We start from the raw sequence: 72,089 nt of genomic DNA on the forward strand, positions 1-72,089 counted from the left end.
TTGGCTTACTGTGAGGAAGTCACAAGGGAAAAAATGGGATTTTAGCTGAAGTTGTTTGAGGTTGAGATCTCTGCACTGAAGTTGCTCTTTTGTTTCACATGTGCTCTTGATCAAAACAATGAGTAAAAAACACTTAATCACTCAAAAATATGTTTTTGTTGACTAGTAGGCAGTCGGCCTCCCAAAGAGAACAGGTAGCCAATAAACCCTAATCCTCTCCTCCCGTATCTGTAACAAATCATTCAAGCCCTGAAATTATACTTTAGTTTTTTTTTGTCCAGAAATATCACTTGTATCATTTCATTTTTATATTTGTAATGATTATATTTGTAATGAAAGAGATTTTTATTTATTATCGTTTTATAGTACTATATTGTATATTTAATTTAATAATATAATTTAAGCACATTCTTTAACTTAATATACAAAAAAACTGCATGCAAAAACACTCACATTGGGTGTCTCTTGTGGGGTAAAAAAAACATATTTCATGACTCTTACCACTAGATGGCCTCATGGCTCTATGGAGTAAATTAACTGTTCCCCTGAATTCAGTTGCTTCAGTATGCATTCGGGTACATATTTTAGACATTATAAAATCATTTTTTGGAAAGTTTTAGCATTTTTAGTTTTAATTTTGAATTGTCATATTTTGTAATAATTTAAGTTAGTAATTTTTTCAAAAAATGCTGCTATAATTATTAATATACAAGACTTTTCTCCTCGACAATGGCTGCCACGCTACAAAATTTTTATTTATTCATCAACTTAACAATATAGCCTAAAAGATCGATGCTCTGGATTTAAGAATCGATAATGATTAATCAAAATGAGATTCAATTTAAATTGAGAAATCAATATTTTTAATCAAGCCCTACCAGATTCATAATTTTATTGTACCATCTCCATCTAAATCAATTTTTTTATACGTTGGGACATAATTATTTCAGAACACTAACAGGGTTGAGTAGCAGTTTAACAGTTTAGTTTAAAGGCACACTATGTAAGATTTTTGGATCATAATATCCAAAAATCACTAGAACTATGTTATATATTTTGTTGATTTGTGTACTTGCATTATCCCAAATGTATCTAAGAAAGTTTAAATCCAGAAAAATAAGTAGTTTTAACACGGACCGTGTTCATACCCGTGTTACCCTTGATTTCTGGTTTTATTTTGTAGAAACCATGGAAACACCAAAGAAGCTTATATATTATGTGTTATATTAGACAGGTAAGCAACTGTTTGGATACATTCATTGACAGAAAACGAATCATTGTTATTCAGCTCAACACAGTTAGTCTTTTTGTTTAAATCTCCTTTTCTTGATTTACAGTGATATTTACCATGCCTAATATCGATCTAGCTCACTGCAGTGTGTAACAAGTGTTTCATAGTAGTGAACGTACAGAGTAGCATTATAACACACAAAGTAGCATTATAACAACTATCAAAACACACAAATGTATCTAATATGATAAAACAGCGCTGCGTTTCCTCACACACGCATGACCAGAAGAAGCAGAAGCGTCTGCGGGATAATAAAAGCTCCAATTCTCTTGAACTGTGTGTCGCACTCGTCTCTCGTTAGCAATCGCTCCAGCGGCCTCGTTCCTCAGCGGCTTTCGTAACGTTAATAAATCTTTAATACATTACCGGTCATCCGTGAATATGATTTCTGCACGAGTCCCGTTGTATTCTCCACCAGCTGTAGAGGTGAAGACAACAACTCCCATGATTCTGCGAAATCAAGCGTCATCAAGCTACGCCTTTGTTTTGAATATATGACCTCTAGTGGCGAAAAATTACTTAGTGTGCCTTAAACATAAAACTACAAGCTGCCTCTCAGATAAAGAATATAATGCTGATGTATTCTCAAATATGTTGTTTCCTTTACAGAACCATGTAATACGGTTGACATTTTAAGATTTTCAACAAAACAAAAAAGTGATAAAGTATTTTAAAACACTGTTCAAGTCATGTATTTTAAATAAATGTATGTTATTAAAACATTATGGCAACTAAAATTTATATAGAAAGAATAAAGACAAATGCTAGCTTTTAGTTTTTTTTAATTATTATTATTGAAATGTTCTTATTACAATACACAAGATGGAAAACACAGGACTGGCTTAAAGTTACTGGATTTGATGGATTTAGAAAATGTCTATAATAATTAAACATTTGGCTGATGAACTGTTTTAACATTTACTTTTTCTTTCCTGTAGAGAGCAGAACTGAAAACCAGACCACAGCACACATGTTATCATTGGTATTAAAAATAACAATACACAACACCAGTGTTTTTGTGATGCATGTTAAAATGGCAGTTATGCATTAAGCACTTTTATACTTTTCATGTTGAATGTAAATCCACCTGTTTTTTTTTGTTTTGTTGCTGTTGCTGGCTGAATTCACGGCGCAGTAGCTGGTTGAAAGGGACCAAACCTCTCTCAAACACCTGACTTGGTTCCGTTTTACCAGCAACTAAGACGTGTTTCTGAGGACAGATGAGTTTTCAGCTTGCTACATCATCATATTTATAGAGGTGAGGAGGAAAAACATCGATTTCCTCCGTGTCATTGGCACATCAACATTTTTCACGGGCAATTATCCAGTCATATGTCTGATTAATCTCAGATCTAACTTTTTGCTTTGAATGCAGAATCATGTCAGCAGAAGACGTCCATCCACGTCACGATCTTCCTCCTGCAGGACGATGACACAGAGAGTGCATGGATGTGCCGGTATGTCCTCATTCTGGGGTGTCAGGTCAGAATTAGCTCTTCTCCACCTGTCCAACAGCAGCTGTGTTCTGTCACTCAGAGCCCTGCAGTATTCATGTCATCATGGAGGAGCTCAGAAACATCAACATGTGTTTAACAATGGCCTGTGCTTGACTTTGACATAACCTTTAGAAAGTCATTTGTAACCACATTTGAAAGGTTGTTAAGAAGATCATAATTCATACTTTAAAACCGATCTCAGATTTTCTAAACCAGGGGCCCTTTCAAATAAAATGCTCAATTCTTGGAAAATCTTTATAATATCTACCATTAAAACATTTTACTAAAATATTCAGTATTTGTTGCGCCGTTGTATTGCACAACTGACAGACATTTAATAGCTTAAAAATGTTTGTAAGCTCTATAATCAGCAAAATCAACCAAGATAATATTTAAGGATCTTTTGAAAATAAATCAATTTAAATAAATTGAACAAATGAACTCTCTTAATTTTAATTATATATATATATATATATATATATATATATATATATATATATATATATATACATATATATACATATATATATATATATATACACACAATATATATACATACACACAGTGCTTAGTATAAGTGAACGCACCCATGCTAAAGTTAACTAAAAAGAGGAATAAAAAAATCATCTTTTGGAAATTTATCTTAATGCCTTAATTAAAAAAATGAGGAAAAATCCAACCTTTAAGGACACCAATTTTCTTTGTGAATGAATAATGTATCATAAATAAATAAATGTTCTTCCTTAAAATACAGGGTGCATAAGTCAGGACACCCCTATGTTAAATTCTCATAGAGGCAGGCAGATTTTTATTTTTAAAGGCCAGTTATTTCATGGATCCAGGATACTATGCATCCTGATAAAGTTCCCCTGGCCTTTGGAGTTAAAATAGACCCACATCATCTCACACCCTTCACCATACCAAGAGATTGGCATGGGGCACTTTCCATAAGATCATCTCTCAATGCAAATCAAACCAGCTATTTGGCTAACTGAAATAAAACCGTGCCATTATATATATATATATATATATATATATAATTTTTGTATAATATAATTTATTTAAAAATTATTTATTTTTGTAGAACAATCTTAACTTTATAAAAAATAAACTATCTTATTTTTTTATTTCTTTGTTATATATAAAAATTATATATATAATAATCTTTAAAATTATTGTTTTTATATTTGATACATTTTATTTTTATAGAACAAATATAACAGTTGTAGAATGAATCTTAATGTCTTTTATTTCTCTTTTATATAAAATAATTTTTAAATATATTTAATTACACGATAATTATATATGTATAATTAAAATTTTATAATTAAATATATTTAAAATGTATATTTTATTATACATTTAGGTTTATTTTTATATAACAAAGTTATTGAACAAATTAACTATTTAATTTTTTTTCTAATATGTAATTTGCAATATGTCAATTATGATGGATGATAATGTTCCCTACAAGCCATACATGTAATATAATTCAGTAGTGTCATATTGTCTTACAGTTTTAAGAAGATGTGTAGATGTTGATGATATTGTCTCTCTGAGGCCACACACTTCCTTACATTCCATAGATTGATTCCGTATATGGGGATATAAGGAAGTATGTCGTCTCAACGAGCAGCCGGATCTGTTAAACACACAGTACATCACAACTTTGTTTGTACAACTCAGATAAAACAGTCCAATACTAATGCCAATATCTAAGGCATATGGGAAGTTGACACATACCATGGACTTTTTCTATAGACAAAACTTGATGAATCTACGTAAAGTTTTTAATCACATTTTTTCCTTCACTGGCTCATTTTAAACATCCCGGCATTAACATTTAAAAGTACAAATATTCTATTGGATATTAGGTCATAAAAACGAAATGCTTGCTGTTAAAAATCATTTGGATTGATTTTAGATAGTGTTAAATGCTAACTTTAAGCAGTTTATAAATAACTTTAGATGGTGTTGAGCACGTCACACCTCAGTACATGTCAACTTTCCATAAAGTTAAGTCATATCCCATTCTGGCCTAGCAAGCATTTAGTAAATAACAGACTATTGTCTAGAAATTTGCATGGCCTTAATAAAAAGTAAAATTAGCTAAAAATGGCATTTTCGTTCTGAAATATGCTTGAGTAAACAAACTAAGCCTCTAAATCAGAATAAAGCAGTAAAGAGAGACTCAACCAAGATCTGGTTCTGCATCGAAAAGCCCTGCAGTCCGACAGCAATGACAGTTTCAGCACAAGTTTCCCACATTACTTGCCCGTCCCTTGGCGCCCACTCCGTCAGACGGGACAAACACGGGTCCGGCGCTCTCTGTCGTCCTCTCTTCTGTGCGTATCCTCGTCCATTGCCATCTCCTGGATTGTGTCCAGACCTGGCTTGGCTTCCCGTCCTTTTCTATGGATCGCCCTCCCCCTTGTTGGCGGCCTTCCACCTGTTGGTGTCTTTTAGAGGCCTGGGTCTCTCCTAGACCTCCTGTTCGCAGCCCTCAGCTCTCTGACAGGGCCAGCAGCCTGTGAAATCACACCTCTCAGCTGTTCACACTGCACCCACAGCGAGAGCTGCCATTGAATGTCAATGGCTTCTTAAAAAAAGCATGGGGTGGGCAAAAAGACAACTGCCACCAGCTTTTCTTTGGACAGCATGGCAGAATTTTTTTCTGGTGCACAGCTGACAAAGTAGTTTGTGTTTTTGGTGTGTGCAGAAATATATCTCAGTGATGTTAATGTTCACAATTCATTTGGTCTTTCTGTAAACTTCTCAGAGCAAGGCTTCAGGACAGATTTTACATGCTCATTTTTGTCTTTCATTTCAGTATCTATAACTATTCAGTGTCTATATATAGCCTATAGAAGCTTGTTTCAGCCAGGGAATAAAAAAAAAGGTAATCGTGACTTTTTATCTCACAATTTTGGCCTTTTCTTGCAATTGCAAGTTTATATCCCACAATTTTGAGAAAAAAAAGTCTGAATTGTGAGATTGGACACAACCTTTGAGGTGAACAATTAAAGATATGAGTAGCATTTAATTCTTCCAATGTATTTTCTTAATATCTTATGGATTGTAAGTTGTGTTTTATTATTTGTTTTCTCTGCTGAGCTTGACCCATCAGAACAGACATGTGACCTGGAATCTTAGAGTGTGTGTATATTGATTGTGCATTAGCAGTTTGCCTACTTATATTGGTCACACATCTCTACATAATTCAATTTGAATAAATACATTTTGGTTTAAACTAGTTTAGAGAACCAGACAAATCTTGTTCTTGTTCAGTAAAATTGTGGTTAAGGTGTGGTTAAGATCCAACAGTCAATTTAATTTTACACAAACACGTTGTGTTTTCATGATTTATGGAGACATTCCATATATATCATGTTTTTTATACTGTAAAAACTGTTTATTGTAACGCCTACCCCTAAATCTACCCATCACTGAAAACATTCTGCTTTTAGAGATAAAACAACTTTTTTTGATTTTATAACTTAGTATGATTTTTAAGCTATTTTCCACGCGGTACCAAAACATGTCCCGACAAGAATTTCGGATATTGTCATCTTTTGGGGACATTTTGTTCAGGGAATACCTGAACCACACAATTTTTGTACAATTAAATGTATTAATAAAATGTAATATGTAATTTATATATTAAATGTATATCCTTATTTAATCGTATTAATCATATATATATATATAATACTACCTTTCAAAAGTTTTGGAAACATCACCATTTTTTTTACATCTTTAAAAGAAGTCTCTTCTGTTCACCAAGGCTGCATTCATATTCTCATATATATATATATACATTTATAAAAATACAATACAATATAAAATAAATGGATCCTATCCTTATTCTAGACTTACAAGGAATTTCATCTCATTCGGCATAAGTATAAACTAATTCATTTAAATATATAGGCAATATACCGATCCTGAAAAAGTGACATGTGGAAGATTTGGTGCTGTGGATTGATATGAAAAAAGAGTTACAAATGATATGTCAAACACTAATACTAAATATTAACCGCTGCTACAGTCAGAGGTAAATGTTGTTCAGCTGAATATTATAATTATTATTAATAATAATATTATCAACCAACAGAGATGTTGATCTAGGTACATCTCTTTCTTGACATTGAAACGCATTGACCACATTTATTATGCCTTTGCCTATTTTTGCTTGACTCTGGGATCACATGTAAGACTGCTGCTCCACGGACAGAAACAGGAGCTGCTGGGGAATGTGAACGAGGAAGCTCATAATGGCTAAGGTCAACACCTGTGTTCTAAAATCAGCTAGAGTGGAGAAAGATAGATAGATTTAGAGACAGAGAGCGGTTGAGCTGTAAGACTCCTATTGAAATTCAACTCTCAGTCTATTTCAGTTGCACACAGAAGCTGTAAATAGCCTTGGCTGCTTGTGTGCATGCCTTAAGATCGCTATAGAAGCTCCATGACATGATCGTCTAAGCAGGTCCGCTCATGACTCCGTTTCTGTCAAAAGCATTGATTATTCTTTATATTGGTTAATCATTGAATTATTATTCTTTAAAAAAAACCCATAAAGGTGTAGATTAGTTCAGCATTTTTTCCAGTACATGTAGATGCGGGACACTGGGGTTAGCGGTCACAGTTTCACTCCAGCAAAAAATGTATTAAAAAAAGTTTATTAATTTAAAATAGACATAATAGATTCTTATTTTCACGTAGCTAGTAGGTCGTAAGCTCTCCGTAAAGTAATGTTGTCACATATGACGTTTACCCTTGATGATCCAATAGCAGCCTTCAAATAGCAGAAGTTGTGTTGAAATGCCGTGAATTTCAGTTTATCCTTCATTCTAGCTTCTTTTGTTTTCCTCACATTATTAACGGTAAAAATAAGTTTCCATTAAATACGATACTTGATCATGAATAACAAGTGTTTTTATAAGTCAATAACATTCAGAAACTGTATTCGAAATCTAATTAATAAGGATCAATAAATAAATATTGATACAAAAAACATAAGAAATTACGTTTATTGATTATGACTGATATTTGACATGCACAACATGGACCGATGCACACAGCAAGGCGCTGTTTAGGACGGGTTCGGGTTAAAGAGCCACTAAAAAAGTAATATTTTCACAATGTTCTCTCTCTTAAAATGTAAGCGAGTGTAAATGTCAGCAATATCATATTGTCTAAAGAATAGAAGTCTGTCAGGTAAAAGAAGAGCTTATTGATGCAGTTCAGTCTGTCTATTTTATTCCAACCGCTCGTGACTCCTGATCGGAAGCTGCCGTAAATATTTAGTTTATACGTAGAGTTACGCTTCAACTAAGTTTAATGGTACAACGCAAAAATATTTAGAAGTGCGCAAGTCGTAACTTAGTGGCCATTTACGTCAAAACTAGGCTAAGTTGTAACTTGCGCACAGCTGGTGCAACCGGCCTGAGTTTTGAAAACAGTGTCACCATAATCGAGAGCGCGCAGCTCCGCTGTTTAAAAGCCTGACCCTGCTAAAAGTGTTAATTTTCTAATGGAATAATTCACATATTGCAGTGTAGCAATAAATAATAATAATACCAGTTTTTTTGGAGGCAAGTAAATGGTGCTCTAATTATTTTATGCTGTTAATATGGTAGAAGTGGATCTTTAAAACCAAAGTGGATCTTTCATTTTTATTGATCATGTGTTTCTCTTAAAACGGACACGGAGATTCATGAGAAATTGCGCTGCAGATAAATCAACATGGTAAAAAACTTGCGCGGTCTTATTCTTCCTTAAAATAAATAGTCAATAATGTGAATAAAGGGAGGAATTTGACTTTCAGATAGCGCCTAGTTTTGTGGTGTAGGTCTACATATTTTATAATGTTAACTTCAAATAATACTAATAGTAATTTAAAGATGTGTTAGCATTGGATCTGGATGGGAAGGATAACTCTGGGAGTTGGAGGGGGTGTGTCGCGATACTGCCTTCTGGCGCCGCTGAGTGTCGCGATTTTGGTTTCATATCGCATATCGTTACAGCCCTAATTTAATATAAATATATATATAGTGGTCGACCAATATATCACCTCGGCCGATATTTGGCATTTTTAAAATATCGGCATCGGCCGATGCGTTTTTCTGATAGGCCGATGTGTTGGAAGCAGGACTTTTATTTTGACAGGCGCTGAGAAGAGAACGGCAGCGCCTGATCACACAGCACTCACTCACATTTTCCATCTTCATTAGTTTACGATCTCTGTCAGTCATATCTAATACTTTGTTAGACAGAACTGGTAAACAAAGAAAGTAAATGGTATGCGAAAAAGTAAACTGTTGCTTTTATATTATTTGTAACAGAAAAGGCAAACAATCAGGCTAAAATAGGCTACTTTATCATTTACCGTCAACATTCAGCAAATGCACATATGCATCATTTAAACAAATCTCTGAACATCTAATAAACATTTAATTTCACAAGCTTTGCAGATTTAATCGAATCCAGGTGTAATATCTTGTGAAGTGTCCATTTGTAGCCTGCATAAATGTGTTTCTGCGAGTGACGCTCGGTCCGTGCGAAGTGAGTGAATCCGAACAGAATATCACCTTCATAGGAGATGCGATCGAAAAACTATGAAATTTTAAAATATGCTGTGTTATATCCAGTTGCCCACTGTCTCATATTCATATTGTTTCACTGTGTGCTGTATGTAAAATTAGCGTTATCTTGTCTCTATTTGAAAAAAAACATGATTATCAGTGCGCACTAAATTACCAGATCACTGTGCCCTGTTACAGTGTTGGCTTCCTTTTTATTCACACACACATATATATATATATATATATATATTTTTTTTTTTTTTTTTTTTAAACAATTACTTTAGTTGTAAAAAATACTGTAATAGGATTGCAGATTCAAGAAGTTGCCATCTAAAATATAAGCATGTTTACTTTAAGGATTTGTTTTCTAATTTATTAAATATTTATTAAAATAAATATAAAATGTGTGTATATATATATATACACAGCAGTGGCGGCTGCTGGTCTTTCAAAGAGAGGAAGCTGTATTAATGAATGAATGAACAAACAATCTAAAAAAAAGATATTAAGCTCGACGGAGGAAATGTGGGAATTAGGTTAAACTGAAACAATGAATGTGGTGTATAATTGTGTGAAATTTATGATGAAAATTGGTTCGCAATTACCAAGCAAATACCAAGAAATAGGTTGCAGCAGTTTGTCTTTCGACTACACTTGCAAAATCCGCGATGGGACAGTGAGCTCGAATAGCTTCAGCGTCAGCGACTTTTTATAGTACAAAATTGCTGTCAATCAAAAGGAGATGCAGTGTTTCGACAGACCCTCCAATCATCACGCAGAAGCCCGGAGTCCAGACATAATCGCAGATTTATCCAATAACCGTCTAGTTTCGAATCACTGAAAAAAACTGTTCAAAGCAGCCCCATTGAAATCAATGGACGCTCGGCTTCAACAGGGAAATGCACTGACGCTCCGGGAATGAATGAGAAGGAAGTCGAGTCAGCCGACCTGCTATATGTAGCTGATTCTGAACGAACTCGTCTTCGAGATGAATGTGTTCTAACGCATTTTTAGTCAATAAAATGTTAACACAATAGTACATATTTGACTATTAATTTTTTAACATTTATATAGGGGAAGCCGAGCTTCCCTTGCAGTCTTAAAGAAATCCCCACTGATATATACAGTCAAACCAAAATTTATTCAGACACTTTCAACATTTCTCACGTTATCACAGTTTATTCGCTATAGTTTAGAAAATGGTAATAAAATATGACAAGAACAGTTATCAAATCAGTTGATATTTCACTGGTTTTGGCCATTCTTCTTTTTGATTGTCTCACAAGATTCCCATTACACGAGAGTAGATGTTAAAACTTCATGCTGATTTGTACTCAGCTTTCGCCAAGATAAGCACCAACTAAGATTTAGCTTTACAGTAACCTATGCTTCTCCATCCATTTACGCTTCTTTCCATATGGTGATGTGAATCTCCTTCTGTCTGGTGTTAATAGCTGCAGTGTATTTGCAACGTCTGCAACCACAGTGCGGTTCCCCCATAACAACCCTCTGGATTGAGCTGAGTAGGGAACATCTCTAGGGTCTTCAAGTGAGCACCTTCCGTCCTCAGTGTTTCGTCGACTAGCCCACGACACCTCAAGAGGGCTCGACAGTGACTCTGGCGTCCCAGACTCACCCCCCTCCGTCCCCCACTCAACTCAGCCCAGCTTACTGACCTCTACATCCCTCCTGCTGCTGAGGTTGCTCCTTCCTCGTAGTTCACATGTGACCTAACCACAATCTCTCCCCAACCCGACCATATGCGCCAATCCGTTTGACTAAGGCTGTCGAGCCCCACTGCCGTCATTAAAGCAGGTTCAGTGGCAACGGTTCCGTATGGCATACCACCTGTCCAGACACCAATCCTCATTCACGCAAAATACGCATGAACATAATATTACAATGCAAACTATACATATAAAACCAACAGACTCTTCGAGTTTTCAAGAATTCTTCGAAACCGTAGCGTGGCGGCCTGTACACAGCCAGCCAGAATCTTTCCGTCTCAACCACAGCCAGTTGCTGCTCCTCTGCAGATAAGTGCTTTACTGTGCAACGCGACTCTTGGCCACTGAATCCAACGTCTCTGAGGAACCGGGTTGTAGAGTGTGCCACAAATCTTGACAAACCACTTCCACTGGATAAACCCGGACTCTCCATCCTCGCTGTTCTGCTTCAGTAGCCAGATGAGCATACCGCAGTTTCTTCCTCTCATATGCCTCATCTACCGCATCCTCCCATGGCACTGTTAACTCTATCAGTTGAACAATGCGTGCTGATCCAGACCACAAAACAATATCTGGTCGGAGGTTAGTGGTGGTAATCTCAGGTGGAAAAATAAGCCGCTGATCAAGATCAGCCAGCATTTTCCAGTCCCTAGCAGCTTCCAGTTGTCCTGGACGAGAATTGGTTTTAACACCTTTTCTTGGTGGTTGCTCGCCTGGGCGGAGGAATATTCTGTGTGTAATGTTTTGCTAGAACAGGTGGCAACTTATTGGTCATGTTACGCTTATCTTCCAATGCTGAAGCCAAACATCGCAGTACTTGGTCATGGCGCCAAGTAAACCGACCCTGGCTAAGAGCCACCTTACATCCTGTCAAAATGTGCCTTAATGAATTAGGTGAAAAGCTGTCAGCTGTTAAATTTAAGTACACAGTTAGAGAATACCAATTTAGGTCAACCAATTACCAAGCACTGCTTAATTTTGTTAAGTCGCATTAGAAATTAAAGAAAAAACGCTTAAGTAAAACATGGTCAGGTCAAAGTGTCTGAATAATTTTTGGTCCCATATTTTTTATAAATTTTACTGGTAGTCCACTGTATGAAGAATTTTTGGGTGTAATATGTCACAGTTTACTTTATTTTGCTATAAAGTATATAAATACTGTTTGTGTCTGCATACACAAATATTTAAAATGTGTAAAATGATTATCCTGATTTAAGATAGCAATAAAGTACCAACATTGTACAGTTTTTGTATAGTTTTTCATTTTTGACAATGTTACGCACATCCATGTAGATGTTAAATAACTTATAATGCAACAAAGAATATACAAAAATAAAGGGGCAACATTACATTTCTTAGAAGGAATTCAACATTATGATGTAGGAATGGTTTTCCGTGTAGGTAAGATTCAATTTTAAAAATATCTCCATGGAATTCATCAAGGCTTTTTATAGATAATTTCTTCAGAATATTAGATAATGAACTACCGAATTACATTTCTATGAATTTTTGAACATGAAGTTTTGAGGGGGATCAGCTAATGGCTTCCTCATATGTTCATGCTGAATCATTAGCGTTTGAGCCATTAAAGTAAGAGGCCTGTGTTTGCCGGCCAGTTGCCGTTCCTGTGGTTGATACAGCTGTTCCATAAGGGCCACACGAGCAGACTCCTGAAAGACCTGCCATTGTGTACGTTTCTATCAGCGAGGTCAAAGGTACCGTAATCAACGGTTAAGAAACAGGTGCGGATTCTGACAGGAGATGGCAAATGCTGCTCTGGCCTCAGCGAGACCGTTTTATATGTTGACAATGAAGACACAGATTCTTAGTTTGCAGGGTTGTAGGATCAGCTGAATAATGATAGTGACATTTTGAGTAAAGTTGGGTTAAATCTCCCTCAAAACAATGATGAATGAGCTTTTGATAATACTGTATATTGTACTGTATGTGAAATGAAATGATTTCATGGAATGTGATAGTCATGACAGAGCCATTCTCAGCTCTTAAAGGGGCAGTTTACTCATAAATGAGATTCTAATGATAACTACTAAATATCAAAAGTGAAACATCTGGGTACATCACAATAATTCAAATTCGAGGGGAAAAGTCAATGTGTTGTGAGTATTTGCAGCACGTCTCTGTATTTGGTTGCGTTGTGAGTATTTGCATTACGTCTCTGTATTTGGTTGGATTGTGAGTATTTGCAGCACGTTTCTGTATTTGGTTGTGTTGTTAGTATTTGCAGGAAGTTTGTGTATTTGGTTGCGTTGTGAGTATTTGCAGTGTGTTTCTGTATTTGGTTGCGTTTTGAGTATTTGCAGCTTGTTTCTGTATTTGGTTGCGTTGTGAGTATTTGCAGCTTGTTTCTGTATTTGGTTGCGTTGTGAGTATTTGCAGCTTGTTTCTGTATTTGGTTGCGTTGTGAGTATTTGCAGCACGTTTCTGTATTTGGTTGTGTTGTAAGTATTTGCAGCACGTCTGTATTTGTTGTGTTGTGAGTAGGGATGGGCGATATATCGCACGATATTGTTATACGCATCTCGTCAGTAAAGCCGGTTCCTTGATTAGTAGTAAATCACCTTCACCTGCTTTCAGATGGAGCGGCATTTACTCTACAGCACAAACTCCAGTGTTAAATTAACACTCAAGAGTGTTAAAGTTAATGAGATAATTAAGTGATTAATTTAGTGATGTTTGAGCATTATTAAAGACACCTGATGTTAACAAGCAGAATCATTGAAGGCGAAAATCACAAATTGTAAGCAACCGTTATGGCGATAAGTGTTTGCTTTAGTTGGGCTCTTAACCATGCTCTTAACCTTTATACTTTCACTTTAAATTTGTTTGTCTGCTGTTATTTAATTATAACAGTCAAATGAACAAAGAAAAGTGTGATCTGATAGAATTGCTTATGTTCTGGCATAATCATGTTGTGATCTGAAAATGAATCTTATTGAGATAGTTTGGTTTAACTTGTGAGCAACCGCTTTGTGATTCTACAGCATATAATTATCATTATTTTTCTTATAATCCAAAAGATGTAAAAAACATTGTGATGATCAAAACACTTTCAAATAAATTTATTTTAGAAACTAAGACATCAATAATCAGCCTGTGAATCTCAACAATGGTGACAATAATAATGCATGTTGCAGTGGCTGCCACCAATCACAACTCATTAATGGCTCCCATCATGCATTGCTGTATGAATAAATTATAATCAGAATTGTCCATGTAATTTACTTTTCATAATTGAATATTTTGCTCGTCACCATTGTTGAGATGCATTGACTGAATCTTGAAGTCTGTGTGTGCCTAAAAGAAAGTTTTTTTTTTAGAAAACAACTTTTAAGAAATCCTTTATATTATAGCTAAAATTCTGGATATTTATGCAGAATCACAGTTATGCTGTAACAAACAACATAAACCAAAAACATAAAGTTCAAATGATGATTGTCATAATATAACCAACACCATCAGATCACTTTTTTTCTTTGTTCACCTGGTAGTTATAACTCAGATAAAGCAGCCAAACAAAATCTAAAGTTAATAATATAAGGGTCAAGAGCCCAACTAAAGCAAACAATGATCGCCATAACGGTGGCTTACAATTTGAGATTTTCTCCTTCAGTGATTCTTCAGGTGTCTTCAATAATGCTCAATCATCCCTAAATTAATCACTTAATTATCTCATTAACTTCAACACTCTTGAGTGTGGACTCATATACACTTGCAGGAGTGTTAATTTAACAATGGAGTTTTTGCTGTGTACAAAGAGCCGTAGTTAACTGACAAGCTGAGCCATATCACATTCATTATCGCTGGCGATACCTCCGCGATATTGATGCGATATGGCTCAGCTTGTCAGTGAACTACGGCTCTTTGTAGTAAATGCCATTCCATCTGAAAGCAGGTGAAGGTGATTTACTACTAATCAAGGGACCGGCTTTACTGACGAGATGTGCATAACAATGTGATGCGATATATCGCCCAGCCCTAGTGTAGTTTACGTTGTAGAAAAGAAAAAACATTCAGGTTTTGACAAATTGTGTTTACCACGGAGCTTAATTCACTAATAAACGAGGAACCAGTGTCGAATTAGACTTTTGGGTTTTGACATCATCCCTGCACCACTCTAAGTGTTATGTTGCCAAATATTCAGTTGTTGTTTTTTATAATTATGAAATATCTGTGACACTATTTTGTTACCAGTCAATATGTTGTTGTTGTATTGTTTTTAGTGGTCAAATCAATTAATCACGATTAATCCCATCTAACATAAAAGTTTGTATATATATATATATATATATATACATGTGCGTGTGTGTGTGTGTGCACAGCAAAATCCCCAGTGTTAAATTAACACTGAGAGTGTTAAATTAACACTGAGAGTGTGAATTATATAAACTCTGAGCAGAGTGTTAAATGAACACTGAAACAGTGTTAAAGTTAATGAGATAATTAAGCGAATAATTGAGTGATGATTGATTATTATTGAAGACACCTGATGGTAACAAGCAGAATCCCTGAAGGAGAAAACGTCTCAGGTTATGTATGTAACCCTGGTTCCCTGATAGGGAACGAGACGCTGCGTTTGAGACGCGGTGGGAACGCTCTGCGTGATTACGTCGTGAAGCACGTGTAAAATCAGTCCAATGGAAGCCCGCTACGACATAGGTGACGTCATAGACCAGGAAACTATAAAGCAACCCTGAAATCAGACCGCGACAGCTTCTGAAAAACCTGAAGCAAGTCGATCAGGGCATGCAGGAAGTATGGCAGGCAAACGCAGCGTCTCTTTCCCTATCAGGGAACCAGGGTTACATACGTAACCTGAGACGTTCCCTTTCAAGGGAACTCAAGCTGCGTTTGAGACGCGGTGGGAACCCTATACCCACTACGCCATAGTGACAAATGCCCGTTCTGTGTGAGGTCCTGCGCACACTAAGAAGCAAGCAACCTCGCCCCAGGAGTGGAGAGGTCAAGGTCATAAAACCTGACAAATGTATGCGGAGAGGACCATCCTGCCGCATTACACACGTCAAGAAGGGAAACTCCCGAAATTAAGGCCATAGAGGCCGCCATACTCCGAGTAGAATGAGCCCGCACAGCCATAGGTGAAGGCTGTCCGGCCGCTTCATAAGCCAATGAAATAGCCTCGACTATCCATTTACTCATAACCTGCTTAGATGCAGGGCATCCTCTCTTGAGTGACCCAAAACAAACAAATAGTTGCTCAGATTTACGCCACAGGGCAGCTCTGTGAACGTAGGCATCTAAAGCCCGGACTGGACATAACAGGTTAAGCTGTTCCTGGTCAGGGGTATTAAAGGGTGGAGGATAGAAGGCCTGCAGCACTATTGGGCCCCCAACATTCAGTGGGACCTTAGGAATATAACCCGACCTGTGGTAGAGAAATGCCTTCACCATACCAGGTGCAAATTCCAGACATGAAGGAGCAACCGACAAAGCATGTAAATCACCAATTCTCTTGATAGATGAGATAGCAAGGAGAAATAAAGTCTTTAGAGTGAGGAACTTTTCAGAAACCTCCTCGATGGGCTTGAAGGGAGCTAAAGCCAGACCCTCGAGTACAATGGCCAAGTCCCAAGCCGGTGCTCTAGCGTGCAGTGCAGGTCTCAACCTCAATGTACCACGGAGAAAGCGAGTAATTAGAGGGTTTCTCCCAAAAGAAGTACCCCCCAGAGGGGTGTGGTAGGCAGATATAGCCGCCACGTAAACCTTTAGGGTGGAAGGAGATAACCTGGCCGAGAAACGGTCTTGCAGAAAATCAAGAACTGAACCAACAGGGCAGTTAACAGGATCTAACTGACGTTCAACACACCACGTGGTGAAAAGTTTCCATTTTAGCGCATACAGCCTTCTCGTGGTTGGAGCTCTGGATTGAAGAATGGTTTCTACAACATCGGTCGAAAGACCGGTCTCCCTGAGCCTGGCCCCCTCAGAGGCCAGGCCCACAGTTTCCACAACTCCGGCCGAGGGTGAAATATCGTGCCCCCGGCCTGAGACAGGAGGTCCACCCTGATTGGGATCTCCAAGGGGGAGCCGTCCAGAAGAGACAACAAGTCCGAGAACCAAACTCGGGTCGGCCAATAAGGGGCTACTAGAAGCAGACGAGCCCCTTCTCGGCGAACCCTCTCCAGAACCCCCGGAAGCAAAGATATCGGGGGAAAGAGGTACAGGTGCAGCCTCGGCCACACCTGCACCATAGCATCCAGACCAAGAGGAGCTGGGTGCGTTAGAGAGAACCACATGGGACAATGGGTTGAATCTGATGATGCGAAAAGGTCTACCTGAGCACGACCGAACATTTCCCACAGGAACTCCTCCACTTCTGGGTGAAGTCTCCACTGCCCGGGCCTCAGCCCCTGTCTCGACAGAATATCTGCTCCCACATTCTGACGCCCCGGAATATATACCGCCTTGAGCGACAGTAACTTCGCCTGGGCCCATAGGAGGATCTGATGGGCCAATTTGCAAAGGTGACGTGACCTCAGACCCCCCTGATGGTTGATATAGGAGACCACCGAAGTGTTGTCTGTGCGGACCAACACGTGATGGCCTCTCAGGTCTGGCAGGAAATATTTGAGTGCTAGAAATACCGCCATCAACTCTAAACAATTTATGTGCCAGGAACATTGATGGTCCTGCCACAGACCTTGCGCCGAGCGGCCACTCATGACCGCCCCCCATCCCGTGAGGGAAGCATCCGTCGAAAGCGTGATGCGTCGACAAGGAGCCCCCAACACTGGGCCCTGGGCGAGGAACCAAGGTTTATTCCACAAGGCCAAGGCACGAAGGCATAGCCGCGTGACCTTGATCTTGCGGAACGGATTTCCCCTCGAAGAAAACCCCTTGGTCCTGAGCCACCACTGCAGGGGTCTCATGTACAGAAGGCCAAAAGTAATAACGTTGGACGCAGCTGCCATGAGACCCAACAGTCTCTGAAACTGTTTCACAGTGAGTGACTGGCCTAGTTTCACATTCTTTGCGGCTGTGAGAATCGCAGAAATACGAGCAGGAGACAGGCGTGCCTGCATTGTGGTCGAATCCCAAATTACACCTAGAAAAGTGGTCCTCTGAGCATGGAGGAGCACACTCATTTTGGTGTTTAGCCGCAACCCCAAACTCTTTATGTGGGACAGAACAGCATCTCGATGCTGAACTGCCACCTGCTCTGACTGAGCTAAAATCAACCAATCGTGGATGTAATTTAATACGCGGATGCCCTGGAGTCTCAACGGAGCCAGAGCTGCATCCACGCATTTTGTAAAAGTGCGGGGAGATAAACCTAGGCCAAATGGAAGAACCCGATATTGGTATGCTTCGCCCCCGAAAGCGAACCTCAGGAACCTCCTGTGATGAGGATGGATAGATACATGGAAGTACGCGTCCTTCAAGTCTATTGTGACAAACCAGTCCTCGGACTGAATCTGTGATACAATCTGTTTGAGTGTAAGCATTCTGAAATTGAGTTTCTGAACCCTGCTGTTTAACTGGCGCAGGTCTAGAATAGAACGCAGCCCTCCATCCTTCTTTGGAACAATGAAGTAACGGCTGTAAAACCCTGACTCTCTGCTGGGAGGAGAAACCCTTTCTATAGCTCCTTTTCGAAGAAGTGTCAGTACTTCTTGCTCCATTACCAGAGCCTGCTGTGAGTCCACCACCGTGGGGAGGACTCCTTGAAATCTGGGCGGACGAGAACCGAGCTGAATTCTGTAACCCTTTTCTATTATGTGCAGGACCCATAGAGAAATATTTGGCAGAAGTTTCCACGCTGCCAGAAATTCCGATAAGGGAACCAGTCTCTCGAGACTGGCCTCTGAATTTGATTGAACAACCATTTCGGTGCCCTGAAGCGGCGAACCGGCAGGGAACAACCGAACTGACCATTCTACAACCCTCCTCAGAGGATTGCACGGGGACGCTGACACCTCGGCGCCCTGAAGTGGCGAACCGGCAGGGAACAACCGAACTGGCAGCGCTGCGACCCTCCTCAGAGAGTCGCACCCCAGAGGGCGCCGTTAGGAGAAACGATTTCTCAAAACCGCCCCTCTTTTTTTTTTTTTTTTTTCATTCGACAGGACTTCTTGTCTAAGCTTTATTAGAGATGACGACAGTCCTCAGATCTTGCCTACCTCTAACTAGCTTAGTTCCTACGACCCTCCTCGGAGGATCCTAGGAAAAAGCAGGCACCTCGGCACCCTGAAACGGCGAACCGGCAGGGAGACCGAACTGGCAGCGCTGCGACCCGCCTCAGAGAGTCGCACCCCAGAGGGCGCCGAGGAGAAACGATTTCTCAAAACCGTCCCTACCCCGGAGGGGACCACCCTTAGAAGCCTGATAGCCTCGGCATCAGGACTTCTTCTTTGTACTCTATGCCAGTTTCAGGAACATAGATTGGTGAGGAAGAAACCTCTGGAACGCCGCTGAAAGGTTTAGTTTTCTTGAAAGCGGAGCGTCCAGAAGAACAGACATTTTCATCTTTCTTTTTCTTTATTTTTATATCAGAAAAACGTATACATATAAACATATATATATATATGTATATATATATATACAAACCGTACCGTCCTCCTCAAAGAACGATCGGCGAGAGCGGAGCGTCTTCATAGATAGACTCATACAATGCTCACAATCAGCCCCCTCGAGGACTGACTGAGCATGCTCCACTCCCAAACAAGCAACACAAAGCTGATGTGTGTGTCCCCACCCGTATATAACGAGGGCAGGGAACAACACACCGTCTATAATCTTGCTTGCTCACCATAATAATGATAGATATATTGGGCTTGACAGACAACAATAAATAGACAAGGGCAGATATACAGAGAGCACTTGCTGAAGGTGCAGAAGCTGTCGCGTTCTGATTTCAGGGTTGCTTTATAGTTTCCTGGTCTATGACGTCACCTATGTCGTAGCGGGCTTCCATTGGACTGATTTTACACGTGCTTCACGACGTAATCACGCAGAGCGTTCCCACCGCGTCTTCAAACTCCTTGAAAGAGAACCGGAATTTGTAAGTCACCGTTATGGTGATTAGTGTTTGGTTTAGTTGAGCTCTTGACCCTTAAATCATTAACTTTAGATTTTGTTTGGCTGCTGTATGTGAGTTATAACAGCCAGATGAACAAATAGAAAAGGTGATCTGATGGTGTTGGTTGTGTTTTAACATAATCATTAATTGACCTGAATCGCTGAATTCATCAAGAGCATAAATTCTGAGTTAAATTTACCTTATGGATTATTAAACCATTTTTGAACATACAATTTTTAGCCTTTTCAATGAAATCCAAACGATCAAATAACAATTTTTAAAAATTCCAAAAAATATTTGATGTAGGCACACAGACATGAAGAATTAGCGTATAAATCTCAGCAGTGGTGACAAACAGATCACCTCTGAACATAAGCTCATTATTTATTCATGCAGCAATGCATGATGGGAGCCATGAATGAGTTTTGATTGGTGGCACCCAGAATGCACTGCAACATGCTTTATAATTGTCACCATTGTTGAGATTCACAGGCTAATTATTGATATCTGTGTGTCTTAAAAATATATATTTTTAAATTGTATAAGAGAAACTTTTAAGAAATTATTTTGATTACATTGTAAACGTTAAAAATCTCATGCTTTACAAGGTCACTGCTGCTATAATTAATAAAGTAAACCTAACTCTATATTAAATTAGGCTCTATATGAGTTCAGTGATTCAGGTCAAATGATTGTGAAATAATGATTATCTTAAAACACAACCATCACCATCAGATCACCTTTTCTATTTGTTCATCAGGCTGTTATAATTCACATACAGCAGCCAAACAAAATCTAAGTTAAGGAATTAAGGGTCAAGAGCCCAACTACACCAAACACTGATCACCATAATGATGACTTAAAATTGCGTTTTTCTCCTTCAGAGATTCTGCTTGTTAACATCAGGTGTCTTCAATAATGCTCAATCGTCACTTAATTATTAACTTAATTGTCTCATTAACTTTAACACTGCTTCAGTGTTCATTTAACACTCTGCTCAGAGTTTATATAATTCACACTTTTCAGTGTTAATTTAGCACTGGGGATTTTGCTGTGCATCAGGTGTCTTCAATAATGCTCAATCATTCACTTAATTTAGTGATGATTGAGCATTATTGAAGACACCTGAAGAATCACTGAAGGAAAAAATCTCAAATTGTAAGCCACCGTTATGGCGATCATTGTTTACTTTAGTTGGGCTCTTGACCCTTATATTGTTGACTTTAGATTTTGTTTGGCTGCTTTATCTGAGTTATAACTGCCAGATGAACGAAGAAAAAAAGTGATCTAATGGTGTTGGTTATATTATGACAATCATCATTTGAACTTTATGTTTTTGGTTTATGTTGTTTGTTACAGCATAACTGTGATTCGGCATAAATATCCAGAATTTTAGCTATAATATAAAGGATTTCTTAAAAGTTGTTTTCTGAAAAAAAAATTTTTAGGCACACACAGACTTCAAGATATATCGCCCAGCCCTAGTTGTGAGTATTTGCAGCTTGTTTCTGTATTTGGTTGCGTTGCAGCATGTTTCTGTATTTGGTTGGATTGTGATAGGGCTGCATGATTTGGGGAAAATCATATAGCGATTATTGAGGTCAATATTGCTATCGCGATATAATAAACAAATGGTTTCATGAGTCAACTTGCTTGGTTCTCAAGGAAAATGCACATACAGATTAGTGATAATGCTGAAATGTGTATTTCTCAACTCAAACTAGCAACAATAACTAAATGCAGTGTTTTCAAATTAAAACAATATTTTTTACAAAATTAAATGATATCTTTGCATTACTGCAAACTTATGTCACAATAGTATAAAATAAATAAAACAAATAATAAGAACATTTGTATGTTCATGAAAATACGATATTTTGAACATTCTGCCCAGACAAGCAAGGACACTTAAGCAGGATGTAACATATATGCTTTGTCTAAACTCAGTCTGTGAATCATTTTTGGTCTAAGTGTATTGTAATTGTCAAAACATTTGGTAACTAAACAGAATTTTATTAAAGGACAAGCTTGGTATTTTACACTTAAAGCCCTGTTTTAAGATCGTTTCTGATAAAATAGAACGGTTAAGATTGAAATTTGGACAAATGCTGCTGTCCCAAGAATTTTCGGATTCTGTCGAGCTCGCTGCCGGCCGCCTGGGTGCTGGAGGGCGGCTGCCGTTCGTCAGGGATCGGAGGAGTTGCCGCCGTTCGTTGTGGGCCAGAGCTTGCTGCCATTCGCCATGATGGGGAGGAGCAGGGAACGGCGGACTCCTGCTGTCTGCCAAAATCCGGAGGAGCCGTCGCCATCCACCAGGCGGCAGAGGAGTGTCGAGCCGTCCACCGAGGGCTATCCAGCGCCACCGCCAGGCACTGCGGAGAAGATCACCCAGCTGGTTGAGGAACAGATGGCAATGCGTTGTGGGAACCGGACCAAGATTTTTTTTTTTCTCTCTCTCGTCTCTGTCTCTCCTCATGCTTCCATCTCCTTTTCTCTCGCCTCGTCTATCCATACCCCCAGGTGCAGGGGTGGTAGATCCCCGAAACTAGTGTCGTGGAGCGGATGTGTTACGGATACGTGGTGTAAAATTTTTAGTAATCAAAAATCATGTCTAATTAATTGAAATCATGAAACTTTTATTATAAACAATTATTAAACTTATTTCATAGAATTTTTTTTAAAATATTGTATGTTTTTTTCACACACATTCGATGTTTTTTTTTTCTGGTAATCAAATTAAGACATAAAACATAAATTAAATTTATTTTAATCTTATGAACTGCACAATGAGCTTTACTGTTAAAATTAAAACATGGAGGAAAAATTCCCGTGAAGACCTTTTGAGTTTCTGTGTTTATGACATGACGATAGTTTTTCATACGATAGAAGTGGTTAAATGCTCACAAAGTGACTTTCAGAGCGGATCTAGAGTCTGGAGAGGAAGTTCATGCATTCGTGTCCTCCATATAGGCAAAAAACAGCTTGTGCTTCAGCGCGTGTGTGTGTGTGTGTGTGTGTGTGTGTGTGTGTGTGTGTGTGTGTGTGTGTGTGTGTGTGTGTGTGTGTGTGTGTGTGTGTGTGTGTGTGTGTGTGTGTGTGTGTTTGGGGTAAATGAAACTGCGTGTTGTCTGCACCATTCATTCACACAGAACATGTAGGATTCTTATTAAAATAGTATTTTTGCAGTTTAATATTCACACACTATCGCAATTTGATTTCAAGTTTACTGAACTGCTATATCATGAAAATCATAGCCGCTAAAGTTACTACATGGAGCTTTCATGTCCATTTTTTTTTTTTTGGGAATATATTTTTTTCATTCTTTCAGGGGGGTTAGTTTTGAAGGAGCGGGCCCCCTGATTAACAATGCAGAATAAATGCTTGTTAAATGCTAATAAAACGCAACTCACAAGGTAGGACAGCAAAATGATGATGCTTATCAAAGGGAAAAATGCTTCTCACATCTTTTGTTGATGTCAAAGTTGTGCATTCAATAAAATGCTGTATTTTGATGCAAATTCAATTGTCATGAGGTCATTTGACTAATATTAATACAATAATTGGCTCATTGTTTGTTCCATATATTTGGCTGGTAAACACATCAGTTTTCCCTTTTAATTAAGTTGATTTTAAGTCAAATAACATTTTAAATTGGTTTAAGCATAAACTCATTTAATTTTGATCAATTCAGAAAAAAACCTCAATATCTTAAGTTATTTTGGATATCCAGTAAATTTTCTTGATTTTAAAAAGCAATTTTTGCAGTGTAATAATGTTGCAATAGTTGCAATATTAATACATTTAAATGTGACATTCTTGTAGACATTTTGCAGTATATAGTTTTGATTTACCAATTGCATGGAGAAAACCCAGGGAATCCCTGCTTTAGACTAAACCTGCCAGTGAAATCCCAGCCGCTCCTCAGAGGCAGTTGAAGCAGCAGCTGGTGAATTTCCCTCATACTGCATTGTGGGGGCTGCACATGGGCCACGCGGCAGGTGGCACTGACCAGAGAACTTCTCCTGCAGAAATGTCACCTCTCTCCAAGGCCGGGATATTCAGCTGGGATATGATTAGGCCCTGTCTCTCATCCTTTTAAGTTCCCGGGAGAATGAGAGGGAAAGGCATGTGCTTCTCGCACATTATCTGAATGGCAGACGTGCCACGCGAGTCACAGCCGCTGCTCCCTCCTGCAGTCCTTCTTGACAATTGTGCACTCACTTGTTCAGGAAGCTTCATTCTGCAGGATTGATTGTTTAGGGATTCCTATGAAGAACAAAAATATTAGAGAGGTGGTAGGGTACAATGGGGCACCGGGGTAAAAGGTGCATTGGACGATTCTCTTTAGAGAATCTCTAAAGAGATTCTCCATTAGATGGCACAAAAAAAGTATGGTATTTGGGGGGAAAAACAATAATTAACATTATAATAAACAGTTTGCTGACTTTTCCTTTTGTTGAGATGACATGGCTAGATTCAGATGGTAAATATCATATATTAAGTTGGGTGTCCACCTTAGAGATAATAACCATATTTATAATGAAACCATTTTTAAAAAATTAGGTTAATCATATTTAATAAAAATACTACTGTAAAGCTTTATTAAAATATTATGGGATCTCCTGCTTTCAGAACCTTTACTTTTGTAAATAATTTTGTTTCTGTATTTTTAAAATTAACATATTGAACATTTTAATGACAGTAAATTTATCAAATTAAACAAAAAATTGTACAAACTTTGCTAAAGTGATTGTTTTGAACAAGTATTAAAGTTTTCGCTGCATTTACACTGTTCTGACCAGCAGGGGTGTTTAGAAAACCATTAAACTAAAACACTGTTTGGTCTAAACCTATCAACCTAAACCTTTGGTCTAAAGGTATCAATCCAACTGTAAATTACTCAGATTAATATTATTACCAGGAATGATATTCTGAGTAAAATTAATATTCTGACAGCTACTGAAAAAATTGGACTGAACTATTACAACCATTATAAAGCGTATGAGTTGCATAAAAAAACTACCAAAATCAAAAATTATCAATGACATTGAACATAAGAGAATATTCAATAGTGTCAAACGCTTTATAGAAATCAATAAATGATATAAAACTATTGTCTGATATAAAATGTCTGTAGCCAATTAAATCTAAAATTAATCTGATATTTCCGATATAACATCCTTTCAGAAAGCCTGATTATTTCTCATCAGTTATTTTATTTAGATTTCCTTTAGTCGATCTGCAAATAATAGTGAATATATTTTGGTATCATTATTTACCAAACTGATTGGCCTCTTATTACTCCTTGTTTTAGTGATGCAGTAAGTTCTCCCAGATCAATTGATTCTTTGAAAATGGCAGGTAAAAAGGGATCAAGATCATTACAGAAAGTTTTATAAAACTCCCGTCAAGCCATGATTTCCAGGAGGCTTATAGTCTTTAAGATAATTTTTGCAATTTGTAATTTCCTCAAGATTTAGTACATCATCATATGAAGCTCTGAAATCGGTAGTAAACTTACTAAGTAGTAAACAAGAAAAAGATCTGCATAATTGATTGATTATTTGAATTATACAATTTACTATAAAATTGAGTAAAAAAGTTTGACATGTCCTTCGAATTCTCATTAGTGACGCCATTAATTAATGGTTTATTAACACAGATTATTTCCCAATTTCTTTTCTAAAGATACATTTTTTTTTCTCCTGAATACTGTAGCGTTCTCAGGCAAGGACGAGACGGTTCTGATCAATAACGGTGTTTATTAGATGCTGTTGTCGGCCACAGCCCTCGCCATACACACCCGCTCATAAGAGAACCACACTTGAACCAGCGAGGAGCTCTTCTACTCCCCCTATCTCCCAGTTCCCCCATATCTCCCAAAGGGGTGGAGCCTCATTCCATATTAAACTTGAACAACGAATCAAACGAATCACATAAAACTAATAAAGTAAAACATTAACATTAAATGCATCCTTATTTGTAACAGAACAGCATTTTGAACACATTACAATACATTTTCGTCTTCACCTAACAAAAGCACCTCTGGATTGCTCTTCAGATTTTGTCTAATTCGGCAGCATGTTAAAATGTAATTTTCGTTTGTAATGGATTTTACATAGGATTTCGCCAATTTCCTTAATTTAGTTTGTTCCCAGAATGTCCCATAAATCTGAGTCTTAAAAGCCTTTTGCCACTATTTAGGGCATGAGCACCTGGTGTTTATTAACAATTAAGTTCTCAATTTGATTGCAAAAATCATGATTTTTATGAACGTACATGGGTCAAAGACAAAAAGGGGGTTTCAAGCATAAAAAAAATAAAAGTGTAAAACTTCTTTAAGTTCAGTCTTTTTCACATAAATTAGAATATGTCCTGTTTAAATTTATATTTTTCTGAGGAAAAAAAATACTACCATACATTTTAATGACCTCTGACAAACTGCATATTCGGGACAAAAGTCCCCTAGTTATTTCAATACTTAAGGAAAAAAATAATACATAGTCCTTTTAATATAATACAGCCAACACTTATGTGAACATGCCAAGGAAGCAAATATTTTTTTTAACATGATATTTTATGTTTAGGTCTATATAAAAATGTAATAGTAAAATCAAAGTCCGGACCATTACGCTGAATGACAATTTTACACTTTGGAGCATTATTTTACTATTTTATTTCACTAAAGTTATTTGAAACATGAAAGTAGACTCTTTACTTACATTTAGCCTACTATGTTTTTTTTAAATGAAAAATCCCTTTTGTAAATTTAATTTGATGCGGACACCAAAATGGTGACGTCTCGTCTTTGACCCACATATGCACTCGAGTCAGCATGTGGTTATCGTGTTTATATTGTTTCACATTCATGTTGAGAAAAACAATAATATCCACATGCTTCGAGTGAGAAAACGCGCTGTGCTGAGTCTGACAGTTGCAGAGACACAAAGATAACGGTTTGCTAAGCGAAGTTTCTAAAAGCACTTTAAGTTTCGTTGAGGGAGACAGATTTAAGAACAGAAAACCCAAAGGAAGGGTATGTCTCAAAAATCAATTTTGCTATCAGAAGATATGATTGATCACTCGCGCTACAGCTGCGCTAACCTGCAGTCGTGAATGCAGTGATGGACAACTGTCTTTCCTCAGTCGACTGCTGTTTGGATTTCATAGGATTTCTCATTGTGGTGATGATATTATGTCATCTTAACTCAGTTTCATTAATTAATTTGATTAAAAGTATTTCCATTTTGTAATATAATTTTCAGCTCAATAATTCCAAACTTCGCGAGGCAGATGACGTCATTATGTGATCAAACTCGCTCCACAGCGCCACCCAGTGCATTTAATTATAACTGCGAGTTAGTGCTTGGGATTTATCATGGATTCACTGCATTAACGGCCAGCAGAGCGTCGTAGTAAAATTCGAATAGTATTTTATTTTTCGAATAATAATTACACATCGAAAATTCCAATATTGCAACCCCCTCAAACAATAAATAAAAAACTCTTATTAAAAGATTTAAATGAATAAGTTGGGATGAAAGCAAACAGACTTTTCGAATCAAATCTTTCAAAGTTTCTGAACCCGTAGAGCAGTGGCTTAAATTAATAACTTTACCATCTACAATTGCCTTGATTCCAACAAAAAAGCCCCTCTTGCCGCCTTTCCGTGTCAATCGAAGGCCAAAGGAGATTCTGTGTAGCTTTGTCTTTGATTGTGAGGTCTTCTTTGAAGTAGGCTATACATCTTGTTCTTCATCAGAAAGTCACTTCCCTTTGCTCCTTTCCATGTGAGATCTCGAGGAAGTTCTGGAAGCGAATCTTACGAACTATAGAGGCACGTCCGAATCTTATTTAGCTTTACTTCCTGTCTCCTGAGATACCTTCATCTAGTTGATTTTTGAAGGCAGCATAGATGTATCCTTCACTGCCTTTGATATCCCACAATCCTGTGCTTTCCATTATGTGTTGAGCAAAATAAAGTCTCTGAAAGTTGTGGTTGGTGGTCAGTTTGTGTGAAAATGTACGTTTTTGACCAACGGTTTGCACTTCAATGTAATTTCTAGCTAGAAATTACTATTATAGTAAAATAAATATTTGCTTAGTTATTACCAAAGCTCTCTCTATTTTGCTGTAGATCATTTTAAACCGTTATGCTGCCCCATTGGCCGCTAAATCGTACATCAATGACGCTAGTTAGCTATCTATAAAAGACTTATAATAAATTATATAAAGTTTGCATGATAATCACCATATAACACCACATTAACACCATATAAACTGCATAACACTATTAGCACCCAGATTAATGTCCAACCGTTAATTTCACGGTAGCCTAAATGTTGAGCTGAAAGGTGATTGATTGATTGATGATTTCATGGTCACTTGTTACAGGTTTTGGTTTCTTTGGCCATGTGGTTACACCACATGTGGAAAGCTTTTAAGATAGAGATGGGCGTGATGCATTTAGCAGCTTATTTGCATTTTGCACTTAGCATCAACTTGATGAGCAGATGTTTCCTGATAAAAAGAGAAGTTAGGCTTTAATTTAACTCTCCCTTGAGAATCTGTTGCATCAGCTAGCCCGATATGTCTTCTGAAACTTATTGCCTCTGACAAATGCTAAAATAAATAAAAAGCAATCAAATTGCAATTTATTATTATCTTTTCTTTCATTTAGTACTCTTTCAGACATTCAAATATCCATATCCTATACAAAGAATAAATGTTCACTGATAATGAAGGCCTTTTTTTGGATGTCTTTTCATGAGGCACTGAAGAATAGTTCCTGGGTGTGTGTTTAAAGAGCATAACCTCCACATTGCTTGTTCTTGTAGGTTATAATCTGATAGGCTTCCCCCATAAATCTCCCCTTTGAGGTTTGTGATATCAGATGTTATTAATACTTCACTGCTCTTTAATTAAGGACTAGCTGTTCGTCTCTAGTGTTTTCGACGGTAAAGGCATCGATAGCGCAGCGAACACCAATGGGACTGGTAAATATTATTTTTGTTCTGCACTCTTAGAAAAAAATTCTATGTAGAACCTTAAAAGGTTCTGTCAGACGTTATGTCGAACCTTTTAGGGGTTCCTGTCATTTTATAGATTTAGTTTTAATTCATTTATGTAGTTTTAATTCATTTTTAATTATAATTTAAATGTTATGAATAAACATACTTTATCACTAGAAAAAAATGTAATAACCCGTAAACATGAAAGTATTAAGCAATCATTTAAGACATTTCTCTATGTAGAACCTTTCTGGCATTGAGTCAAGAACCCTAGGGTTCTATAAGTTCAGTTCTTTTCCTTTTTTAGTTGGAAACGGTGGCACCTAAAACTAAAGGCAAACTTTTTATGGGTTTTGGCTGTTCATTTACATGTCAACAGCATTTTGGGGGCCTGAAAATTCAATCTTTTGAAAACAATACTGTTGTCTCTGTAAACTACAAAAACACAAATTTGTGAAAATGGTGATGTCGTGCGCATGCTTATTACATGTCAGGCGTGTATTTTTTCTTTACAAAGTGTAGTCACATTAACAAAGTGTACAGAATATACCGTTTCTAGGCGTTTGCACGGATCCGCAAAGGAAAAACTTTTTCACCGTTTGTCTGGCCTTAGTTCTTGTTGGTTCATTAGTTGTCATAGTGTCGAATTAGTCCTCACCTGTTCCCTGTTCTGTTGATTACCTTCCTCATGTATTTTTCTCAGTTCTAGGTCTTGTGTTGAAGTTACATTCTAGTGTGTATTTCTATATTGTTCCTGGTGTTTATTAAATGTAATTTCATCGTCATTCTGCATCACGCATCTTTGTTTGGTTCATCACTACAACTAAACTTGAACAATAGATCCCCATTGAACCCTTTTCTTTCTAAGAGTGTGACATGATTGTGCTTTTAAAGTGTATAGTTTCATGATATCTTAATCTTTTTTTCTTCTTCTCAGCGTAACTCTCATCCAAAGCTTTACCCCGGAGATATTCTTGAGTTTCCCGGAAACAGTAACTTTTCTCATTTTGGAGTTTACTATGGTGAACGGGACGGAGTTCCTTACGTGGCCCATCTGACCATTAGAGGTGAGTGTGTGTGTGTGTGTGTGTGCAATCTGTGCGTGTGAAATCTGAAATCTCATAACTCATTCTCCCATCATCTCTCTTCAAGATTCAGATACCAAACTCCTCCTTTTCGGCCGAGCTATAAACGCCGCAGTAAAGCTTGACCCGCTTGATATAGTCGGGAAGAGATACAAGGTAAGAAACTACTTGGATGACAAACATCCACCTCGAGATTTCTACTCTCTCATCAAGCCGGAGATCGATGACATCATGGCGAGACCCATCACCTTTGACATCCTGTTCAACAACAGCGAACATCAGGCCACAATGTTTCGATACGGGGTTAAAAAGTCAGAGCAGGTAAGAAATATTTTCTAATTCTAAACATGATTATCATCTTTTTCATTGTAGTCGACTTATTTGTTCTGCAAAACATCATTGGCAGTTGAGTAACATTTTTGAAAATTGTTTCCAGATTGAAAAAGTCTATTCCAAGATAGTTCCCACCTGGAAAGATTTATTTGAGAAGAAAAAGATTTAAGGGACTCGTGCTGCAGGAAGACAAGAGTTCAAGATCATACGAAAACATACTTTCTTTCTTAAATAATTTTTAATAAACACAATATTGGAACCTACTGTTGTCAAATATGCAAAATTATTTGAATTTGCATGCAGTCTGAACAAATGGAAAAACCACAATACTCTTTATTGTATTGAATGTTTTGGTATGAGTATTGAATTTTCTGGTTGAAGTCTCGCATGTCTCCACAGGGAGGCGGCAGACAGTAAAAGTTTACATTGCATTGGACAACAGGAATGATAAAATGTCTTCATTAACCAGCAAAATGTCTTTTACATATTACATTTTTTGTAAGTGTCTCATCTGTAACTAGTATAGAAATGAAAAATTAAATGACTCTGGCCTTTTATTTATGTAAATGTGATATAAAAAAACTGCAGATAATCATGTGCAAAAGCCAATAAACTTTTGTGTCTCATCTGTAACTAGTATTTAAATTAAATGTCTCTGACCTTATGGATTTTTACTATAAACGTGATGAATAATCTACAGATTTTCATGTACAAAAGCCAACTAACATTTTGTAAAACTAAAAAGTTATTAAAATGGCTTCCACGAAAACCGAGTCTTTTCTGTTCATTTTTCCCGCCCACTTTAGTTAAAGCTTAATTTATTTTATTTTATTAAAGCTTAATTTTATTATTATTATTTAGAAATTCACATTAAATATCTAAGAATATATATATTGAAGACTTTAGAATTTTGACAACAAGCAGATAAACACCTTCTGCCCAGCAGGAGGTGAATAATCATCATGTTGACTGATTTATGGATAGAATGCATTTTTTGGATGATCTCTGTGTTCACTGTGGCATGACGGAAAAGGATGCAGGTGTACAGTATGTGTGAGAGGGACAGTTCCCTAAACAGCGGGTAATAGAAAAAGGTCATAAGACTAACTATAATATCAACGTAGAGGGAAGCCTCTTTTACTGAAATAAAATAAGTTTTTGTTTTGTTATTTAATTTGCCAAGGCAGCATTTCTCGTTTTCTTTTGACTTAAATAACCGATATTAAACATTGATAAAAAAATAATAGAGTATAGACACATTTAAAAACAAACTAATAAATTCAAAATAGTAATAAAATAGTATAACAGTGATACTGAAATCATTGATACTGACATTTTCAACTAAAATGTTTACCAAAAAAATAATTAACTCAAACAGTTACAGTGGCAGCAAAAATACACTGTCTGTCACAATGAGTTCTGTGTAATTTAGCTTGATAATTTAGTGTTAAGTATGTAGGCCTAATTTTTAACTGGACTTTAATCACAAGTTTTTCAAATCATGCATTCAGATCAAAGGATACAGAATTGTTCATGGAGTAAGCCAATTTATAAGCACACACATGACTTTTTTTTGACAGCTTCCTTTTATAGAACTTGTGTGAAAATACTTTCCGGTTATTATATGAAAGTTAAATAAAAGCAAAGAATAAACAGTCGGCAAATACTCATCTGGTATATGCATCAGTTTTTTGTAAGAAATGCTGCTGAGAATAGAAAGGCTTATCAGAGCAAAAGGAAATCACCGAGCCGGAACCCCAGTTTCTTCTGTTAAGGTTCTTCTCTATTGTTTGCGATATGAATGCTAGATTGAATCCTATAATTATTTCATAGAGCAGCATTAACACATATAACAGCAGAGCTAGAGCTCAAAGAAATCTCTCACGTCACTGGAAATAATTAAACCAGCACACATAAAAGAAAAAAAGTATTACTGCTTTTTGGATTAATATAAATAGAACTAATCACTTGCACTTCGTATAACTCCTATAAGCACAAATAATTAAAGATGATAAATCAGCTTTATACCCAAGATCAAAAAGAAATGAAGAGACTGCATTGAGTGTTTGAGGACTAATAGTATGGTAATTTACACTGACATGATGACTTGTTTCAGGATAAATGGACAGAAATGACGAGCCCAAGAGTGGCCACACGAAGAGTTCGGACGTCATGATGACATTCTCGTATTTTTAAAGACCCAACAGCTTGAAGCAGGATATAATGACAGTCTGAATAATAAACTGTTATCTTGCGTGGATCAGTTGACACAAGCTAGTAGTGCAATAGGGCAGAATCAGTATCATGTACTCCTAAACACATTACAGTACAAACACCTAAAATGAATTATTCCTCAAATCATGCGTCTTGTTGAAAGGTGTGCTGGTACTTTACTAAGAGATAGAAATAATGATTTGATAAAAAAATCCCACAGACTTGCATCGAAGGGCCTGAGCCTGATCACTTTTGAATTTGACTACCTAGCAACCAATCACATTTCAATGTAAAAATAGAGAATGAAAGAAAAGTTGTTTTTTTTCATTGCAAAATGTAAACTACATAATTGCTCAGCTAAAATTTCGATATATAGTACATCCTACTTTACCTGCATACATACAATATACTTAGGCCTACGTAAAGCAATATATATATAGTACATAGCAAATCTCGTCTGCATGATTCTTTATATTGTCGAAAAAATTTAAACTATTATCTATTGCACAGCACTATAGTTGGATATAGGCTATATTAAATCCTAATTTTTTCTTTATACATACAGTACACTCACATAACACAATATAAATTATACATCTATATTTAGCCATAAAATGTAACTATATTATCAGCCAGCTTTATATAAAGTTGGTTATATAAGTATGTCCAACTTTATCTGCATACATGCAGCACCATGAAACAGTATGTAATATATAAAAAATATCAGCTGCTTGATTCTTTGTATCACCACATAACGTTAATTATATTATCACCCAGCTCTATTCTACTATCTATAAAGTATGAAGATATTAAGTGGGGGTAATTAAGAATGAATGGATGAAAGTCAAGTAAGACAATGCCTCTATCGCACTATGATTGGTTAGTGCGATTCTTATCAATTCCTAATTTTGATTCCAATAAGGTAAAAAAATAAATAAATAAAAACTTGGATATCATTCACATTTGTTATAAGTCTTAAGAAAACTTACACAAGGAACTTTTGCCTATGGTTTAAAAATACCACAGCAAAAACAACGAGCCTAACTAATAAAAGCATTATTTAAAGACAAATAAACACTCAGTAATTAAAAAAGAACAAATAAGCAATCTTACAAATAAATACAACTGAACAAATATATGATTGAAAATAAAGTGTGTTATGATTTTCAGGTATAAACTGTTATTAAATGTAAAATAACACTGCACTTAGGCTAAATAAAAAATACATTACAAATAGTTACAAAAGCTATTCAGTCAAGAACAGCGAGGATTTTTTCTTTGTCTTTTGTTGTTTGGTTGATGTTATAGTCAACAGCAGGTACAGTATATTAGGTTGCTGTCACTTTGTGTGCAGAAAACAAATTTGTGCGTGGGTCTTCTTGCACTGGAATGGTTTTAAAGTGCACACACAAGAATTGATATCCAAATTAAAATTTTATAACAAGTATCCATTTCAGAATTGGAATCGATTTTTGATTCCCAACACTATGCACACCACTGATATAAACATTAACATCATGATTTTCTAAAGCTGCTTTGAAACGGCCTGAATGGCTCCTCCCCCTTTTCAAATAGCCAATAGCGTTTAGTTTACCTCACTGACTGCAAACAATACCAGAGCCCGTCTAACGGAAAGCCTTGGCACTTCCTATTAGCCCCATTGTATATAATCTTGGTTGCAGTTCCATTAGAATTGGAGGTGATCGCGGGCGAGAGCAGAATGAATGGGAGTCTATGGCGCTAGACAGCTAAATGTATCCCTTTCTCCTGCTTGTCGTTGAATCAACGTAGATTTTATTGTTGATTCCGCAAGTTCAATATAGATTATAGTCCAAAAGTCGAATGAACGAGTACTTATGTCCTTTCGATTTCTTACAGGTTAGGTCGTTGTTGGCCGGAACACGCTAGCATTCTGCTATTACGTGATGTCATCACATTTTTGAACGGATTTTTAGAACAGATAAGTGAATAAAAAAATTCAATTTTCAGCTGAGTGTATTATCTTAAGAACGAAGGTCTTACGGGGTTGGAACAACATTTTATACTTAAAACATTACAACATGAGGGTGAGTAAATACTGTCGGAATTTTCATTTTTGGGCAAACTAAAAGCTAAAACACTTACATTTTGATTTCAGGGGCCTTTAAACTGGACAATGACTTTCTTCTAGAGCTGCTGTACAGCCAAAACTATCTTTGTTTTGAAACAATCTGTATTGTAAATAATTGTGACTTGACTTGAAACAATGTGTATTTTGCGCTGTTTAAATGATAGATTTGACTTGACTACCTTGAGCATGCAGCTCATAGAAATCATCTATTGCTGGGTTCCTCATGTGTTCATCTTGCCCTGAAAGTTTAGCTCCAACCCTGATGAAACACACCTGAGAACGCTGATCAAGGTCTTCAAGATCACTAGGGAATCACAGGTAGATGAGTTTGATCAGGGTTTGAGCTAAACTGGATTTGAGGAACCCTGCTGTACCTGCGTGCGCAACAGAAATTTGGTTACAACAAATCTGCCTTGTATATGCAAAATTTCTAATCAATTTGTGCAATTCCCACTTGAAACAGATTCAACAAGAAATGATTTTTGGAAACGTGTGGCCCCCAAATCTACCGCTAACCTGCGATCTTCATGCATCATCTGTGGGATTGAGCATTTTGACGGTGAAATGTCCCTTGTGCACACTAAACCTTCGAGTATCAGAAGTTGCACTGATGGAGCGCCTGTCTGTTTGTGTCCTTCATCCGATGAGTATAGAGTCATACTGTCAAACAAACCGTCATTCTGAAAGTGAACTGCACTGTAACCTGTGCAGCACATTTCACGATACTGTAAGGAACTTTATGAAATATTAATAATCAATAATAACTTATGATTAATTATGAATATTTGCGTCAGTTAATTGGATTAATTTGACATGGCTAAATTAATATTACAATCAATTATTCAGTTCGTCCAACAAACTCTTTTAATTATTAATTTATTCTAAGAAAAGGGTATCTTCCCTGGCCACAGAAGAATAATTATTTCTAAGCATGTACAGCGTTTTGAGCATGTAGCAAGATCATAAACCGTAAAGGGACTTTGTATTGCAAGCAAATCAGAACCAAATAGATAAACTGCATTCGTTTTATTAACTAAATCATAAACATAAATAAACTAAACACACATATATACAGAAATACAGAAATAGGTTAGTGATAGGATTAAATTGGAAACCGGAAGAGGGTCTATGAGAAGAACCATCAGAATTTCATGTTCACATTTCATTGAATTGAATACTTGCATTTGTAGTGGGAACAATTCTTGAAGTTGTTGAAAATTGAAGTCGTTGATGGTTCCGGCAGTGTCAAGTGGAAGTTGGTTGAGAGTTCTGTTTCTCCAGGAACGCATGGCTGGTTTGGTCAAGGCCTGGGACTCTGTTGAGGCCACGCCGAGCACCCAGGAGAAGGGAGGAAGTCGGAAGGATGGGTGATTGGAGTCGTTGTTGGTTGGAGTCTTTTTTTCCCAAACTCCTGAGATTGTCCTTGGTTCTTTGTGAGAGAGTCTCCTCTCTCCTGCATGAGCCCATATCTGGTTGGATCGAGGCCTGCTGGGCCCTGGGGGCCACATGGAGGGGGAGGGGGTTCCCCAGTATCACCAGAAACAGTGTTGCGGCTGGATGAAAGAACCAAGAGAGGGAGGTCACATGTGGACTGTCTCTAATAAAGCCTGGAAAAGATCCACCCCTAAGGGTTGAACTCGACCAATAAGAAAGGTGACATGTCTGAGAGGGAAAGTTGCTCTTAGTTGATTTACGAGTCTTTGTCCCAAGCGTGGTTATACCTTCATTAATGCTCAGATAGCTATAACACATCCACACTGCATTCTAGAAGAAGGTGATGTACATCAAAGTGTGAGTCATTAAATGAGGATTAATTAGGTAGGGGGCATGATACAGGTGAGGTTACATTGATCGTTAGTTGGTTGTATACCAAGGTACATACTAGGGCTGTCACGATGTTAGATTTTTCACACCACGGTTATTGTGGCCAAAGTAATTCACAATATCGATATATCGCGATATCTATAGAAACCATGGGGGAAAAAATGTAAAATCAGTCAAGTAAATTTTTACGTTGTTTATTTAATTTTTCTTTTCTTGTGTTCTGAATATTTTAATGCAATTTTTTGCGAAGTAAGACAAGCATGTGAAGTATATCTGGTTTCAAACTGGTCTGAATGTTTCCTGAATAACTGAAAAGCTCTTAAACCTATTGTTGCGCCGGTGCAAGTCATGCAGATTTGAACAAAACAAAACAAGTGCAAATACAGAAATACGAAAATAAGACGAGCAAAGAAAACAGAGTATTTAATCATCACCCTTTATTTAAAAATATGAAAACAGAAAAACCCGCTGTTAACAGGTTAGTCACATTTCCCATTCCATGACTAGTAAAATAATCGTAATTTACTCTCTGTAAAATATTGTAATCCCTAGGGTGATGGACACGGAGATGGGTAAAAAGGTTGATGGCTACACATTCTGCAGATTGGGTTTAAGGGGGTCGCACACCGGACGAGAAGCGTAGCTCTGCGCCGCGTGAAGCACATCGGACGCGCACTTTCTCAGTTCATGGCCAGCAATATTGTTCTGCTTAAGGACATTATGAAATTAAGATAATGTCTGTAGGCTACTATGATATGATTGTGCTGTACAATTAAATACAATAATTGCTAAGTCTGCAGTCTGAACACTTTACCTCAGTCAGAGCGCATCCGTTAACTGAATGATTTGAGAATCTCACCTGAAAATCCGAGCCATTGCTGGGCGCCGCGGACAGACGCTGAATGGTTCCGTCGGTGTGTGTGTGTCTTTCTTTTACTGTCTATGGTGTGTGTAAACTCCTAGAAAATAATGTGTTCGAATTTTAAAGAATTCTCTGCGCTTCTCGTCTGGTGTGCGACCCCCTTTAATGTGCTGTTTTCTTTGAAGTCGAAGAACTCCCATACTGGGCGAACTTACTTTCTCTAGCTCAGACAACATTCTTCTCAGAGTGGCTGCGTCGTCTTCTTATTTGATAGATGCGAGTGCAATACTGCCATCTCAACTGGCGCTGGAGTATACGTGTCATGTTATCATAAAAGTCCTATTCATTTTAAACATTGCGGTTATCGCCAATACCGGTATATTGTCACACTCTAAATTAACACGATGTCGATATTTCAAGCTTTGAATATCACGATTATCGTTAATACCGGTATATTGCGACACCCCTAGTACATACCATAATATATAGATAATAGTACACGAGACAGTAAACCATTTACACGGTTTTTTTCTCAGTTTTATGCATGTTCATTTATAGATCAGTTAGTCTATGATTAATGCAGCAAAGTCTGTTTTAAAGAGGGTTTCTGTCTTCCCCATTGTCTCTCTCTTGTGCACGTGGCCACATTCCTGTGGCGGTCGTAAAATCTCCTTATCATGCCCTGTAACATGACACTGTTTCTGCCCTTGTGTTCGTTCATTTGGCTGTTAGTTTTGGAGTTTCATAAACCTTTGTATATAATGATAAATTAGTGTGTGTCTAATTGGTCCATACCCTACAATACACATCATTTCAAAGCAGCTTTACAGAAAATCATGATGTTAATGTTTATAATATCTCCATGCATTAGCAGATACTGTAAGAGCTGGGCGATAATAGTTGATACAATCATGCAGTTGAGATTTACTACAGCATATTGCTTTATAAGAGTATACTGTAATTTTGCAGGTTAAGTAGAATGTACTATTTGTGCAACTTTTAACACGGCTGGGCGATAATATAGTTTACATTTTGCGACAATATAAAGAAAACAAGCAGTTGAGAACTGCATAAGCTATACACTAAGTGCACTACATATTAGTAGTTGGGCTTTCATTTTTATGATTTTGTTTGGCAAAATGAATGCATCTGATATTTGACCTGCATATGCAAGTAATATACTTAAAAAATTACATTTACAGATTTGGGAGATGCTTTTGTCCAAAGCAACTTACATTAAAAAAAATACACTTTCCCGTGTGCATTTTCTGGGAATCAAACCCATGTCATGTACTACATGTAAAGATTTAGTTGAACCATACATGTAAATACTTAAAAAATATTACATGTATATAAAACAAACACACCAATACACAATATCTAGATGTCAACAGCAGACTAAAGCAACTTTTAGGTGTGTTTAGTTTTGGGTTGAACTTTCAACAGTTAAAAGGTCAAAGTAAATGTTTTTTTAAAAATTTTTATAATGTTTAGGCTATCTGAAAACTGACCAATACATTATATACATCCTGTTATCCATCCATGCTACAGTAATTAGGAAACATTTGTTTCTGGCCAGAACTTCAATAAAATATTCCATCATTACTGAAATTGCCTAAATCCAAAGCTGAATATGAATTTGGTAAATAATTAACGTGCATAATCATTAACAAGAAAGTGTAATTATCTATTACACAAGTGTACAAAAAGCAGAAACTTAACTTGAATCTAAGCAAACAGGAAGGATGTATAAATGCATTATCTGTCCTCTGAGAGTTAGACATTGATATTCAGAACATATTTTAAGGCTATCCCATTTGAAAACAGCGACTCGCTTGCAAAACACTGAATCCTTTGTATGTGAAATGATTTCCTTTTTGAAATGCAGTCGCAGCAGTTGTAGTGGCGCTCTGCCTTCCTCTCCAAACTCCATTATAAGACTGCAATCTCAGGTCAAGGCAATCATTCTGCTTTCACAAAGAGTCTAAGCACAGCTCCGCCTCAGGAAATGACCAGACTAGACTTAAGTTTATTCATGTATTAAAGATGGAAATCAGACTATTATTGACTAGTGCTAAAGTGATATTTAGAGCAGCGTTCCAATCAAATGCTGAAATACATCATAACGGCTGCATTTATTTGATTAAAAAACAATAATATTACTACAATTTAAAATAACCAGTTCCCTTTGATTATTTTTAATATTTTTATTTATTCCTGTGATGCAAAGCTGAATTTTCAGCATCATTACATTAGTCTTCAGTGTCACATGATCCTTCAGAAATCATTCTAATATGCTTATTTGCTGCTCAAGATATTATCAATGATGAAAATAGTTTTGATGCTTATTTTTGTGGAAACCATTATACGGTATTTATATATAGTTTCAGGATACTTTGAATATAAAGTTGAAAAGTTAAGACATTTTTAAATGTTACAAAAGAATCTGTCACTTTTGATCATTTTAGTGCATCCTTCCTAAATAAAAGTATTAATTTCTTAAAAAAAAAAAAAAAAAAAAACTAACTGGCACCCATATCAACATATCGTAATGATAGCAGATAACATGCACACAGTTGTACAGTGGTGCAGGTACTGTATGACGTCAGAACCAGGAAGGGAGGGGAGGGGGAGGGGGGGGCCCATAGGAAAATCTCGTATTCACTTTTTTACAAAGCAAAGGATTATTTATTGATTTTTGTTAGCAAAGCTGTTAAAAAAAACTATTCATAATAAAATTTGATTTATCAATATTAGGTTCAAAAAACGGCAGTGTCTATTAACAGATGCAGATACTGTTTGCATCAAATATAAACATCTTGTTTAGACTCTGTGACAGTGACAGATGTTGTTCATAAAAAAGGTGAAATATTTGCACAGTATAAATAGACACTGCCTTAAGAAAATCTTCATTATTACAGTGTATTACAAAAGACTACATAATGTAAAGCAGACAGAGGACTACTGAAATTCACTCAAATGACAATGGACTATTATTATGCAATCAGCAAGCCTGGACATTAGTGCACTAGCCGAGTCGGTTCATTCACCCGCATATAGTGAAATCAGGACGATCGTCTCATAACTTGGGATGAACAGGGATTGAGGTTTTCTCGTGTGTTTCCTTCAGCCAGGAGATGAGGATTTTATTGAGCTCTGCAGGCCTGAAGAGAGAAAAGGGAAGAGATTGGACTAATTGGATCATGTGATAGAACCAGAAATGACTATGGCATTAAAATAATTAGTGATGCTTTCTATTACTATAGCTCATGCTAAGGGTTAGAGATTTTAACAAATCATTAACCCTGTAAAGCCTACTGTATCATTTGTGTTACGTACATTTCTAAGGCCTCTAAATTATCAACATGATATAAACTTTGATGAAAAACCTGTGCCATAGTGACAGATGCTGCGCACACAAAATGTGAAATATATTCATACTCGGTCTGCTACATGCTTTAAATTACATTGTCTGGTTGATATTAGTTAATACTAAAAGGCTTTTACTTGCTAAAAAAAAGTGTAAAAACGTCCACCTTCAGCTAGTGTCTTTTTGCTGTGAAATCTTTACTATTTTCATTAAGTAAACAGAAGAATAACTTTTATATTGTAATGTATAATATATTGTAATATTTTAAGGTGAACACTTACTGGACCAAAGCATCTTAGATTTACTTGATTTTTCTCAATAATGATGTTTGTATAATTATGTTTAACTGTTTCATGCATCAGGCTTTTGAGGATAATCATCATTGTATTGCATTATATTATGTGTTAAAACTAAGCACTTAAATATCATCTACATAAGAAATATTATTAGGAGATAGAGTGACAACTGCCATTTATATGCATTTATGCAAGTAGTCTGTTACAAAGATTTCTTTGATTTACATTACAATCTATCAGAATTTCATCTTACTTTTTGGTCATAAATTTCAGCAACTGCATTCAATTGCATACTTTTGCTCAGTTTGGGCCTCTGAAAAAACAGGTGTTTTCTCCTTCACAAGTATGTGCTCCATATTCTTTTATATCACATTAAAGGTGCTCTAAGCGTTGTTGGGGGACGTCACTTCTCGTTGACGTTCGAAGTATTGTCAAACAAAACGGAGGCTAGCTAGACCCTCCCTCCCTCCTCATCCGCACTAACCCCCTAAACCCACCCCTAAATATCCGTTATTGGCTGGAACAGTTTGTTATGTTTCGTGGTGTGGGTTAGCTCCAGTTTGTTTTTGTTGCCCTTTGTGGAGCCTGGGGTGTCTGCAGAGACTGCGTCTTTTTACAGTGTGTTCAGGGGACAGGCAAGCTAGCGGATAGTGAGGAGACGTTTGCTGTATGTGACGAAAAAGTTTTGGCCTAAAAAACGTGTGACATCGCGTAGAGCACCTTTAAATGAGCCATAAAAGCCTGATGTATCAAATATGATACTCAAAAAAAAACATATGCCAAGTTTTTTTTTTGTCTAAAGGTTCAATTAACTCTTGCTTTTTTTTTTTTTTATGAGATCTTCAATTGTAAAAGATATTAACCACAAACCAACTGCACAAGAGAAAAAACACTCTGACCCGTGTGTAAGTTCAGAGACGGTCACGGAGGTCACATCACATCGAAAATGAACGCTGACGTTCTGAACCGGCAAGCTTCATCTATTGATTGCTGAAGTTCGGTGGAGGGTGGAGAGGTGGACGGGTCAAGAGGTATTAAAATGATTTACGGCTGCATGACGTTGAGTTGTCGAGCCCTCGGCTCATTGTGGAGAGGACTGTTGAATCGCGGTCTGCTCTGATATTAGGACGGGTAATTAGATGCACATTAACAACCATGACAAGGACATAACCGTTATGTTTCAGAAGACACATTCACACAGCAAAAATAATTTTCTTTTCTGTCAAGTTTTTCCACAGTCAAGTATAGGCCCATGTGACTTAATTTGTTGTTGTGAAAAACAGAAGATACCTAAATCTGATCTAAAATGGCCCAGTTTAACTGGATAAAGCTTTAAAAGGCAGTCACACCATGCCCTGAATGGAAAGAGCAGTTGGTGGTTAGATTTGGTTTCCATTTTTGACCTTTCTGCTAACTGTTCCAGCCATTTTTCACACTTCAAAAAGTGTGTAAGTTGCATTTCACCCTTCGACCAACACTGTGGCTAATTTTTAGTAAAACTGTTTTACAAAAAAACGACTTTGTGGAAATGCATTGTAAACAGGTCAGTTATTTAGAAACATAGCATTCAAATTCCACTACTGAAGCCCCTTATTATAAAAGCCTATAATATGCAACAATTTCTTTCTGTTGATTAAGGGGTGAAATGTGACCTGATGGGTTTGTGACAGATTCTGTGAGATTCGTCCTGCATTATTAGATTTAACTTCTAGTGTTTTGGGATTTGTACCTTTAAATCATGGTAAATGAGCAATGTTTTTCTCTATATAGTTGTTTAACCTTGGGGTGAGCTGGATGTTCCTATCAGTGTCACGTTACTGTTATTTATGTGATTGGTTGGTTGACCGAGGTGATGGTGTTGTTCAATCGCTAAACCTGGCCTGACCCTGTTCAATGATAGAAACCCTGTATTCCATCTATCCTTCATTTAGAACCAAATGCCTACACCAGTCTTGATTGTAAACTCTCTCCTCGAAAAAAAAAACCTGAATGGTAAAGTGTAAAGAGTGCTGGTCTCCCTTCATTTTAGTAGTCTTAAATGCTACGGGCTGGTGTAACGCCAAAAAAGAAGCTCTAAAAGGCTTATAAATAACAATGAAAATAATCTGTCTGTCAGAAAATGTCATATATATAATATATATATATATATATATATGTTGAATTGACATTCTGAACATGCTTTCAACACAATGCAGTGTGTTGTTGATATACATCTCCAAGGTTTTAACATGACAAAAACATGTCTAGGTCATATTTCATACACATAAAAAGGATAACAAATAAATATCTATACACAAATAAGCCTATTTTAGGATCATTTTTTGTGAAAATGTCACAGCACTGATATTTCAGTATCATTGAGATACTTATAGTTTTTATTAATTTTGAATGTTCATTTTTTTGTTTTAATTTTAAAGTTTAGTCATTTTGAGTGTTATCATTTTTATTTAAATGTCTATATAGTTTTTACATTTTTTTTAGCTTTAGTTATTTTTGTACATCATATATGAAAATGAAAAATGTTTCTTTAGCAAGGCAACTAGCTGAAATAAAATAAATGTAACTTAATTATATTTATATAATAAAACCATTTTATTTTAAAGTTAAAGTTTAAAGTTTATTTTATTTCAACCAAGAAAAGTTTTTCTTTTTTAACTATTATACCCTTGTCACAAAGCATAACATTTTAATGATAACATTTTTTTTAGGTGAAATATAACTGATGCAATATGCGTCCTTGTCCATTTTCATGACAATTACCTGGTACAAGGTGTATGATATAATATCATTGAATCATGTGATCATATACAATCATATACAAAGTATTTACTACTGAAATGAGTGTAGCATTTGATCTGAGAGACTGATGAGGAGAAGGATGAAGATTCAAACATGCATTACCCACGTGAGCCAGCTAACCTAACCTGGCATTGTATTAACCTTTTTTGTTCTATCAATTATTACACAAGAGAGAACTAAAGTATTAAAGGTCAGATAGTCTATCAATTATTTTGTTTCCTGATTCCTTGCTGACATTTAAACAGCAGCACCCTGTAATTTTAGAGCCGTTCTGGCATGTAACTTGATGCTATATGAGTGTTTGATTATGTTTAATGTCAATATATCTGTAAAAAGTCATTCTTGTTATGCAGTACATTTTTATATCCCCATAACATTTAATGCCTTCACATAGTGGATAATATGAAGTCAATTTATAAAGATGCCAATCATAGTATTTTTCACAGGCAATCACAAGTGTGAATATTTAACAATTGCACTACTTTGAATTAAAGCGATGCTACTTTTAAAATAAACTTTTTATTAAGATTGTTTTTTTGTTTTGTTTTTCCCTTCAAATAAAATGTTTCTAACAAAACTTTCAAGGGAATATTGTTTGAACTGGCGATCAATTCCTAGTCCACCCCCCCACCCCCACCCCCCGTGTTCTCAATATCATTTTCCATCTTTTTTTTTTAAACCCTTAAACTAATAAAAGCCAGTTCCTCAATTACATCATCCTTCAGGAAATGACATTAAAAAAAATTGTGGGTGAACGAGCACAAACATCAGTTTCTAGTGACCCTCACCTCTCCATCTGAGTCCAGTGTCCACACTCCTCAATGTGGCCTCTGGTGAGGTTGGGGACCTTCAAACAGGAAACATCCAAGACATCCAGTTTACTGAATGACATCACACATGTAATCTCACTGCGTTTAAGCAAGTGTCGGAATCGCCACAATTTACGTCTTTGTCTCGTAATTCTAAAACTGCTATAGACGCTAATAATTTGTGAGTCTGTGGACATAAACATCTGTTGTGTTAATTCCGACATGCTGTGAACGCAGAATTAACGTAATGAAAAAATAACAAAAGCTGTCTCACCAGGTTCTCCATGCCTTTGGCAAAGACTGGCAGAAGAACAGGGTCCTTTCCTGCGGTCACCATTAAAGCTGGCATCATGATCTGTGAGGGCAGAAGCATTTTAAATTATGTCTTAAGGAAATGAATGAAAAACAATGCACCAACTTCATTCAAATAAATTTGTGCAATATATTGTGTTTTATGCATTAAGAAAATGAAGCCTATGCTCCATTAAGATTTTCTTATGTTGGGCTTAATTTTCTTATTTTCTTATTTTCTCAAAAAAAAAAAAAAACAATTTTATATATATATATATATATATATATACAGTATTCCCCCTTTGATTTTGGGGTGGAATATAACCCGGATAAATCCTTTACCATTATCATTAGAATCGGCTGGCATATGCGGAAAATAATAATTTCATAAGGCATATCAAGTTTGATTGATTTTCAAAAGTTGTTTCATGCTGCATATGCAAATAAAACAAATGAGGAAGAATCAGTTGTTAATTCCCCAACCTAATAAAGATGCACATTTATGAGTTAAAACACTTGAGCTCAAGTCACAGAGGGGCAGATGTTGGGGCAAAGGGAACAGGGAACAGACACCATCTGCACCCCTCAGGCCTGGATGTGGTGTGTATGCTGGAATAAGGGGCACTAGGGTATTTCTGACAGTGATGGTGTCAGAGATCTGGTCTGCTGGCAGAGAGCCGGAGGACGGTGAGGACACTTGCCTTGCCCCTTGGCCTGGAACTCATCCAACGCCAGTTCCTCTCCCCATTACGGTACCAGTTCAGAGGACCCCTGGGACAAAACAAGACCCTCAGTGACAACATGTCATCCACCAGGTGCGTGAGCATGCATATATTAGCAATGCCTAAAATTTCACAGATAGAAATAAAAATTCTGTCTTTCCAAACCCATATGATTTTCTTTCTTCTTAGTATCAACAATAAACACAAAATAACTTTTTGTGTGGAAAAAGCTGAAATTCAACATCTGAAATCTCATACTATCTAAACCTATTTAGACTTGCTGTAACACATTCAGAGATGCCAAAACTGACATCTTCACCTTTTATTTAAATATTAATAATAATTTGTAAATAATAATTTTGTAAGAATATTGCGATGACTAAGTCTCATGAAAAATCGCTAATGTGAACGCTGTCATGTGGACCCGGGTGCGCACTGCGCACTGGGATACTGAACCCGAGACTACCTGGAGGAGGTGGTCTGAGTTCGGTTGCACTCAAACAGTGAATGTGAAAACAACATGGACTCGGGTGCGCACTTGTTCAGGAAGTAAAGTGACCTGCGCATGCGTTTTAGCTGTTTATGATGTACTTAGTTAAATAAAACACATGTAAGGGCTGATAGTGTTGATGATTTACCTTGGATACGAGCAAGAGTGAACCTGCAGTGTATTCGAGCATAGCGCGTGGAATCAGGGCAACAAATTAATGGAAATTCACTGTCTCCTCAAAAGAGTTTGTTTACATGCAGCAGAAAGCCACCTTATGCTTAACACACACAGTAAACCTGTGTTGTTGCGTTGTTCAGCTGCGCATAATAGCATCGAAATTAATAAAAAAACACAATATATTGACCCGCATTCTGTTTTCTATCATACGCCGTGCACGCTTGCGGTGACATAAGATGCACGCAAACGCAATAAAAAATCATAGAATCCAGTTGAGTCTGAAACCATAACCGGGCGCAGGGAACAATCGTGCACGGACCGCAGCAAACGAGCCCAGTGTAGGGACATAACAAGCAAACATCCCCTCTAGACATCACTCTTGCCCACTACTGAAGACTTTTGAGGATCATTTGAATCAGTTGTTGAGTTGAGTTGTTGACTCAAGAATAGATGCAATCAGATCAGTCCAATTCATTAATGAATCGTTCAGTGCGATTTGTAAAATGATTTTACCGGTTAATTGAAGAGAATCAGCTCGTTCACGAATAGCAATATCCAATTGCCTTGAGCAATATCCTTTATTGGACCATTGATATCAATCATAACCTCTAACATTACAATAAGTGCCGCTTAAAATCTGATGTAAATGATAGTCTGGTAAGGGTTGTTCCAGGACTAACATGTCCTACTTTAGTAAATCATGTTTGCATAAGAACACACACACACACACAAATACCCATTTTGGAGCCCATTTTGTCAGTGTACCTGAAGCCGCTCTTGGTGTACTGCTGAACGTAGTACTGGAGAGCAGAATCGCTCAGAATAGCACTGCGGGGCGGATCATCAGGCGACCCCACAAACAATCCACCTGATAAACAAGGACAACAACGATAAGGACAGTGCATTCATGCAGGCTTGTGAGGCTCTGTGCACAAACAGTTTTTACCATTCTTCTCGAGTGCGACTCGAATCAAACTTGCATTCATTTCTCAATACAAAAACATGAAGCCAAATCCGAAGCTGACTGAATATCAGAAGCGATTTTAATTGCTGAAGCAAATGATGCTGCCAATTACTCTCCATTGTTCATCAACTAATACGAATTCCAAATGTTAGTCATAGTTTGATGTACTTTCTTACCTCTCTGGCAGACTCCAGCAGTGTTAAACTTGGGAAATTTATCCTGCAGATTATAAGAGAGAAGATATTGCAGGTGGTTGCCTTTCAACCAGTATAATGTTTATAATGTATATGAAAAACTTTGCCTACCCTACCTAGTTTACTTTTTACCTAGAACCTACCCAGATGGTAATACACAAATTTGAACATGTGCACATTCAAGCATTTCCTGCAATGGACTTAAATTGTTCAACTCACGTACGGCCATTACTGGAAGCTAGTGATTATAGTTCATAAAGTTATTAATATGGATATTTTTCTTACAAGAACACATCACTTCAGAAGGCATTTATTAACAACCTGGAGCCGTATGGATTACTTTTATGATGGATGGATGGATGCGCTTTGAAGAGCAAGGATATTTTTTAATAAAACTCCTATTGTGTTTGGCTGAAAGAAGAAAGTCATATACACCTAGGATGGCTTGAGGGTGAGTAAACGATGGGATAATTAAAATTGTTGGGTGAACTAACCCTTTATTAACTTAATCGCACCATCAGTTGCGCACTCAAGCTCCGAGGATCTCCCGTTCTTGGCACATTTTGAGTCAGACTTGTGAATTCAGTGAATTGTTAACCGGAGACTCGCTCTGACCAGATCATTTGAATCAGTAAGTTATTGACTCAAGACTCCAATGTATGAATCGTTCAGTACAATTTGCTAAGTATAGTAACAAAGTAAAAATACTTCGTTACTGTCCACCACTGGTTGCCAGTGTTTAGAATTTATACTACTATATTATTTATTCATATTTTGAATGTAATATTTCAGCTCTATTCCAATTAACTACATTTTTAATAGTATTAGATTACAATAACTTAATTGGCCAGGATGTTGCTAATGTTTTCTGAGAGTTTTGTTTATAGCACATTACTATATCGCCCAATATACTCAGGTCTCAGGTCCTGCCTAAAACAAAATCAGGCTTGGATATATACAGATCAGAATTTTACAAAGACCACATTACAACACACTAGCAACCATCGAAATACAAAATAAGTCTTTACAAAATAAATCTTAATATTTGACACTGAAAATAAAAGTCGTCACCTTCATTTATTTAGCGCTTTTAACAATATAGATTGTTTCAAAGCAGCTTTACAATGATAATAGGAAATTAAAGTAACAGAGATTGTTTTGGCTTTACAGCAGCTCTAGAATAAAGTTATTGTCTAGCTAAAGTTAGTTTTGATTGATTGACTTCCCATTGCAAAGATCATTAGTTATTAACTAACAGAAAACCTTTAATGTGATCCGGCCGCTCATTCGCACAACAACAGCGCCTGGTGTCTCGAGAACGCAAACCATGAAATAGGTTCCAAGGTGCAAGCGTTGAATCTTTTTTTAAAAAGTTATCATCTCCGCGTCAGCTTCAAAAACGCGAATCTGTAAAAACGCTGACAGCGTGCACATGCATATTACGTGTTTAGTCTATAGCTATGCAAGTTTGAGTATGTGTGCAGGCGTGTAGTCTTTCTTTACAAATTGACCACATCAAAAAAATAAAAGGTATTCACTTTTTACAGTTTAGCAGAAATAACATGGCTCTTTGTTGGATAAACGGCATTGATACGTGTGAATGCAATTATTGGCTTGGCTTAGTGTCTCGGCTGACGTGCAGCTCTCCTCCTCCGCGGTGATTTCTACGTTTTATGGCTGAGATGTGCAGCAGAAGGGGGTTGTGTCTAGAGATCCCCGTCTGCCCCGACACCGCAGTCATTACGATGCGGCGTGTGCGACCTGTGCCTGAGTGATGGCCGGCCGGCTGTTTGTGATTCATTACTCCAGGATCAGAGTCCCAGATGAGAGCCCTTTATGTGGCCCTCATTAAGATGCTGGGTCATTCAGCGCCAACCGCAAGGCTCGGCTCTTTGATCCCCATCAGCACTGGCTTTTCGATGCCGGTGATAAGCAATGTAAATTTCGAACAGATAACCGTATCACTTCAGATCTTGTGCACAAGATTCCTGCTCAGGCAAGATGTTTCCTAGTGCAACATGAATTATAATGGCTCTTTTGAACCACATATTAAGATCCTAGCAAGATTATGGTCTTGGAGAAATCTAGTTCTAACATCATATATACTCACAGGTAGAACATAATTTTTGAGCCAAGAACCCCCTTTAAAGGATCATTTTACTCACACACACACACACACACACACAAATTACTGGGACAATGCTATCATTAGGCTTATAGGAATATAGTGCATATGTCAAGACACTTTTAAGGTGTTTTTTCCTGTTTGGAGCTTAAGAGACATGATCACTATAAACTGTCATTGTTTGGATAAGAGCTACAGGAAGGTTCTTTCTCTGCTTTATATTAACTCTAATGAAATAAATTGAATTAACGTTAAAATAAACTACAGTATGAAACTTACAATCTCAGTACTTGCAAAGAACATCAGTTTGAAGGTTCGTTCAAGGTTTTTCGCGAATTCAGCCTCTGCAACACCCTGATACAAACAATAAGAATATTTGTATGCAGAAATACATATAAATGGTATAATTTTACTGTAAGGTCCCATTAGTTAGGTCCCACAATGAGCAATACTTTTGTAACAGTATTTTTTTTTTTTATCTTTTTTTTTAATGTTAGTTAATAAAAATACATCTTCATGTTAAATATATTATAATGTTAATATTATTTGTAATATATATATATATATAGAATGAACATCAAATAATTCAATGGTGATATTACTCACAGGCTTCTGAAAATATATCTGGTAATCAAAGATTGGCACGGCCTTGAGCTTCTCCATTGGATTTGTTTTGGGATCCACAGGGAAAAGGGGTGTGTTGAGAGACGCCACAGCCCTGCATGTCAAAAGTAAATGGTTAGCATGGGAAGCAAAAGTGTGAATAGGCTTGTTTGAGATGCGCCTTGCCTCGCCTGAAATGTAGTCGAGAGTAGGCGGCTGCAGTGAGAGGAGGAGTGAAAAAAGCGCAGGCAAGCCGGACAGTTCTCGCTTCTCGCAGTGGATCTGACACCTGCGAGATCAATGATGGATATCGTGGGATTCACGCTCGTGCACAGTCTTGCTAATAAACTGGATGTAATTTAAGTTCTGTTGCTTTTATATGAAAATAAATATAATGAACAAGACACCCAAAGTACTTATTATTTAATTCCATTCCAAATAAGTGTTTATCAATCATATTTTCTTTAATACAGACATAGGCTATGTGTTTTTTTGTTTTTATAATAAAATAACATTGCATAACCCATAGAGATCGCACTGTCCGAGAGTTTGGGAATATTCACACATAACATATACACACAAAACATGATATCCGAGTTTTAAAATCAAACATTTTAAAAGAGAACAATACATCACGGTTGTTTAAACCAATCAACATTAAGCTGTGTCGTCAGCAAGTCGTTTCCCATCATGCTTTTGATCAGCGCAGTCGGTGGAGAGCAACTGCGCGCGACTGCAGAATCCGACACGTACGCCTTGCGCTCGCGAGAGCTTTTTGACACACGTCAGCATGACATCAGAGCAAGGCGGACCGCACTCGGACACATCTCTAACCGGCATGCATTACGCGCTGATAACCGGTGATCGGTTCTGCGCAGATTTTGCTCATCTCAAACAAGCCTATTGTCTGTTTAATGTGCACAACAATATGATGACATATATTCTTTAACTATTTTGTTAACGATTCTCTGCTTGACATGTAATACCTCACTCTCTCAGGATGATACTGAGCCATGTTCCACACCAGAGAGCCGCCCCAGTCGTGGCCCACCAGAGTGACCTGAGGGATGCCCTGCGGAGCAGAAAGATATTTTGATATTCCTTCAAATAAATCAAAAGCAAAATCAGAAAAGACCAGCAAAACTTATGCATGCATTTCAAGACAAATTCACTGAACAGTTGCTCCACTTTTGCACACAGTGTTTTTAGCACAAACACTTGCAAATCAGGTGCTATCTGCATTACAGCCTGGTCTGTTCAACAGAGATTGTGAACCAACTCCCAAAAAAAAAAAAGTCAGTTAGACACCCCTAAACCCGTCAGTGTTATCTGAGCAGAAGCAGTTATATATCATGATATGTGCTAAAAAAAAACTGCTGTTGTTTTTTTTTTGCAAGATTAAACATTTACAAAACATGCAATTTAATTTTACAGTATATGATTACACTTCCTTTTGCATGCTGAAAGTAGAGATCCTCATATAGTCTCATTCATTTGATGAGGTCTCTCAGTTCTGCTGCCACACATGGCTTTGTGATACTTTTAATAAACTCGGGGAATAATGTGCAACGCCACTTTAACACTTTGCTCACACATTCGCTCAAGCTGAAGTCAACATGAACACTGTACTGTAAAATGGACTGAAAAAGGGTAACTGCTCTGGGTTATTTAACCTCAGTTCATTATATTAGTTTAACACATTGTTCTATTTTGAGAGGTGCAAAACAGCAGAGCTCAATGATCTGATAATGGACAAAACTGAAAATGTATTGAGAATATCTTGACATTTATACAAAACTAATTTACACAACAACGATATGCTAAAAACAGAAACGTTTTTCCTGTGTGTTTTTCGTGTACAGACAACAATGATGTAAAAATGATCCCCGTTCACAAGGATCCACGAATATGACTAAAAACACTGTATTATACATCCCAGGACAGTAGATGGCGATGTAACATTGTAAAGAAACATTACACGCCTATAAACTGAACCGGTTTCACAAAACAGACTCAGCGGTCAAAAAAACATACAAAAAGTTTTCCATTTTTAGTATAAAACGGTGTCTTGAAAATGGCCCCTAAACCCATCAGTGTTATCAGGGCAGAAGCAGTTTTATAACATGTGTGCTAAAAAACGTCTCGGTTACATATGTAACCCTCGTTCCCTGAGTAGGGAGACGGAGACGTTACGTCGGATGACGACGAATGGGGGTTTCGCCTAGAAAGCCAATCATCTTTGTGTATTATAAAACGAGCCAATGGTGATGAAATGCCATGGGTCTGCAGAATTTGCATAGCGTATCTCCGCCCCACCGCGTGGGTATAAAAGGAGAGACGCCGGCAAAGGCAGATCATGTCTTCGCTGAGGAGCCGAGACTGAACTCAGGCGTCTACCCAGTGGTACAGCGGAAGTGGCAGGGAGACGTAACGTCGTAACGAGGGTTACATACGTAACCGAGACGTTCCCTTTCGTAGTCACTCCGATTTACGTCGGATGACGACGAATGGGGGTCCCTGTGAAATCACGCCACCTTCACAGCTGTCTTCCAGTGCCCTGCGAAAGTCTGATCCCCCTGTCGTGATACTGGCACGGACGAAGGAGTACTGCTTAACACAGGAATACCAAGGTACACTGGGAAGCATATCTCAGAGGAAATATACCGCAGCATGCCTACCCGTAGGGAGGACTTAAGAACACACATATGGCCGGAGGGCTTCATATGGAGGAACGCTGGAGTGACCAGCCCGAGGGGTGGCAACTTTCAACTCCAGGAGTGGCAAGGTGGCTTGCCGAGGGAAAGACACATGCTCAAGGAGGCTTACAGTGGAAATACAGATGTGGGGGTTACTCAGGGGAGGAACCATGCACACGGAGGCACCTAGCCGACGCACAGGCAATAGACACTGGCGCCATCGTCAACAGTGCTGGAGGAACTCAGGGCTTCAGAGAGGAAAGCTCACCTGAGGAATATCGCACGTATCCAGTCCGTGGAGTGGAATGCCGAGCAAGCGAAGACACCTGAGCGGGTCCAGTACTAGCTGACTGAAGCGAGTACACGAGAGGACACAGGCTCCACTCGGAGATTATAAAATCTGGCGAATGTGTTGGGTGTCGCCCAGCCTGCAGCTCTACAGATGTCTGTTAGCGAGGCGCCATGCGCTAGAGCCCAAGAGGAAGCCACACTCCGGGTGAGAGTGACCAGGCCAGAATTCCAGGCACGCTTCGTCAACGGAGGATGCGTGCAGGTACCCTACCCTCTTGATGGAGGCCAATGCAACCAGGAGCGCTGTCTTCATAGACAGGAACTTAAGCTCAACTGATTGCAGAGGCTCAAAGGGAGCCCTCTGCAAGGCAATTAACACCACTGAGAGGTCCCAAGAGGGAACGAGAGGAGGGCGAGGAGGATTCAATCTCCTCGCTCCTCTCAGGAACCTGACGATCAGGACGTGCTTCCCCAGAGACTTACCTTCCACTGCTTCGTGATATGCGGCGATAGCGGCTACATACACCTTCAGGGTGGAGGGAGATAGACTTTGCTCCAGCCCATCTTGCAGGAAGGAAAGCACGACACTGACCGAGCATCTCCTGGGGTCTTCTCGGCGAGAAGAGCACCAGTTGACGAAGAGGTTCCACTTCAACGCATAGACATGTCTCGTGGACGATACTCTAGCGGAAGTGAAGGTAGCCGCCACTGCTGGTGGCAGGGTACTCAAACCTGCCTCTTCCCGTCTCTGAGAAAGGAGATCCTTCCTCAGAGGAATTGGCCAAGGAGGTGCTGTCGCGAGGAGTATCAGTTCGGAGAACCAGGTCCGGGTGGGCCAGTACGGCGCAACCAGAATGACCCGCTCCTCGTCCTCCTTGATCTTGCACAAGGTCTGTGCGAGAAGGCTCACTGGGGGAAACGCATATTTGCGTAGGCCCCGCGTCCAGCTGTGCGTCAGTGCATCCGTGCCGAGGGTGCCCTAGGACAGGGAGTAATACAGGGAGCAATGGGATGAGTCGTGGGAGGCAAACAGGTCTATCTGTGCGTCCCCGAACTGGTCCCAAATCAGCTGGACCGACTGGGGATGGAGTCGCCATTCGCCGGAGATAGGCCAGAACCGTGACAGCTCGTCGGCTGCAAAGTTCCGATCTCCCGGAATGTGGATAGCACGAAGGGACCTCAGGTGCTTCTGACTCCATAAGAGGAGGTGGCGTGCGAGTTGCGATATACGGCGGGAGCGTAGACCACCCTGATGGTTGATGTACGCTACTGTCGCGGTATTGTCTGAACGGACTAGTACGTGTTGACCCATGAGCAACGTGCGAAAATGGTGCAGGGCAAGGCGTACTGCCAGCAACTCGAGGCAATTGACATGCAGAAGGCGCTGGGGTCCTGTCCAGGAGCCCGCAGCAGCATGTCCGTTTCACATGGCGCCCCAGCCCGTGGAAGAGGCATCTGTGGAGACAAAAACATGCCTGGAAACTCGTTCTAGGGGAACTCCGGCCCGTAGAAAACTGAGGTTCCTCCACGGGGTGAAGGTCTGACGGGAGGTCGGAGTCACTGGGACTCGGAGCGTGCCATGATGCCATGCCCACCTCGGGACTCGATCGCGAAGCCACAGCTGAAGCGGTCTCATATGAAGCAATCCGAGCGGCGTTGCCGCGGCTGCAGATGCCATATGCCCCAGGAGCCTCTGAAACAATTTCAGTGGGACCGCACTCTTGCCATCGAACTGTCGAAGACAAGTCAGCAATGAGTGTGCGCAATGAGTCGATCTCCATACCGAGAAAAGAGATCCTCTCCACGGGGCAGAGTTTGCTCTTCTCCCAGTTGACCCGAAGGCTCTACTAAGTCTCTGTGTTCGCAAACCTGATCTCGAGAGTGAGCTAATATTAGCCAGTCGTCGAGGTAATTCAGGATGCGAACCCCATGTTCGCGTAGGGGAACAAGGGCTGCCTCAACGACCTTCGTAAAGACGCGAGGAGACAGAGCCAACCCGAATGGGAGAACCGTGTACTGGTATGCCTGCCCCTCGAAAGCAAACCGGAGAAACGGTCTGTGTCGAGGTAAAATGGAGACATGAAAGTAGGCGTCCTTCAGGTCTATCGCTGCAAACCAATCCTGTGGCCGCACGCATTCGAAAATGCGTTTGGCTGTGAGCATCTTGAACGGCAGCCTGTGAAGGGAGCGGTTCAAGACGCGCAGATCCAGGATCGGCCATAACCCACCGGTCTTCTTGGGGACAATGAAGTACGGGTTGTAGAACCCTGACTTCATCTCGGCTGGAGGGACAGTCTCGATTGCACCCTTCGCCAGCAGGGTAGCAACCTCCGCTCTCATGATAGGGGCATTGCCACCGACCATAGTGAAGCGAACTCCCCTGAAGCGGGGAGGAGACCGTGCGAACTGAATCGCATAGCCGAGCCTGATAGTTCGGGCGACCCAGCGGGACAGGCTGGGGAGCTCTAACCAAGCTGCCAGGAACTGAACCAGCGGGGTCAAGGGAACCACAGACGTCCCCCCGGAGGGGCAGTGAAGCGGAGTGACCGGCCCAGGGCGTGGGTGGCATAGCGGCCCGGAGCGGGGGCACGGTCATGCTCCGCGTCCTGACAGAGTCCACCGGGGGAAGGAGGGGGCCTGCAACCACCTCCTGGGGAAAAACCGACACCATCACTGAGCAGCCCGTCTCAGGAGCGCCACTTAGCCTGGCGTTTAGCAGGCCGTCCTGGACCACAGAGGTGGCCATCACCTGACCCATCACCTGGCCGTGAGGCCACTTTCGTCGCTCGGAGAGCGAGGTCAGTGGCGGCACGCAGCTCATCGAAGAGCCCTGGGTCAGTTCCCGCCTCGTGCATATCTCTGAGTAGCTGGGCCTGGTAGACCTGCAAGGTGCTCATCGCATGCAGAGCGGCGGCCGCCTGTCCTGCAGCTCTGTGAGATCTCGCCACGAGGGTCGACGAAAATCTACAGGCCTTGGACGGGTGCTTAGGAATACCACGAGATGAAGCGCACTGAGGACACAGTTGCATGGCAACAGAGCGTTCAACCGGGGGAATCCCAGTGTACCCATGGGCGACCGCCCCATCGAGGGGGGTAAAGGCGGAGAAAGCTGACAAACGTACACGGGAGGTCAAGAGAGCCTTCCATGACTTCGCCAGCTCCTCATGCACTTCCTGGAAGAATGGTATTGGGGTTGGCTGTGGCCGTGAGGCGGCAGCCGCACCCAAAAACCAGTAATCCAACCGGGAGCGCTCAGCGCAGGGCGGAGGGTTCCACTCAAGCCCGATGCTCGCGGCGGCCCGGGAGAGCATGGCCGTCATCTCGGGATCTGATACGGGCAATGCTGGTACTCCAGAAGGAGGCAACGCAGCCGCATCGTCACTTCCCGATGACTCCTGCCTGCCTTTTGATGCCGCGATCGACATCGAGTCCTCCTTTGGAGCGCCGAATGAAACACGCGGGGCATCAGAGCTCGCGGGTTGCAACACGGTAGAGGGGGGCGTGGTCCGAGGACGCATCGTCGGATTGTTCCACACCGTCACCCTCAAGTCACCCTGTCCACCAGCCGAAGTACCACCTCTTGTGGAGAATGTAGATCGGGGTGTGGATGAGGGGACTCTCTCTCGAATGAGATCATTGAGTCTCGACCTTAGTGTTGCGATGGCCATGTTCCCACAGAAGGAACATGAGTCATCCACAAGCGCTGCTTTAGCGTGCTCTAAGCCCAAACACGCAAAGCAGCGATTGTGCCCATCAAAGGAAGACAGGAATCGACCGCACCCAGAAGAACACGGGCGAGACATCTTTAAAAAGACGTGTCACGTGCAGCTCTTTTAGAGAGGAAAAACTCAGCGATGCTGAGGCGACCAGGGAGAAGCACACAGACTGGCAGATCACTGCTCAGATCGCAGGCAATGTGAAACTTGCTGGGTACCGCCGTCACACCAACACCGGAGAGTTCGCTCGTCTCGAAGAAGATGATGTCACAGAAAACTCAGGATTTGGCTTGTGGAATGAAGAGAAGCTCTTGGCTCCGAAGCGAAAACATGATCTGCCTTTGCCGGCGTCTCTCCTTTTATACCCACGCGGTGGGACGGAGAGACGCTATGCAAATTCCGCAGAGCCATGGCATTTCATCGCCATTGGCTCGTTTTATAATACACAAAGATGATTGGCTTTCTAGGCGAAACCCCCATTTGTCGTCATCCGACGTAACTCGGAGTGACTACGAAAGGGAACTGCTGTTTTTTTGAGAGATTAAACATTTACAAAACAAATATAATTGCATTTGACAGTAGCCCATATGATTACACTTGAGAATCCTTTTGCATGCAGAAAGTAGAGATCCGGACATAAATATAAATGACTTGTAGTGAGTGAGGCTAAGATAGCTGTGGCGCTATAGATTCAGTAGCAGTACAGTATATTTTAGTACTTTATTCTGTATTCTGACTGCTATTCAAAGGAATGCAGACATTCAAGAATGTCCAACGTACTTTAACGTAAACCAATTCAAATTTAGAACCGGTTCTCAAGACTCAACCTTTAAGTACATGTCTAAGACACAGCCCTGCATGCTAGGTTTTTCAATATTCTGTTATATAATAAGTAGGGTTGGGCGGTATTTCGGTAATATCGTATACCGCGGGGTCTTAAAATAGCAACGGTATCAGTTTCAATACCGTCATTACCGGCACTTATATATAATATATAAATATAATTTATTCAATGCCTAAAAATGCTTATGTAGTTGTCATCAAGTGACAGTGTGGAGGAGAAAGAGAGAGAGAGAGAAGGGAGAGGCGGTAAATACTGACGAGGCAATTTGTAAATGTTGCAATAAAAAAGATGACCGCGAGAGATGGAAACACCTCTAACCTAACGCCGCATCTCCGAAACAACCCCCCACTCACTGCTGCGAGGATGCATTTTGCCCCGAGTTCATTAACCCTTATGTGCTGTTGTGGCTTTTTTCAGCCACTATGGGGTATTTTTGAGTCTTAATTTGTCCATAACTTTTTCTGTGTTTCAGCAAACGGAATGATTTTTGGTGACAAATCTTATTTTAACACATATTGTGGGAAAATGCTTTGAAATTTTTCAAAAACTCAACAGTACACTGTGGGCAAATTCACTACCCTTTCGTTATGTTAGTGGCTGAAAAAAGCCACTAATTTAAACTGCTGTAAAAATGTATCAGATCATTTTTCTTTTTCATTTTTTTGCATAAATCTATTAATCAACCTCAGTCCTTTTCAAAACTACTATTTTTTTTAAAAAAAAAACAGGATTTTAACTCTTTAATAGCCAAATTCAGAAATGATGTCACTGATTTGGGAAAAAAACAACACAAAATGACTTATTTTCAATATAAAATGTAATTGTAGACTGGATTTTTTTTTCCTTTTATCACAGTCTTGGACATGTCAAAGATTAGAAACAACATTGGTTTTGAGGCATTGTTAGTTTTTGTGCAGCAACAGATTTTAACTTTTTCTCCCTCATTTACTGTTCGTGGCTGTTTTTGCCCCATTGACTACCATTATAACCACATTTTTTGATTGCAAAGCCATGACAACATATGATCATGCATTTTTGATTGTTGGTGGTTTTCCCTGTTGGGAAGAGGTCAAATTTGTAATTTTTACTGTTGATAACCAGGTGGCACCATTAACCCTTTATAGGCCTGTGCAAAAAAACCCAAAAAACACTCAGCATCTGATCAAATTTATGAACACTTTATTATGAACCAAAATGCAACAACAACTTCAAATAAACTTAACAATGGTTCAACAGTTGAGGATGGATGAAGAAATAAACAATTGAACAAACCACAAACTCTGTGTGTGTGTATTTTCAGTCATTCCAACAGGACTTGCAGCATACCACTTGGTGCTCTTTGCATATGTGTCCACCACAACGGATGCAAGTGCTGAATGTTCTTTTTTTTTGTACTGTGCAGCACTTGCATGTCCCCCTCTTCACTTCTGAGCTGCTGGTGTCTGCTGGGGTCTGTGGATTTACGTCTTGCGGGACAGCTGCAGGAGACTGAATTTCTCTCACCAGTGCAGCAGCAACTGGTGCGCGAAGGAGGCGCTCTCTCCTCAATATGGCGGCAGAGACCAGAGAATTTCCCAGCTCTTCAAGGAAAAGCCTCCTCCGAAAGAGCTTTGCCTGGTTCCAGGTGTGATCCACAGCAGTGAAGATGACAAAAGCATTATATGCCGAGACGTCCACCATATTGAAAAATAACGCCTGTGGCCACCGATTGGTCCTCCTTCTGCAGCTGTAGGTGCCGACAACCTACAAAAATAAAAAATATAAAACAAGAAAATAATAAGTACAGATTTCATAATAAGTATTTTTGAAGCTGCACATGACAATGAGAATAATCATGCAGACATTGGCAAAACACAAACAGTATCTCCTAAAATTATCTCTAACAAGCAAATGTATTCAAGTAAAAGTTAATAGGAATAGGATGCATGTAGTAACAAATGTGTAATGGCACATACCTTGTCTAGATTGTCGACACCTCCCTTGCAGCGGTTGTAATCTGCAATAATCTCAGGTTTCTTCTTTGGTCCCTCCATCACCACTGCTTCGCGGTGCCTTGTGCTGATGAGGAGCACATTCCTCCCCGGTTTCGGAACATAGCTCACAGCCGTGGTGTTCTTTGTGAAGGCGAAAACGCTGGAGAGGGCAGGCCGTCCTTTAGCCTGCACCAGGTTGGGTGGCAGCTCAGGTTTATTCTTCCTGATCGTCCCGACCAAGGCTATTTTTTTCCGCAGAAGCTCCTGAGCAAGTGAGTAGGTGGTAAAAAAGTTGTCACAAGTGACAGTGACGCCCTGGAGTCCCTCTGTCATCTCCATGGCAACACGCTTTCCCTGACCCACCTCTGCAGCATTACCTATCTTACCCAGGTAAATGTCACACCTCCAGGCATAGGATGTGGCAACATCAGCAGTCACCCAAATTTTGAGTCCATATTTGGCTGGTTTTTTTGGTATGTACTGCCGAAAGCTGCATCTCCCTTTGAATGGCACAAGCTGCTCATCCACTGTGACATCTTTGCCAGGGTTGAATAGGAGGGGAAGGCGATGCGTCCACATTTCCCACAGGGATCTGATCGGGGCAAGCTTGTCGTCTCTACGGCGAGCTGGTCTCTGCAGCTTGTCGTCAAAACGGAGAGCTCTGCTTATTTCATGGAATCTTGAGAGGGACATGGTGGCTCTAAAAATCGCACGACCACTGCGATCATCCCACAGGCAACGTGTGGACTCCCCTCTGGACTTGTACACGCCGGCCAAAATCAGTAGCCCCATATAGGCATGGAGATCTGTGGAGTCCACAACGGTCCAGTTTCTCATAGTGCGGCGTCCATGGAGGTTGGTCATGCTGACAATGAGGTCAATCATTTCCTCCGTAAAAAACAGATTGAACACAGAATCCACACTCTGGACCCTTGCGATGGCATAGCGCGTCGGCCCTGGAGTCACGCCTCTGGCAGGCTGTAGAAAGGGTGTTGTCTCCATGTTGGTGGAATACCACACCTCGCCGTTTTTCCCAATCCACCCAGATCCAGGATCCACAGAATCCTCCTCACCTTCAGTGGAATCTAGAGAGGATGATGAGGGCGCCACATCCAAATCAGGATCTGACTCTCCTGAGTCTGTGGTGTCAGAGGCAGAAGACAATATCTCATCCTGCAGCTCGCTGGAGGGGTCAGGCTGCATAATTATGTCTAAAACTTCACTACAAGTCAAGCGCTTACTCATGATGCTGCTCCTCTCACCATCAACTGACAAATGACCAGCAGGCTTGAATGCAAGTGTTTAAATCCACTTGCTTTGTTTTTGTTTAGTCTGCATTTCTCACCATCAAAAGGCAGCAAATGCCACTTAGACTTACTTTGTTTTTGTTTACTCTATGTAGTTCTGAGAGTTGAGGTGCATGTTTTGATTTTCTCAGACGCATCAAGGTGAGTTCTCACACTCTCTCTCACACTGACACTCACTGACACTCACACACACACGCACACTTTAATATGCTATTATACTTCATAATCATGCAAAAGCCATGCTTTACACTCCATGTAAAAGCCAGAAACTAAGCTTTATTTTTGCACAGGCCTATAAAGGGTTAATGGTGCCACCTGGTTATTAACAGTAAAAATTACAAATTTGACCTCTTCCCAACAGGGAAAACCACCAACAATCAAAAATGCATGATTATATGTTGTCATGGCTTTGCAATCAAAAAATGTGGTTATAATGGAAGTCAATGGGGCAAAAACAGCCACGAACAGTAAATGAGGGAGAAAAAGTTAATATCTGTTGCTGCACAAAAACTAACAATGCCTCAAAACCAATGTTGTTTCTAATCTTTGACATGTCCAAGACTGTGATAAAAAGTAAAAAAAAATCCAGTCCACAATCATATTTTATATTGAAAATCAATCGTTTTGTGTTTTTTTCACCCCCAAATCAGTGACATCATTTATGAATTTGGCAATTAAAGAGTTAAAATCCAGATTTTTTTTAAAAAAATTAGTAGTTTTGATCAGGACTGAGGTGGATTAATAGATGTATGCAAAAAAATTTGAAAAAAATATTTATCTGATACATTTTTACAGCAGTTTAAAGTAGTGGCTTTTTTCAGCCACTAACATAACGAAAGGGTAGTGAATTTGAACAATGCACAAGGGTTAAATAAGCGCATTAGTTTATATTTGTTAAAATATTATAATGTAATTTTTTTTACGTTGATAATGAAAACTGAACAGCCCGAGTAAGATGGGATGCATCGGGAGTCAGACATTGAGCACTTAATTAAGTTTCATTTTGTAAAAGGCCTTTCTTTAAAGTGAATTTCGTTTTGTATAAATTGTATCTTAATTTTAAAAAAAATTTATCAACCAATTGCCTAGATTTAATAAATAAGAATCAAATATAGCAGACAACATAATCATGACATGATCGTGCGCTGGCGCGCCGCGGTCACTTGCATTGAAATCTCATCATAAATTAACCGAAACTCAGTGTATGTCTCACAGACATGACAGATAGGCCTATATCTAAATAAAGCTTGAAATTTCATTAAACGAAACAATTCAAAATGAAAAGAAATAGGCCACTCGCTGATTATTTAATCCATGATGTGTATTTCTCTCTATGCGCGTTCATACGGAAAAGGGCGATCATCAAATTAAACGAAACTATTCAAAACGAAAAGAAATAGGCTAGCCTACTCTCTGATTAATTAATCCATGAAATGCATCTCTCTATCGTTCACTATGGAGATGGCGATTTGTCGATTTCTTTAAACGAAACAATTCAAAAGGAAAAGAAATATAGGCAGCATAGTCTCTGATTAATCCATGATGTGCATTTCTCTCTATAGGCGCGTTCACTACGGAGATATCAATCGTCAATTTCTTTAAACGAAACAATTCAAAACGAAAAGAAAAAGGCTAGCCTATACCTTCTGATTATGTAATCCATGATTTGCATTTCTCGCTATATATGCGCGTACACTAGAGGATGGCGATCGTCAACTTAATCTTTGCAGCACTGACAGAAAAGTTGTATTAATAAAAATCAATGGACACGCCGGATTTACAAATGCACTTCTTGCTTGTTGCTTGTTAATTTAATTTAAATTAATTAATAAAATGAATACAATTGTCATAATTAAAATAATTAAATATTATTAAGTGTCCCATTTTTGCTCATTTATAAATAGTATTTATATCTACCACCCCCTCAGCACCTGGGTTAAAAAATTATTTGGTGCCACCATATTATAACGGCCCACGTATTAAAAATAGTCGAGTCTAAATAGGGCTCCGGCTCATATTACATTTAATGCCGTCAGCCGGGATCAGACACAACGTGCACGGGTTGGCCTTGATTTATTTTTTTATTTTTTTTTGCCCAATCTGCTATTCAGTTTCTGAACGGTGTAGGCACAAGCCAACAGTTTGGTGACGCTGTCTGAGCCTTATGTCATAATTTTTAATTAGTCACGGTAATACCGTATACCCCGGTAAAATAGGGAGGATGTTTGACGGTATCAAAATTTGGATACCGCCCAAGCCTAATAATAAGTAGCCTTCCTCAATAATCCTGTGATTTTATGTGTGTCTGAAAGCAAAAACAGTACATACCATCTTATCCAAAAATGTCACCAAATCCTAAAAGGCCACGAGGGAGAGAAAAAATTATCAATTTTGTAAAACATAACAGATCTAATCTAGATTAATCAAATTTTTAATGGGAAAGATTTGCTTACCAGCATGATCTGTTCTTGAGAGTACTCCTCAATGTCTGCACAGACAGAGGGGAATAAAACAGAGCTTATTCTATGATCTGTATCTTCTCATATGATAATAATAATAATAAACGTTAGTTAATGTTAACTACAGTATATATTCTATCAGAAGGATGACACTTATTAAAATGCTTAAATAAAAAACTGTTGAAAAATGTCCTTAATATTTTTATCGGATTGAAATCATTTTATAAATGCAATTAGGCCTTGAGATCATGTTATATTGAGCATATGTTCAAAATACAGCACGGAGCACAGCCTCTCGTATCTGTTCGTTCAAACCAGGCACTCCACACACAATTAAAGTTAAACGTCAAACCCCATCACAGAAGTGACCCGACACATGGTGAAGAGCAATGCTGCTCGTTTTCACACTCAGTATGATGAAGCAGCATTCAAAAGGGAACAAGAATGCTAGAACCCCTTAAGGCATTTTTTCAGTTACTTGGAAATTCATGCTGTTTTTAAAGTGAACGCAAAACATTTGAGGAAGTAGTGCACGCCACTCGCACGCACATGCTTAAAACAAACTCTAAGCAGAAGTTTATAGATTCCTCTTATTCGCGCATTAACTCGTGCATTGAGTATATATAATATACTTTACAGATCAATTAGACTTTTTAGGGTTTAATGCGATTGCAAACAAAAGTCAAACCTGTCCTGCAAATATAAAAAAACATGACATAACTGATGTAAAAAAAAAAAAAAGCAAGCAGTACTCAAAGCGTAAAAATGTCAAAAAGATCAAAAAACATAACCTATTATACATTACTGCTTATGTTCATAAGGCAAGGCAATACAATTTCCAGTCGGAATTGCTTATTTACCATATCTTGAGCGTCCTTGATCACAGGATGCTTTTAAAAAAAAACCTTAACACTTAAGCTTGACAAATTCCTGGGAAAGACTATGCATTTTAAATGTACAATGAGCAAAAATAAAGTATCCAGCTAAGTTTATGTACAAAAAAGGGCTTTTCATACTTCACCTTGGTATTTTTAACCACAGGTTAATGCCATTTTTAACCCTGCGTTCAGCGATATGCCACACTTTATTTATTAGTTTTGAAAGAGGATGAACACTGCCTCTAAAAAAGTGCAGTGTCTTTACTTCAAAGTTGTGCGGAAACGGAAGTAGCGACAGATCTTTTCTTCTGTAATGTGACATACATGCGAGTGTAACAGACAGAATATATAGCGGAGACATCAGCTGTTAACTGGATTTTAAGTTGTGGACGTTGCACTCAAAAGTGAAGGCAGACGAGCGAGAGCTTGCAGGGTTATGTTTTAAGTGGATTAAATGATTAGAGACGTCCTGCATACATCACCAGGGTGAAGTCGTTTTCACCATATGGTCCAGGTACTGGCCCGGCAAGAAAAATCAAAGCATGAGATACACTGTATTATAATTATAACTGACCAGGTGGCGCAGTGGAGTCACCGTAACCCTTCATATCAAGAGCCAGAACCCTGAAACCAGCATCGGCCAAAGCTGGAATCTGATGAGAAACAATGGTAATGCTTTACAATAAGATCCCATTAGTACATTATTACCCATTATTACAACTAAAATGAACTAATATTGAGAAATCGTAATAATGAGCACTAATGTGCCTAAACAAGAGATTTAGAATGGTTTAAAATAGTTTCATAACTGATGAACATTACACAGTCATTGAACTGAACTGAACTGACTTGAGCGGAACAATGACACTATTGTCTTTTTGAGTGTGTGGGTTACAACCTCTGATCTTTGACCATTAAGCTATGCCAGACTCGCAACAATAAGCCGATTTCATGTTGCATCCGCTGGAAATGTTGACGTTCCTCACCTGATACCTCCAGGAAAACCAACTCTCAGGGAAGCCATGGCACAGGAGAACAGGTGGTCCGTCTCCCATGTCCACATAGTGGATCTTCACACCAGGCTGAAAAACAGAAGAACACCCTTTTCATGACCCTTTCTGTCAAATAGCACATTGTCAGCGAACGTTTGCCACGATTATGACAGAAATAAGCATTATAAATTACCTTAATATTCACATATCCATGAGAGACATTTTCAGGATTACAAAAGGGTGGCTGGAGCTCACTGGTGACCTGTTGAGCAGAACATCTCGCACATGTGTAGTAAATATAGATAGAGAGGTTATCGATAAGATTGCTTTAAACAAATAACATAGTGGGAATTACGTGGTTTAGGGTCAGAATTCATCACCTCTATTCCTGTAAGCTTCTGGATTTCCTTAAGAGCCTCAGTGGTGTCCTTGACTTGAACAGATGTTATTCCCAAACCTTCAGCTGCCTTGACGCTTTCTTCATCCACATCCAGCCAGATTGCCTTAAACAAGTAAATTAAAAGAACATTTGGTTACATCTTTAACTAGCAGGCTTTGAATCTGCTGCCAATTTTCAACTGCAGACCTTCTGAAATAATTTACTGCACCTACTTCTTCAGATTTAACAGCAAGTTTCTCAAGAGCATTGTTAAAGATGTCTGGCTCGGGGATTCTGACACCAGCATGGCAGGATCGCAAAACCAGGTCAAAGCGGCTTTCCAAAACGGAGAGAATCCTAGCGATAGCATCTCTCTGAGGGGTGTCATCCACCCAGACATTGGCCAGGACACCTGTAGCAATGCCTTAAAAGCAGAGGTGGACAAGAGTGAAGTATTTTTACTCTGCTTAAATACATTTTTCAAGTGTCTGTACTTTATCAGAGTGTTATTTTAATGACATTATGCTTTGGAATTTTGTGAAGTAAAAGTTTTTCAAAGAAAAACACTGATAAAGTACAGATACTTGAAAAATGTACTTGAGTAAAGTAAAAATACTTCACTACTGTCCACCTCTGGTTAAAAGGATAGTTTACCCAAAAATTAATCATCATTTACTCATCCTCATGTTGTTTCAAACCTGTATGAGTTTCTTTCTTTTGTTGAACATAAAATGCGATATTTTGAAGAATGTTGGTAAGCAGAAGTTGACGGTAGCCTTTGACTTCCATAGTTTTGTTTTTTTTCTACTATGGAAGTCAATGGCTACCGTCAACTGTTTGCTTACTAACATTATTTATAATAATTTCTTTTGTGCTCAACTCATACAAGTTACAACATGAGGGTGATAAGTGATGACAGAGTTTTCATTTGTTGGTGAACTATCCCTTTAAAGATAAATCAACAAACCCTGTAGAAAAAAATAAAAGGCATGTATTTAGAACTTTATATCTCACATCTCAATGCAAAAGCAGCATACCGTGGTGTCGAAGGACGGCGGCAGCATCAAGAACTGGCTTGTTGAATTCTACCTGACTAATGACACTGAAAAGCTTCTGAGCAGAGAATTGGTCAGGTAAAGACAGACCCTGATCGGCCGCTATCTTCTGACAGTCAGCTTCAAACTCAGAAATCATCTGCAAGAGGTAAACAGAAATCAATGACATGAGCAAATATTTTTGTTGCACTAAAGCAGACTGGATACATGTTATATAATGCCAGACATACAAATACATTTTCTGCTGTAGTAAAACATTCTGAATTGCACACTGACTAAAATGATGAATCATACTTTACATACCTGAGTTAGGGTGATTTTCCCTTTCTCTGAGCGATACAAGGCATTCTCACTGCCAAGTTTTGCATTCACATTCTTTATGAAACCCCTAGAGAGAAAAAAACATACCTTTAAACCAGTTATTTTAATGGTTATATTGATAAAATATACTCTTAAATCAAAATGCTAAGTTATTAAAAAAATATAAAAACGAAATAAAATTGTTTTATTTAAATAATTTAAATAAATAAATAAAATGCACATACCTTGAAACGCCAGTGGTCTCCTCAAACTTTTGAAAAGTCTGGGCAAGATGAGGGGTAACAACACCACCCCACAAACTAAACAACACTGCCTTCTTCATTGGAAACTAGTTTTATTTCCTTTTATTCAAAACTAACAAGCCTCTGTGAGGAAAAAAAAGGAACACAAAGAAGAAAACATTATACAACTTTATACTTGCTTCTGCCAGGACAAAAACACAGAATTCGCATAACAAAGTTCATTGCTCACTGCGGCCAAAAAGTGAAGGTGGGTTCAGTAAAGTCCTACATTTACCTGATATACCGCAGATTCTGGGAGAGTTCCCGCAAACTCAGTGTAGGTGACAGGACAACTTCTACAACTGATCTGAGGACTGACACTGACGCGCCCGCGATTCTTCAACGGACTCTGGGCATAAATACGATACAGTACTACTATGGCGGAGGCACAACTAGTTGAATATTAATCACGTAACTTGACGTTCACCAAATACGCGTATCTGATTGGTTGAAAGGCAGAAATTCGCAAGAGGCATGATGATCATCATTTGGCGAATCATTGATAGGCTATTAATTAAATTAGGTCATAGACGCTCCAGAAAGGTTATCAAATCAAGCAACGTCTACAGGACCTATTTAATATTCATAAGCTATGCCTTGACAATATTATTTGTCTGTGATATAGTAGTTGAAAGGGATCAGATCAAATGTCAAAAAGTTGTATTAATCGCAAACTTTGTCAAATGTTTGTAATTACCAACCATATTAGTTCATTTTAAAATGGTTACACTTCATTTTAAGGTGTCAGTAGGCTATTACTGTGTAATTATACATTTAGAGTAATAATGAACTACATGTAATTACTATAGGGCTACGGATGAGGGGTTGGTTTTAGGGTTAATATAACATTGACAATAACAATGACTGTAAAATATAGCGTTACCATTAAAATATACACGATAATAGATTAAAATATCACGATAACAAGTAACGGTTTGCAATATAAAGAAGCAAAAAGGTTTTGTAGCTAGAACTAAAATAAATTGAAGCTGATGAGACAATGCTCTTATGAGAATATTTTACGCGAAATTGGCTAACCCTAAAACCAATTGTGTCAAGTTAATATTTACTTAATCATTGCATTATTTGATGGTGTAATGATTGAGGACTTTGCACGTGCAGTTATTTTACCATGTTCACCCCTCCCACTGGAGCCGCACAGCGTCATCATTGGCTCACAGTCCGTCAGTGCGAGTCTGATGCACGAGCGTTCATCACATCCAGCAGTCATGACCATCATTTCACACGTCTCTAGCGGACTTCTGACTATTGATATGGGGCAAAATAATTTTAAATTAATTTTAAAGAATTTGTGGCTGCTCTTTCTTATTGTGGAACACGTTAAACCTGGTGAGTGCAGTTCTTTTTTTACTGGCTAAAAATATATAGCCTGTACATAAATATGGAAATCGAATTAATTAGGCTAGTTCATGTAGCCGTAATTAAAATAATTTGCATTTGTATATGTATATGAAACACGTAGCCTAAAATGTAATGCAAAGTATCAGAGAGTTTTAGATGAAGTATTGAGTGTTAGTATCTGAACTTGAATTCACCAAGTGCAACATGTTCCTGGATCCACATCTTTGTTGATCCTGGAACAACATTCCAATCAACCAATCAGATTTGAGGGACACGTTTACAGTTTATATTAAGTTTAGGCTTACTATCAGGGTTATTGTGCTTCTACTGTTATTCACCTGTCATTTCCCTCTGATTTTAGGGTCATTGGTTATGGATAGGGTTAAGACTAAATTTCCAGACAGGATTGTTGATCCAGGAACACGTCTTTGCCAATCTGTGGATGAGGGGCTTTAAATGCATATTAATAACATAAAAACTTGTACAACAGTCAACCTATAGCATAGTTTAAGCCAAGACATGTGAATAGGGTAATAAAAAATAACTATATCACCATACTTCCCCAGTTGATTGATTACATTAAGCATTGCAAAACAAAAGTTGTATTATAAGTTTTTTTTTTTAGGTATTACATGTATAAAATCAGGCAAATTATATATTAACAGACCCCTCTGTAAGAACGTTCAGAAAATGAATAAAAACTAATGTTTGGCGTCTAAAACTGCTGAAGCGGATATTTCTGGCTGATTGCAGGAGAAAAAAAACAAATGTTTAGAAAACAGCCTTTAATGATATTGTCATCGAAATCTTTAGACACAAATAGATAAAGTGCTCTAAAAGATACGCCTAAAAGTGTATTTTGGATGTTTTCTTTCAACCAGTCCGAAAAAACACAGAAAAAACAGGTGCATGAAAAAACAGTTTTTGTAGTGTCTCGTCTTAATTCTATATGTAGTCCATTGGAAATTGCTAAAAAATCAGTACTATGTATATCCAGGGGGAATAGAAATTCAGAAATTATTATTATTATTATTTATTTTTTCAAATGAATGCAACAAAGAGGCTTTTTCAGATTATATTCTCTCTCTTTTTTTTACCTTGTGGTACCATTCAATACACTGTGTGTTTGCAATGTTTCCTGTCCATGTGAGACTTCACTCTTCTTTCCATTTAGAATCTAATATGAATTTTCCACCCTCTTGACTAAGAAAAAAAACACACACATCACAAATCGCGGGACGGCTAGATTAATAAGAGCTGACTGCGGTGATTAAGGAACAAATAGTAATTACAGTGAGGATGCGGATTTGTTCGGCCAGTCTTTTCTTTTACCCAGCCATAACTTCAACCTATTCAGTGTTGCTTATCCTCCACAGTACCTTTCCAAAACATTTATCAGACACTTTGTAATCAATTATAGTTTTGAATTAATCAGTTATCACTAATAAAATAAAGTGCATGCTCAAGATCTGTCAGAATCCCTCTCTTTGTCTATGAATATCTCTTGCAGCACTATCAGATGGTTGGATCCATGCGCATGCAGAAGACAAACTCTTTAAAAAACTCTTCATCGGTTACAATAAGTGGTCCAGACCTGTGCGGAACATCAGCGATGTTGTCATTGTCAAGTTTGGCCTCTCAATTGCCCAGCTTATTGATGTGGTAAGTTGATATTTTGCATGTTTTCTATGCTCGTCTCGGTCCTGGTGAGTGGCAAATTCAAAGCATCAATGCACTGAGACCATCTTACAAATACAAGTAATTTTTGGCCATAAATTTAATAATGTTAAGAAGGGCTTTACATATCCTGATGGAAAGTGTAATATTCTGGTTCCCTTTCGAGAGGTCTCTCCTATTGCGTAAGTAGCTTACGCTATGGGAAAACTTCTTTTCTCGAGAATATTGAAGTCTTTATGTAAAACGCATTGCAGCTGCACAGTAGACAGCAATGAGCGAAGGAGCTCGGTCATTGGCTGTGCTGCGGCAACTTGCTCGAACCAATGACGGGGCGACTCTGAATGCGCGACCAATGAGCGCGCCCGCGCGCGTCAGAGCTCGCCAAGATGGGCGTGGCCAAGAGCTATATATTTGGCGCCCCATCATGAGAGTTTTTTAGATTTAATCTCATTCAGCGAACACCTTCTTCGCTGAATCCTCCGGATTATTGAAAGCCTTCGCCGCCTTGGAAAAGCGTACCAGCGGGATTGCTAAGAGGACGTCGGCATCTTCAGCCGCCTTCGAACGCCATCCTACTGAGCCATCCGGCGCGCTACACGCAAGTATTTACATCCGTTCTAGCATCTCTAGCAGAGCGGTGGGCCTTGTGACTTTCGGCGCGTCCTAGGACGACGGGTGAGTAGATGACTCTTTCTCCATCGACGCTGCATCTGACGACTGGCCGGACTCCACTTTCAACTAACACGAGTAGGGGATCCTCTATGGATACGGAGATTGTCCGCATCCTCTCTAAGGCCGTGGAGGACCTCGGGCTCGATTGGTCTTCTCCCGAAGAACCAACCCGAAGCCGACTGGACGAGTGGTTTCTGCAGGGGCGCCAGCAGGCCCCTCGGCAAACGCCTTCACCTTTCTTCCCGGAAGTTCACGACGAACTCACTAAGTCATGGAAAGCCCCCCACTCTGCGCGTCTGAAGCCATCTTTTTCTTCGTCGCTCTCTGTGGACGGCGCGAAGGAAAGAGGCTACGAGGGAACGCCGCCCCTCGAGGAGGCCGTGGCCAATCATCTCTGCACGCCCTCAACCACTGGATGGAAAGCCAAGGCTTCCCACCCCTCGAAGCCCTGCCGCTCTCGCTGGTCGCGCCTACGCCGCCGCAGGCCAAGCTGCGTCAGCGCTTCACTCAATGGCGGTACTTCAAGTGTTCCAAACCAAGCTTCTCCGCTCCCTGGACGAGTCTGGCCCCGAACCCGAAGCCTTCAAGGACCTACGCAGCGCGACTGACATAGCCCTGCGAGCCACGAAGGCCACCGCCCAGTCTATTGGCCGCGCCATGGCTAATTTGACTGTTCTCGAGCGCCATTTGTGGCTGACTTTGACGGAGATGAAAGACGCGGATAAAGCCCCGTTTCTGGACGCGCCTATCT

At 38.9% G+C, this 72,089-nt stretch overlaps 3 protein-coding genes and 2 long non-coding RNA genes across 6 annotated transcripts in view; 3 read left to right on the forward strand and 2 right to left on the reverse strand.

Moving 5' to 3' along the window:
• Positions 1 to 2,056: 2,056 nt before the first annotated feature.
• On the reverse strand, positions 2,057 to 5,118 carry LOC143746743 (uncharacterized). Its single transcript, XR_013206610.1, has 2 exons — positions 4,984 to 5,118; positions 2,057 to 2,831 (listed from the first exon to the last, which is right to left on the reverse strand). It is a non-coding gene; the product is annotated as an uncharacterized LOC143746743 (long non-coding RNA).
• LOC143746741 (uncharacterized) lies at positions 2,086 to 2,748 on the forward strand. The gene is made up of 3 exons (XR_013206608.1): positions 2,086 to 2,273; positions 2,427 to 2,549; positions 2,667 to 2,748. It is a non-coding gene; the product is annotated as an uncharacterized LOC143746741 (long non-coding RNA).
• A 23,601-nt stretch (positions 5,119 to 28,719) lies between the features above and the next one.
• plaat1l (phospholipase A and acyltransferase 1-like) lies at positions 28,720 to 31,354 on the forward strand. Its single transcript, XM_077238772.1, has 4 exons — positions 28,720 to 29,152; positions 30,105 to 30,234; positions 30,320 to 30,573; positions 30,689 to 31,354. The coding sequence occupies exons 1-4, from the start codon at positions 29,144 to 29,146 to the stop codon at positions 30,752 to 30,754; spliced, it is 459 nt and encodes a 152-aa protein (XP_077094887.1). The 5' UTR covers positions 28,720 to 29,143; the 3' UTR covers positions 30,755 to 31,354.
• An 8,906-nt stretch (positions 31,355 to 40,260) lies between these two features.
• On the reverse strand, positions 40,261 to 68,026 carry ephx2 (epoxide hydrolase 2, cytoplasmic). 2 transcript variants are annotated; one of them, XM_077238735.1, is made up of 20 exons: positions 67,863 to 68,026; positions 67,571 to 67,711; positions 67,329 to 67,413; positions 67,008 to 67,164; positions 66,204 to 66,394; positions 65,972 to 66,094; positions 65,785 to 65,853; positions 65,586 to 65,681; positions 65,174 to 65,252; positions 63,716 to 63,750; positions 63,591 to 63,617; positions 51,422 to 51,507; positions 50,439 to 50,550; positions 50,112 to 50,186; positions 47,690 to 47,732; positions 47,315 to 47,417; positions 45,862 to 45,931; positions 45,144 to 45,224; positions 44,849 to 44,907; positions 40,261 to 40,759 (listed from the first exon to the last, which is right to left on the reverse strand). In XM_077238735.1, exons 2-20 carry the CDS (start codon positions 67,666 to 67,668, stop codon positions 40,675 to 40,677), a joined length of 1,674 nt encoding a protein of 557 aa, XP_077094850.1. In that variant the 5' UTR covers positions 67,669 to 67,711; positions 67,863 to 68,026; the 3' UTR covers positions 40,261 to 40,674. The 2 variants fall into 2 exon arrangements, 1 of the variants encoding a protein (XP_077094850.1); XR_013206604.1 differs by lacking the exons at positions 40,261 to 40,759; positions 45,862 to 45,931 and having other exon boundaries at positions 44,850 to 44,907; positions 67,863 to 68,020.
• Positions 68,027 to 68,787: 761 nt separating this feature from the next.
• Positions 68,788 to 72,089, forward strand: part of chrna2a (cholinergic receptor, nicotinic, alpha 2a (neuronal)) — a 15,236-nt gene continuing 11,934 nt past the window's right edge. The window contains exons 1-2 of the mRNA XM_077238736.1: positions 68,788 to 68,977; positions 70,500 to 70,651. Of these exons, the coding sequence (XP_077094851.1) occupies positions 68,827 to 68,977; positions 70,500 to 70,651 (303 nt within the window). The 5' untranslated portion in view covers positions 68,788 to 68,826. The remainder of the gene's footprint in view (positions 68,978 to 70,499; positions 70,652 to 72,089) is intronic.

Source organism: Siphateles boraxobius, unplaced genomic scaffold, assembly GCF_051911475.1.
Source record: "Siphateles boraxobius isolate OS27281-9 unplaced genomic scaffold, OSU_SipBor_1 22, whole genome shotgun sequence".
NCBI classification, from domain to species: Eukaryota; Metazoa; Chordata; class Actinopteri; order Cypriniformes; family Leuciscidae; genus Siphateles; species Siphateles boraxobius.

Bases quoted from the DNA above. Each gene is read 5' to 3' on its own strand.
- ephx2 (XM_077238735.1), bottom strand. From the start codon at position 67,668: ATGAAGAAGGCAGTGTTGTTTAGTTTGTGGGGTGGTGTTGTTACCCCT. The intron at 51,508-63,590 runs GTATGTACTGTT...TCTGCTCCGCAG, and splicing joins TGACATTTTTGGATAAGATG to GGCATCCCTCAGGTCACTCT. The intron at 50,551-51,421 runs GTATTACATGTC...TTTGACATGCAG, and splicing joins TATCATCCTGAGAGAGTGAG to GGCTGTGGCGTCTCTCAACA.
- plaat1l (XM_077238772.1), top strand. The intron at 30,235-30,319 runs GTGAGTGTGTGT...TCTCTCTTCAAG, and splicing joins GGCCCATCTGACCATTAGAG to ATTCAGATACCAAACTCCTC. The intron at 30,574-30,688 runs GTAAGAAATATT...AATTGTTTCCAG, and splicing joins GGGTTAAAAAGTCAGAGCAG to ATTGAAAAAGTCTATTCCAA.